The sequence below is a fragment of the Salvia splendens genome, chromosome 20 (assembly GCF_004379255.2).
Source record: "Salvia splendens isolate huo1 chromosome 20, SspV2, whole genome shotgun sequence".
Classification (NCBI taxonomy): domain Eukaryota; kingdom Viridiplantae; phylum Streptophyta; class Magnoliopsida; order Lamiales; family Lamiaceae; genus Salvia; species Salvia splendens.
This window is the reverse complement of record NC_056051.1, coordinates 6,810,594-6,869,384: the sequence shown is the minus strand read 5'-3', so window position 1 is coordinate 6,869,384 and position 58,791 is coordinate 6,810,594. Positions and strand designations below refer to the sequence as shown.

Below are 58,791 nucleotides of genomic sequence, written 5' to 3'. Positions count from 1 at the left end.
AGTGCATCATCACCAAGAATTCTACAAGAAATGTTTAGCTACTCATGTTCATGATAAAAAAAACCATGTTCAACACATAGGAATTCAACAAAAACATGAATTAAAGATACTAAGTACTCCTGTGAAATCGATCTATGGAATGAAGCTTCAATCTTCCGATGTGGACTCTTCAAGCTTCAAATCTCTCTCTCCAAAGTGTTCTTGGGGGGTGTGGTAGGCGGTAGGTGTCATCTTTCTCGAACCCTAGGCTTTTTTTCTATTTCATACACTTCAAAAATCGCGTTTTCAGCTTTCAGACGCGTCAAGCTACAGTACCCGGCCGGGTTGAATTGTTATACTGGAAATCTACCCGGCCGGGTCACCTTTTCAGACTCCTTGCTGGCCTCAGGCTCTACCCGGCCGGGTTGAATTATTGTACTGTAAATTCACTCGGCCGAGTCCCTCTTGTCGTGCCTCTCCTGCCTCTGAATGCTTTTTTACCCCATTTTCTCCTCTTTTCAGCTATCCTTCCTAGAACACTCAACAAAACACATAAAACTCCAGAGGGTAGAATAATCGGTTAGATGAAGACAATTTCGAGTGATAAAATTGACATTTAGCACTTCAACATACCAACTACACCTATGAAAATATGAGTTTGTCAACTCCCCCAAACTTAAAACCTTATTTGTCCTCAAATAACAAGAAGAAGATCACAAATAATAAACTCATATGAAGGGTGAAATTGGGCTTTGCTTCAGATTCATATTTTAAAAACAACGGTATGGAATGCAAAATCAATCAAACATTACCTTGAGTTACTGTCTCGTGTATCACTTGGTTCCAATGCCCTCGCAGGTTTATGAAGTGTAATAGTTTTCTTTTTTTTTTTTTAGAACACTCACTCTCAAGTGTATAGAAATTCAATAATAATCTCTCAAATCAAAATACAAGCAGTGTTTACCATAGGCTTGCTCAAAATCAAGCATCTCCTCTACTAGATTGTGAATGTGAGTTTGAGATCGGAAAGGACTTTATTAAGGTTGTAGCGTGGCTCTTTGGAAGGTAGGGAATATTTTGGCTTAAGTGGCTAAAAGAATAGGAAGCACTAGTATCCCACAAATTACAGTTACCAACAAACAACCAGTTCCCAAAACGCATCTCAGAAAAGTAAGACTAGTGTCAAACTTCTTCCTTCCATCCTGTCCCCATTTATTTAGGAACCCAACCAATGACCCTCTAGACTTCGTCTAGCTTATACCTCCATTTTTATTTTTTCTATTTTTTTCTTTTTTTTTCCAAAATGTGCTTCTGACCTCTCTCTTTCTTTCCCCCTTTTTTTTTCTTTACAAGCTTATCACTTTTGAGGGTAGTTTATAGTTATTCATCATCGGAACACTTTTTAGGCTAGGAGGGCTGACTAGGGATTAAGACAATTATGTACACTTGTGAAAGGGAGAACAAAGAGGGCCTAACGTCATCTCCTAAACTCACATTCACTATGTAGACTTAATATGATCGGGAGCAAGTTCTAGAAACAACAACAAGCATATGATAGTATCACACTGAAATGAAGGTTCAGCTCAAATCTCACTGGGAATCGGCATTGAACAAGCAAACAAGCAATTCACTCAAAAGCAAATCATAACCAATGACGCATATCCCCACCATTTTCACAAAGCATTTTCACAAGAAATCGTCATAAGCGCCCAAAATAAACACCTCATAGTATGAATAATTATGCGATCAGTACATGCCCATATTCAAGTCCCACAGGAGAGACGTACACAAATCAAATAGAAAAACAAAATAAGACAAAAAGTTCAAAAATCATCCACGGAGATAGCGGGGAAGGAAGGGAAGCACCACCAATCCACGTCAGACTCCCCCAAACTTATTCAATACGAATGAATGAATAAGTTTGAAAAGAAGTGGATGGGGTGTGATACCTCTAATCGGAGGGTGGAGGAAATCTCGCGTAGTAGGCGCGATAGAAGGCCTGCTCCTCCGCCCACCTGGCGTCACCTTGAGCTTGTAGATGGCCTATTTGCTCCCCAAAATGATCCAGTCTTGACTCCTGTTGAGTCCTCCACATTTGGTTCTCCTCTCGCAACTGCTGCTGGTCGACGCGTATGCCTCGAATCCCTTCAAGTATCTCGGCCAGTTGGTTGCCCGTAGATAGTCGGCCAACCGGACGTCTCCTCTTTGGCTGGCTGGGCTCGGCCTCCTCTTCATCTTCTTCCGTGTTTGGATCGTCATCCTGAATGGGTAGGGGCTCGTCGGGTATCTCTGGGCGTGGGAAGTGATGTGTGCCCACACGCATTGGCCGCTGACCTGTAAAACCTTCGCCTTGTGGGGGATCACTTGCTATTCTCGCCATATGATCCTCGGAGTTCATCCTCCAGTTGGCCTGATAGGTCCACCCTCCAACCGCGGTTAGCTGAGGGGAGGGGAATCTGAATAACGTATTCGGGTCTATAACAAAGTAACCGGCGCCCATGCTGTCCACAGTGATTATGCCTGAGTTCTTCAGAATGTCCCAATCGATTGACATGCTCCCAGAATCTGGGTGACGCTCCTCTATGTCAACTTCAAAATGGAGGGCCAAGCGAGTGATCACACCTCCACAACATAATTTCCCACTTTTCTTCTTCGCATGTCTCTCCAAATGTTTGATCATATAGTATCCAGTATTGATCCTTCGATGGGCCAACATGCCCCATAGCATGAAGAGTATATCTTGGGAAATGCTTCCCAGTTCCTTATGTGCTAATGGGAAACAAACCAAAGCCTTGGCCATGTACCTCAACACCGGGTTCCGAATGGAGTTGATTTTGGCACGGGATGGGGTAAAAGTAGGGCCCTGGCTAGACGTAGCCTCATCTAATGTAATGCGACCCCAGAAGTCGTGCCTGTCATAATCCTGAGGCTCTTCAGTATACCCTTCCTCATTGTCATCGAGTAGCTCAAAGATAGAGTTGAACTCCGCCAAAGTGAGAGTGTGGGCGACATTGTCCAAGCGAAAAGTGATGGAGACCAATACTCTGTTGATGTAATTCACTTGGAGAGTGGATAGGAACTCCAAAGTTAAGGCCTTGTAAGATCCATAGCGGTGTGCAAAGAGAAAGTTAAGGTGGCCTGCTTCCCTGAGCGTTTCCCAAGATTCCTGAATGCCCATATCGGTGTGTAAGTCAACCACCGGGTACCGGGACGGCATACTATCCAAATGTGCCAATGCTGCCCATCTGTTCTTCTCATCTCTGTTTCTTAAGTTCACATTCAAAGCCCGAGGGTTAGCAAAGTTGGCCATCTGAAATTGTCCTGAAATCAACCACAACAAGGAGCCAACTCCCCCAAACTTTAGTCCACAATTAAAGGTTTATAAACAAAAACAAGGTGAATTAGGAAGATAGACTCAATTCCTATAACATCAAAATTAGGGAGATAGACTCGATCCCTATACCTTTCATCAAGCACCCAACAAACCAATTTCCAATTTCAATCATATTGATATCTCAATCATATAGGGCAACAAAGGAGATGAACTTTAGAAAGATAGACTCAATCTCTAAAATTCAAATAGAACACTTAACATGAATTAGGGAGATAGACTCAATCCCTATGCCCAATTCCTATGCAATTCAATCAGAAAAGGGAGCTAGACGCAATTCCTATACCAAGCTCACATAATCAATTTATAACTCAAATCAACCATATTGGCATATTTCACATCTCAAGCAACATACTTCTCAAAGTCAACTCATATGTTCCATAATCTTCAAACCCATCTCAATGTCTAGCAATAACTCCATGAACTAGGAGGGTGGAAGAGAGAAAACATACCTTGAGTGTTTAGAAGGAGAAAAAATGTTGAAATTCTTGTGCTCTTTGTGTTATTGACCAAAATCCACAAACTAAATGGTGAAACTCTTCCAAATCACAAGTTTAAGGGTTGGGTGGAGGAAATTGTGGGTGGGATTGAGAGAATATTGAACAATTTTAAGCAATTTGTGTGGTGGGAAAGAGGGGAGCCGTTGGTTATGAAGGAGGAAGAGAAAAGAAAGAAAAATTCGTACCTGATATAGATCTAGGGCTCGCGCAGACGGACCCGGCCGGGTCGAATTTGTGAACTGAAAATAAACCCGGCCGGGTTGCAGTATTAAACCCTTATCTGACGCGGCACTCCTACCCGGCCGGGTTGAATTTTTGAACTGAATATTAACCAGGCCGGGTTGCAATTTTAGACCACTTCCTGACCTCGACTGGTTTGCAAACGGACCCGGCCGGGTTCTATTTCTGAACTAAATATTGACCCGGCCGGATTGAACTTTTTGTGTGGTTTCTGCCGCCTAATGCATCTTTTCCTTTCCAAGCCTGCACCATACTCAAAAGAACAAAAGGAACCAAGCCCAAAACAAAACAAAACAACAAAAGAACACACACACACAAAAACAATAAAAGTACCTACTAGGGGTTGCCTTCCCTATAGCGCAACTTTTTATCGTCGCATGCTCGACGCTTTGCAAGCTCATTGGGAGTGTTCCAAGGTGAGCACGAACACCTCCTCCTTTTGCTCATAGCTATGGAAAATCTTCAAGTTTTGGCCATTGGCCGTGAAAATTCTTCCATCATCTCCTTGAAGCTCTATGGCTCCATTCTTCATCACCGTCTTCACCTTGAACGGTCCGGACCACTTGGACTTGAGCTTTCCGGGGAAGAGCTTCATTCGTGCATTGAAGAGTAGCACGGAATCTCCCGGGGAGAACTCCCTCTTCTCGATCATCTTGTCATGATAGTTTTTGAGACGCTCCTTATAGATGGAAGAGTTCTCAAATGCCTCATTTCTAAACTCGTCGAGAAGGTTAAGGTGGAGTTGTCTCTCCTTCCCCGCCTTGTAGTAGTCGGCATTGAATTGCTTCACCGCCCAATAAGACTTATGTTCTAGCTCCACGGGAAGATGGCAAGATTTGCCAAACACCAATTGATATGGTGACATGCCAATCGGCGTCTTGTACGCCGTCCTATATGCCCAAAGAGCATCGTCGAGCTTCATAGACCAATCCTTCCTATTGGCATTCACCGTCTTCTCAAGTATCCCCTTTATCTCTCTATTAGCTAGCTCCGTTTGACCATTTGCTTGAGGATGATAGGGGGTAGTAATTCGGTGCTTGACACCAAATTTTTGTAGCACAAGCTCGAGCCACCTATTCTTGAAGTGGGACCCCCCATCGCTAATTAAAGCTCTTGGAGCTCCGAACCTCGTGAAGATGTTCTTTTGCACAAAGCTAATCACGACCTTGGAGGAATTGGCGTGGGTGGAGATAGCCTCTACCCACCTTAAGACATAGTCAATCGCCAAGAGTATGTATTGATGCCCGGATGAAGGTGGAAAGGGACCCATAAAGTCGATCCCCCATACATCAAAAAGCTCCACCTCCACTATAGTAGTCATAGGCATCTCTTTCTTCTTTGACACTCCCCCGGTCCTTTGACATTCATTGCAATGAAGCACAAATGTTTGACAATCTCCATAGATACTCGGCCAATAAAGACCGCATTGAAGCACTTTCATCGCCGTTCGGTTGGCTCCAAAATGTCCTCCACTAGGACTAGAGTGGCATTTCCTCATCACAAGTTCCCATTCATCTTCGGGAATGCATCTTCTTATCACCATGTCGGCACACCGCCTAAACAAGAACGGCACGTCCTAAAAGTAGAACTTGACGTCGTGGAAGAACTTCTTCTTTTGATATGCCTTGTACTCTTCGGGGATGACTCGTGCCACCACAAAGTTCACAATATCAGCGTACCACGGAGATGAGCCTTGAGCAAAGAAAAGATGCTCATCGGGAAATTCTTCATTGATGGGCAGCTTCAGATTTTCACCTTCAAAACAGTGCTCCAATCTTCATAAGTGGTCAGCCACCACATTCTCGCATCCCTTCCGGTCCCGGATCTCTAAATCAAAATCCTGCAGTAGCAGGACCCATCTTATCAACCTCGGCTTGGCATCCACCTTGGCAAATAGGTGGCGAATGGCGGCATGGTCTGTGAACACAATAGTCTTTGCCCCGATGAGGTAGGGACGGAACTTGTCGAACGAGTATACAACCGCCAACATCTCCTTTTCTGTAGTAGTATAATTTGTCTGTGCCGGATCCAGTGTTCGGCTTGCATAGTAGATCACCCTGAATACCTTGTCTCTTTTCTGCCCCAAAGCCGATCCCACGGCTATGTCACTTGCATCACACATTATCTCGAACGGCTGTGACCAATCCGGTGAGATGAGCACGGGCGCACTCACAAGCGCCTTCTTCAATGTCTCGAATGCCTGCACACATTCAAGAGAAAATTCAAACTTTACATCCTTGGCAAGTAAATGACATAAAGGCCTTGCTATCTTAGAGAAATCCTTAATAAAACGCCTGTAAAACCCGGCGTGTCCAAGGAAACTCCTCACAGCCTTCTCATTGGATGGTGGTGGCAACTGCTCAATCGCCACGATCTTGGCCCTGTCCACCTCGAGTCCTCCTGCAGAGATCTTGTGCCCAAGCACAATACCGTCTCTCACCATAAAATGACACTTCTCCCAGTTGAGCACCAAGTTTGTTTCTTCACACCTCTGCAAAACACGGGTTAGATTTTCTAAACAATGATCAAAGGAACTACCATAGACGGAGAAGTCGTCCATAAATACTTCCATAATATCTTCCACCATGTCGTGAAAGATGGACATCATGCACCTTTGGAAGGTGGCTGGGGCATTGCACAGGCCAAATGACATTCTCCTGAAAGCATAGACACCATAAGGACAAAATAAAAGCAGATTTATACTGATCCTCTGGGGCAATCAAGATCTGATTATATCCGGAGTAGCCATCTAGAAAGCAATAATACTCATACCCCGCCAACCTATCTAACATCTGGTCAATGAATGGGAGGGGAAAATGGTCTTTCCTAGTCGCAGCATTTAGGGCTCTATAATCTATGCATACTCTCCACCCGGTCACCAACCTAGTGGCTATCATTTCATCATCTCCCCCTTTCACTACTATCATTCCCCATTTCTTAGCTACCACTTGGGTAGGACTTACCCAATCACTGTCCGATATAGCATAAACAATCCCGGCATCTAACCACTTCAACACCTCCTTCCTAACAACATCTTGCATTATGGGGTTAAGTCTCCTTTGGTTTTGAGCTTTGGGTTTAGACCCCTCTTCTAAGAGAATTCTATGCATACAAACAGTAGGACTTATCCCCTTAAGGTCCGAGATAGACCACCCAATTGCACCCCTATGCTTCCTAAGCACTCTCAGCAATTTATCAAGTTTATTAGCATTGAGTGAGGATGATACAATTACCGGATAAGTAGCATTCTCCCCGAGAAATGCATACTTAAGGTGTGAAGGCAACGGCTTAAGCTCCTCTTTCTTCTCTTCTTTCTTCTCCTCCTCATTCGGATCCCTTAATGGCTGGAATTTCTGTCGAAACTTTGGGACTTCCTCAGCCGAGTTAAGAGCCCCTACAAAATTCAATAAATCATCATTAGGCTCAATAACATCAGTATAATAAGGAGAAAAGATAGATTGCGATAGGCATCGCTCCAATTGATCTTGTGGGGAGATGGCTCGGGCCACCCCTCTCACACAGTCATCGACCACTTCAACCATGTTGCAGTGCTCCACTCTCTCTGCATCCTCGTCATCATGTCTTTGCATCGCATTGTAGATAGAGAATGTGACGCTTTCATCATTAAGTCGGAGTGTGAGCTCTCCCTTCTGCACATCAATCATTGCCCTCCCTGTAGCGAGGAAAGGTCTTCCCAGGATGAGAGGGACATGTCGGTCTTCCTCCATATCAAGCACCACAAAATCAGCGGGGAATATGAAATTATTGACTTTGACGAGTATATCTTCAACAATCCCCCTAGGATACGACACAGATCGGTTGGCCATCTGGAGTGTGATGGTAGTGGGCCTCAGTGTCCCAATCTTCAACTTATGAAAGAATGAGAAAGGCATAAGGTTAATGCTCGCTCCCAAATCACATAGAGCCTTGCCCACTTGGCTATCCCCCACAATGCATGATATAGTGAAGCTTCCAGGGTCTTTCATCTTAGCGGGCAATTTCTTCTGGATAATAGCACTGCAGCTCTCTGTCAGGTTGACGGTCTCGTGCTCCACCCACCTCCTCTTCTTGGAGATCACTTCCTTCAAAAATTTTGCATAGCTAAGCATTTGCTGTAACGCCTTTACCAACGGAATGTTGATGTGCACCTTTCTGAATATGTCAAGAAACCTAGAGAAGTGATCATCTAGTTTCTTCTTCTGCACGCGCTGTGGAAAAGGGATCTTGACCTCAGCAGGGGGTGCAGGTATCACGGCACTCGCCTTAGGAGGCGGCACCTCTTCCACTGCTTCTTCTTCTTCCACCACTTCTTCTACAAATCTCTCTTCTTTAGAGATCCCCTCCTTCTTTGTAGGCATGGTTGGGCCCTCATAGCTCTTTCCACTCCTAAGATTGATGGCTTTGCAATCCTTAAAGTCTTTAGGATTTACAACCGTTTGTGATGGAAATTGGCCCGGTTGATGCTGAATACCCACAGCCTGTGAAATCTGACTCATCTGGTTATCGATGCTCTTCATGTGAATATTCAGGTCATTCACATTAGCTTCAACCTGCACTAGCCGTTTGTTGGAGTCCTTCATGCACTCTCCCGTTTGCTTCATAAAGGCCATTAGCACATTTCAGCTCATCCTTCTTCGGTTCTACGATTTGGCCATTTGATACCTGGAATCCGGGTGGTGGTTGCAGGGCATTATTCGGGTTCCCGTAGGACAAGTTGGGATGCACCTTGTTCCCATAGTGGTTGTAATTGCCTCCTCCTTGGTTGGGGCGGTAATTGTTGAAATTTCTGTTGTTGCCACCTTGATGAACGTAGTTCACATCTTCGACTCCTGGTTGCATCTCAGTCCCAACCTGACTCGTTCCCATATACCCAAGCTTGTCAGTTATGAATTCCAGCTGCTTGGATATTGCATCCATTCTATCATTATCGGAGGTGGATGCCACCCTATAAGATTTGCCTCTGTCGTTTCTCCATCCATCATCATTTGAAGCCACCCTCTCAATCACTTCAAGTGCTTCAGCTTCCCCCAATTTCAAGAGAGATCCCCCGGCGCTCATGTTTAGTTCACGCATTGCTTCCAGCGTGCCTCCCCTGTAGAAGGTTAAGATCTGTTGTCCCGGAGTTAGCCCGTGATTGGGGCATCTTCTCATCAGCTGCTTGAACCTTTTCCACGCCTCCATGATATTCTCCTGAGGGTGCATCTTGTATTGAATGACCTCAGCTTGGTGTTTGAGTGCCTCGCTAGGTGGATAGTATTTCTCCAAGAACAACTCCACCATTGCATCCCATGTGGGCACAGAGTTAGGACCCATGCTGTCATACCAGTCCTTTGCATCATCCTTCAAAGAGAATGGCAATAATCTGAGGCGAACTTGCTCATCTGTGACCCCGTTCGCCTTCACTGTATTGCTGATCTGTATAAACTTGGTGAGGTGCTTGTTGGCATCTTCTGAGCCTGTCCCACCAAATGCATTTGCTTCTGCCCTGTCTATCAACCCCGGCCTCAATTCGAAACTGTTGGCCGCTATCCCCACATTGTTGACAGGGGGATTAGTGACCTGTCTGTAGGCAAACTGATTCTGTACGGGCACTGGCCTCACATTCTGCTCATCCAATTGCCTCTGCATATCAGCCAACTGCAGACGGAGTGCACAAATGACAGGATCCTCATTGTTGGTCTCCTCCCCGTTATCCATTAGAATTGGGGAATGAGGCTCGTACTGGATAGGTGATGGAGGTGGAGATGGAGTGGGTGATGGAGTTCTCTGAATAGGAGAAGGTAGTCGCCTATGAGCGGGTGAAGAAACCCGATTCCTTTGGTTTAACCTTCTCTGTGCGTTCCTCCTTCTGTTGGTTGCTTCGATCTCGGGATCGATAGGCTCTAATGGTGGACCTTTAGAACGCGTGTGCATACAACCTGAACAAGGAAACACATCTATTAGAGCACTCAAAATAAAAAGTAAAAATAAAGCAAGTAAAATCTAGACTAGTAATCGCAATTATTATCACGATATTAAGCTATAATGACACACAATTGTCCCCAGCAACGGCGCCAAAAACTTGACTCAACTTATTTTAACACAAGTAGTACCCGCAAGTGTACGGGGCTAGTGTAGCAATCAGTAAACAAGAGTATCGTATCCCACAGAGACAATTTTATATCAGCTTAACTACCACGAACAAAGATCAACTACTATCTAGACAATCAAGAACAGTTTTGTTTGTTCTAACAACTAATAAAAGCATATAATAAGCAAGTATCAATTAAGGACTAGAAAAGGCGGTGCGATAATGATATGAGAGATAATATGGAGAGAATGTAGAACTCAAGGATCCGATGCACAATTCCAAGCTCTTATCCAATTGATTCGCCTTACCTTTTGGTGTCTCTAGAGTTACTAAGTCAACCACGATTATAGATTAAACCCCCTCCCGAGGTGAGAAACCTGTAGATTAGATGCTAGAATTGAAGTCCCCTTCTAATCCTAAAACCTCTAACTCCCAAAAGTTTGATTAGGTTAATGACCTCACTCAAAACCTCAACTCTCCCGAGTTCTATTGTATTAAGGTGTGATTTATTCTTCTTTCCGGATTAACTATTTCATCTCCCGATTAATCTAATTAATCCTACACAATCAAGTGGTGATCAAGCAATTGAAAGGAATAAACCCAAGAATAATCAAATAACTACAAGAGCAAGGCAAGAACAAAATCAATCGGATAAAAACTATGAAATTAGTGCATCATCACCAAGAATTCTACAAGAAATGTTTAGCTACTCATGTTCATGATAAAAAAACCATGTTCAACACATAGGAATTCAACAAAAACATGAATTAAAGATACTAAGTACTCCTCTGAAATCGATCTATGGAATGAAGCTTCAATCTTCCGATGTGGACTCTTCAAGCTTCAAATCTCTCTCTCCAAAGTGTTCTTGGGGGGTGTGGTAGGCGGTAGGTGTCATCTTTCTCGAACCCTAGGCTTTTTTTCTATTTCATACACTTCAAAAATCGCGTTTTCAGCTTTCAGACGCGTCAAGCTACAGTACCCGGCCGGGTTGAATTGTTATACTGGAAATCTACCCGGCCGGGTCACCTTTTCAGACTCCTTGCTGGCCTCAGGCTCTACCCGGCCGGGTTGAATTATTGTACTGTAAATTCACCCGGCCGGGTCCCTCTTGTCGTGCCTCTCCTGCCTCTGAATGCTTTTTTGCCCCATTTTCTCCTCTTTTCAGCTATCCTTCCTAGAACACTCAACAAAACACATAAAACTCCAGAGGGTAGAATAATCGGTTAGATGAAGACAATTTCGAGTGATAAAATTGACATTTAGCACTTCAACATACCAACTACACCTATGAAAATATGAGTTTGTCACACGATCATGCACGAACGTGTGGGCCAGAATGTACATTTTTATTTATGGCAAAGCATAATCAAAGATTTTACTTTATTCTTTCTTAATCTCTTTTACTTTATTCAACATTCACTTAACATACTATTTTAAAACTCCGTGTCAACAGAAATATCTCTATTAACATGGAAGAAAACGTTTATAAATAAAAATGAACTATTTTTTTTATGGACATGACAAAATTACATACTTGACTGTTTTTAGGAGACCTTCAATTTTTCCATATCAATATTTATAACAACTCTCATTTTTAGTCCAACATGATTGAATTTGCAGTAGGCTTATTATTGTCAAGGTTTTGGGCTTTGAAGATTTGTAAGCCCCATTACAAATTGGGCCTCTAAATATTCCATATAGCCCATTTCCCAAACCGGGTCGGGTTGGATCGGGTTTTGTACTATCCAATAACCGACAGATATATTCGATCCATTGAAAAAATGGAGCTCTCAATTCACTGCACAGCAGTCGCCGGTGGACACTGCCAAATCCGACCCGCCCGGCCCGCCTCCAGTTTCCCCCACCGTCGCCGGACCCAGCTCGTCAGCTACCGCCACTGATCGCGCTTCAGGTTAGCTATTTTCCTCGAATTTTTGTAAAGTAGAGAGCTCGAATTTGTTTCGTTTTCTGGCGTTGTTTGAGTTATTGTGGCCGCCTGAGTAATGCTGTAGTGGATTTGTGGGATTTCTGGTTGTTTGCTGCATTTGTATTTGAGAAATCGCTATTCACTACACATAATTGTTCGATGATATGCTTGTTCAGGTTTTCGCATGATTTTTGAAAATTTTGGTTATCGAATGATTGTAGCTGAATCTATTTAACTGATATTGTCAATTTTAAATTAAAACTTTGATGCTACAGTTGATTACTGTTTTAATTGATTTATGTGACGATCTCAATCATTATAGCACGCATATAAATTATTATAAATTATTTCGTAAATAATAAATAGAGTTAATGCCTATCGCCTAACTTTGAATAATAAATCATACACCCAACTACTTCAGTTTCCCTCTTCTTTTGCAACCTCACTTTCATTCCATCCGTGGGTTCTCGCAGTTCATCTCGATTTTAGGTAATTTGACCTCTTTTTTCTTTGCAAACAATTCTTGATTTCTTTTGCTAGCTGGGTTTTTCTTTTCTGGTTCAAATGAATTTTTGGAACATTTGGTAGTTTGACTTTTGATTTTTTTTTTTGTTTTAATTTTCCGGTTCTTGTATGATTGTATCTGGCGATGTATACATTTGAGAATTGTTTGGTGAATTGTCGGTTAACTTATTCTGCGGTTTCGATAGCTTGATTCCACTGAATTAATCAGTTTCAGTTTTCTGTGGTTCTTGTTGGTTGCTCTGATGGCATAATTGACCTACTTTTTTCTTGTAACTGCTAATCTGCTGGTTTAATTATTAGTTTGGAATTTTTGATATTGTGATCCCTTAATCCTTTGCCACAGTGTGAAAATTGGTAAATCACTTCTCATTTGTAGGAAATAATGCATATCTTGACTGCTTATTCTTTGAATGTTTGTAATCTTATAGAATAAGAAGTTATGGACTGTTCAAAATGACACTGATTATTGCAGATAATAGAACCAGCTCTCAATATTTCTGGATATATATGTTATCTTTGTTGAGACATCGAGAGGGTCAGCAATCTTTCTTTCTCGGCATTTTTCCTGTTTATTGGATGGAAAATTTGTTCATCTCTTTATCAGAGAGTATATGGTTTTTAGTTGAATAGAATAGACTTTGCTAAGGTAGAATGTATTGTTACTGTTTTTCTTTTTTTTCTCGTTCTGTATGAATAAGAGATTGATATGTCTTTTTAAGCTTTTTTTTCTGCCTAACACAAGCAATGTCTCAATGACAATGTCGAACAGGATATGGCACACGTAGAACCTGAGAATGCAGACATGAATCTGTATCAAGTAAATAATTTTGTGAGGAGACCTCATATCCTGCTTGCTGCCAGTGGAAGTGTCGCTTCAATAAAGTTTGCTAATCTTTGTCATTGTTTCTCCGAGTGGGCGGAAGTGAAAGCTGTTGCTACCCAGGCGTCTCTCCATTTCGTTGACAGGGTAGCTCTTCCCAAAGATGTAGATCTTTACACTGATGAGGATGAATGGTCGAGTTGGAAAAAGATAGGCGATAATGTGCTCCATATTGAGTTGCGTAAGTGGGCTGATATCATGGTCATCGCACCTTTGTCTGCCAATACACTTGCCAAGGTAAGCCACGATGTAGGCTGTTTAAATTTAACATTGCAATCCACCCATTACTAAGGATAGGCTTCTTAGAGAATCTTGTTACACTTCTGGTTACTTTTTTAACTGATAAACAGCAGGCTACTTCATATTGAATGATCATTTGGGAAAAAGATTTAACATTTTTTGCATAGACTTTGTTGATAAAAGTAAAATGACCATATGTTTTTAATTCGAATGATTGGGAGCTCATTGTAGGCTATGTATATTTCTTAAGAATACAAGTATTTTTTTCAAGATATTTGTCATATCTTTCTTACAAGAGTTAATTATACTTTGCGTCTCTATCTTTGTTCAAATTCCAAAAATAGCTGTAATTTGAGCAAAATAGAAAAAGACCCTACCTTTTGATAAAGTTGCAAATAAAGCCCAAGCCTATATTTTTCGGGCACAATATTCAGACGTGGAAGGCCTGAAATCGACATCATCTTGATGATTGGGTAGAGCATATAACTCCACATTGGTTTTTGGCCTTCCACATGAGAATTCTGTTGCAACTTTTACAAAAGGTCTGTTTTTCGAATATTTTGAGGGTCAAACCATTTTTGCAATTTGGCACAAAGGTGGTTTTGACTAACCTTTGTTCGACTTTTGTTTCTTTTCATCTTAATTAGATAGCTGGAGGTTTATGTGACAACTTGTTGACCTGCATTGTCCGGGCATGGGACTACAATAAGCCAATGTTCGTAGCGCCAGCCATGAACACCCTCATGTGGGACAACCCTTTCACTGAACGCCATCTCATGGGGATAGACGATCTTGGTATCTCACTCATCCCCCCGGTGAAGAAGCGGCTGGCCTGTGGAGACTATGGCAACGGCGCAATGGCTGAGCCTTCCCTTATTTACTCCAATGTAAGACTTTTCTATGAGTCTCGAGAACAATCAGGTGGTAGCAATGTTTAGTCTGATATATCACATCCATTTCAATGAGGAAATACCATCTCAAGTTTGTTAGGTGATGAACAATTTCTTGTTGTGTGGTTTGTCAAAACTGTGATCTGTTAATTAGGAATTTAGTGTGTGCAATTCGAAATCGTGTGCTCGTATGCTGTTAGAATGTTCTCTACTTGCCACAGTTATTCGAGAGATTTAGATTCATATTGTCAATAGGCATAGGCCAAATTGATTGATTTAGATTGATTTTATATGATTTTTCATGTGTGATGCATATCTATCTGCTGTTGTGATGCAGTTTCCATAAATTTGTTCATTTGAATCTAAGGTGTTAACATTTTTAGCATACTCTTATCATCACTTCCACCAAATTGAATAATTTTATAGGCATATATTGCAGTTTTGTTCCAGATTTTGTGTCTTAATGTGGATAAATATATGGAATCTATTGTATTTTATTTATTTTTATACCAATATAATAGTTTTGATATACCTTCTGATTGTAGATTGTTGAACTTCTGTAGTGTTGTGTAATGACTTCTGTTTCCATGGATAAAATTGGTCTGACACTACTATATATTCGAAAGCTGGGTTGAATGGTTTTGGTCGTTAAAAATTAGTATAAAAAATGGATGTTTCCTTTATATTTTTGGCCTAAGCAAAAAATTTTAAAACCCAAAGCATGTTCTTTTCACATCTTGCTGTAAAAAGAATGTCCCCTTTTGTCATTATTATGCAACTCTAACATAGTAATATCAATTTGATTTGGTTGTAATTCATTAATTTGTTCCAAATGCTCTGATTTCAGGCCTAAATTCCTGCAAATCTTGTTGAATTGTGTTGTGTTCAAATCTTGTTTACATCTGTTGAAATCTGTTTTGTGGTGACTCACTTTATATTTTACTCCCTTCGTCCACCTTTGATTAAGTATCTCAAGTTTTCTTTTTCGTCATTTCACAATTACGTGTCTTCTTACATTTTACTACTACTACTTTACTCTTCAAAGGACTTATCACATTCGGCAATACCTAAGATTTTCAATGCCAACAAATATTTATATATCTACATACATTTCGTAATTGCAGGTAACAATTTTTTTGGCCTATATACATATGAACCATGCATGCATCGAATATTATGAACTTTGCCAAATGTCCATTTCTTAGTCCAAGGGAATAGAATCAAAGAAATATATGCTTATAGTGATTAAGACACTGGTTAACATATAGTTTGTCTTATTAATGCGATTTATACCCCCAACAATTCATACAACTTTGTCCTCATCTACACTCAAGGTCATGGAGGTGGGGTCTCCGGGCCGGGCCGGTCGGCCCATGAGAACATCCATCAGGCCACCACCGACCCTACGTTCGATAGCTACACACCATGAGTATGAGTTCTGTTTCTTGAATCTGTCACCGCCCAAGATTATCCACTTTGTGACAAAGTTGGACAGCAAGTTCCTTAATCACAACTAATAAAGAACATATATATGACATTCTTAAAATGAATTCAAGTTGTTGCCGAGGTGGGACACCAGTACACCACACTAAACCTAACACTGTCTTTTTTGCAATTTTATAGACCCTCGAATTTGTAAAAAGACAACCAACTCACCTAAATGTCAATGCCGGATTAACACAAAACAACATTGATGAATTTTCTCAAATAATAGCTAACCAATTGTGCATGAACATAGAGATGCATGGTTCAAACGGATTAGACCGCTCGGCTCGAAACCATACCATTGGCCATGGTTTCAAGTCTAACCATAACCAGAACCAGAACTAGAACCGTAAATCGGGTGGTTGAAAATTCAATTTAGAATTCCGAACTAAGAGGTGACATTTTGGTTCAAATTAAATCGGAAAAGAGCAAAAATCAAGGAAATTTTGAGTAAAAACCATATAAAACCGCTGGTTTGAACCGGAACTAGATCCCAGATTTTGGTTTAACCGGATTCAGCGGTTCGGCTCAGAACCAAACTGTTGTTCATGGTTTTATTCAGAACCATAACTGGAACCATGATTTAGGTGGTTCAATTTCGATATAAATTTTTTAAACCGGTCCAATTCTATCTTTCGCTTAACCAAAACCGATGATTTCCAATCCGGCGGCATCACTTCATGAATATCTATAGTTATATAATTATCTTCAATAGCGTTGAAATCTACGTCACGTGCGAGCTCGAAGCTGCATTCACATTTGATTTTTTAAGGTTATATATATATGCATTGCTTCATTCAAACGGCAATTTAGATCAAGGAATATTCAACATTTGTATTCGTTTGCTGCTTCTAGATTTTCTTGATATTTGAAAATAAATTACATGATGATAGAAGATAGTACAAGTTATAATCAATTGCATAGAAAATCGATTTTGTGATAAATTAACTATGAGATAAAAATTCATAATTTCTTAAAATAGGCCTTTAATAAGTAATTAAACTAATCAATTTTGTGACCCATAAGTCATCAATACAATAAAAAAGGTGGACAAGATTTGGTCTCTAATTCGGTCAGTAAAATTGGTTCGACATTAATCACATGGATATATGCAATGCGGGAAAAGCAAAAAAACCAGTTTCAACACCTGCTACGGAGAGCGTATGCTAGCACTGCGTGGTTTCATACCACCAGTTCAAGCCTCGCTCAATGCGTCATTTATTTTCTCCCGCAAGAAAGGGAAATTCGGGCTCCACCCTCTAATCTACATGTCAAGACAATACACAATTCTCAATTAAATTGAATTACTTATATTGTAAATTAATCGGATGAGTATTGGAATTAATTGTACTAATTTAGATAGTCTATATATAAATGTCAATGGAAAATTAACTTACTCTAATTCGGACATGAAACACGCCCAAACTATATGCTTGTTCTCTAAGCATATAGTCAAAAATATAAGTGAAGAATACTAAGTATACATATAAATCCAAATACATAATTTGAAACATTAACTTCCAAAAGTTGTGAATCTTTCGATTGTGCTGGATCACGAGCTCTTATAGTTTATAATTAAAAGGATAGTTGGATCTTTTATTATATACTATTTGACTATTTTCAATTAATATTATGCAACTAAAATACAAAATCCCCTCAACGCTAATGACAAACACATATTCCATAATCATGCGAATATTTGAGTATCAAAACAACTGTGTTACATAGTTTATGCAAATATCATCCATATCTCTATTTTCGTTTAGTCCATGTTATTATTATTTTTTATCCATTTAGTTTGCTTCAAATAACTTAATAGTTTTTGTAGATGTCGTTCATTTTACATGTATATTACATAAAAATCAAATCTCATTTTATCCATATTCTCTATAACCTAAAAAAATGAATAAAAGATCAAATCAAGCCTTTGTATATCATGAAAATTAAACAAAAACAATTCCCACCTAGGCATGCACAATCCGAACCGGACCGCCTTAAACAATAACAATTCCCACCTAGGCATGCACAATCCGAACCGGACCGCCGGTTAACCGGCAGTTCGGAACCGGAACCAGAACCGGCGCCGGCGGCTCGAACCGGATGACGGTTCGGCAGTTCAAGCGGGCCGGTTCAGATTCAGAAATATCGCGAACCGCCGGTTTCGCAGGTTCAAACAGCCGGTTCATAACATTTAAAAAATATATATTTATTATTTATAAAATCAAATTTTATATATAAAAAACAATTTTCACAAATAAATAAATACAATAATTTCATAATAGCCCATATTTATTTGTTGGGCCTATGATTCTAAGAACTATTATTGGTTGTTTCTCTTTTATAAAGACATCCTTGAATATTTTGTATTTCACTTTCAATGTGGGACAAAATATGTTGAAGTATTTTCTTGTATAACTACATGTTTAAATCATTCATTCATCTTTTTCCAATGTGGGATACAAAACTTTCTTTCTTTTGTTTTCTACTTTTCTTTATTTTTTACAACATTTTATTATTCACTAACTTTATCTTTATTTTTGTTATGATTCATTTTCTAAGACAAATTTATAGATAATAATAGCATCAACTAGAATAGTTTAATTAAATTTGAATGTTGCATGTTGCTCTAATAATTTGTATATTTATAGAATGTGGATGTGTTCAAATAATTGGATTTAAATATAAGTATGTTGCTAATTTTTCTCAATATATTGATTAAAATGTGAAAAAACAATAATTAATATAATTGGTATAATAATGATAAAAATAGATAACTAAAGAATGATTTGTTTAGTGGTATAATATAGTTTATATATTTATATATTAGTAATAGACTAATAGTATGATTTTGTATAATAGTTGTTATTCTAATAGATGTAGTATAATTTATATAAATAAAATTACTATTTGTGAATATATTCTTGATAGATAAGAATAAACAATTATTGAGTAATATGATTTGTATATAGATAAATAATTATTCATATTATAGTTATCACTAGATTAATACAATTTGTATAATAATTATTCTCTTAATGTGTATAATGGTATTTATTAGTTAACATACACATAAACTTATGTAATTATATTTGTTGTTAAGTTATAATAATAGAAGATAGTTAAGATATAAACTAATATAAACAAAGATGATGGAGATGTATCATGTAGTTATAAATAAGAAGTTTAATCCCACATTGAAAGAAAGAGCAACACATTCAAGAACATGTAGCTATAAAAGAGAATCATCCAATACACTCTCTTTCAACCCAAAGGCTCAAGTCCAACATTAAGTGTGATAAATTGTAACTTATAAGTTGTGACTTGTGACTTGTAGTCTCGTTGAAATAAACATTAAAACGAGAAGGGAAAAAAAATATTTGAACCGCTGAACCGGCCCGGAACCGGTGGTTTCAGCCAAAAACCGGCAGTTTTGAACCGTCTCGTGAACCGGCGATTTTTCGAACCAGAACCGAAACCGCTGGGACCCTTGGCGGGCCGGTTCCGGTTCATGGAAATGGTGAACCGTGGTTTTTGAACCGTGTGCACACCTATTCCCATCGATATGATGCTCACATGAATTAGGTAGTATAATATTTTTCTATATATGCCCCACGCTTATTGTAGGATTGAACACAGTGAAGAAGGTCGTCGCTAGCAATGGAGGACAAACAAAGAATAGAGTGAACTAATATTTGATGGAATTTATAGATCTTTATGATTCGGCTGTACATGAAATCGATCGACCTTCAGAGTTCAGCCCCACCTAGATCCGCCACATTGTGGGGCCCCAAAACTGGCATCTATATGCATGGAAAAAACAGTAGCTATTTCAAAAAACGCATAAAAATGTCCATTTGATATCTCCATTATAGTCAAACAGAGAATACCAAACTCTGTAGCACTTTCCAACCTCTTTTTGTTGTCTTCTGACAAATACTTCTTGCTCGACTGAAAGTCAAATAAACTTGTTTAAATATGACATGGAATCTAGAAGGTTTTTAAGTTATTATCAATGCTCTTAGGAAAGAAAGAATCTCGAAGTTGGAACATGAGATTTTGTACAAATTGGACAAAGTCTCGAAGCCGACGGTTAGCATATTTAGATGCTTCAATTTTTTTTTTCTTTATTTTTCTTTATTTTTTATTGTCGACAGCAAATATATACATGTCATTTCTTGACCTATCCGAACTGCCCCATAAATATACCATTTAGTTAAAATTAATTAATTAAATGAATAAATGCAATCCAATTCTTGACCTTGAACGTTGAAATTTAAGCCCCAAAAAAATATTCCTCTTCTTTCTCCATCACTATTACGTATGAATATTGAAGTAATTCAAATTTGAAGTTAAATCATCTTGTCTATATTCTCCCATGAAATTCCCCTCCCTTTCCTACTTTTATTCCCTCTCTCTAAATAACCAATCTCTCTCTTATGTTGGAGATGGATATCATGGACCATGAGGACTTCTTGACCCTCAAACTCTCCCTAACCCCGGGCCACGACCGCGAGGGAAAGAGGAAAAGGACCAGAACCCCGAGCTCGGCCCATGAAGTCCCCGAGGAGGGCAAGGTCTTCGCCCTCCTCCAAACGAGGGAGACAATGCTAAAGACGGATCACAAGAAGAGATCAAACGGAGGTGAAGGTCTCCATTTGATCCACTCGCTCCTCGTAGCTGCCGCCTCTGTGAACGAAAACCACGCCGCCTCGGCCCTCGAGAATCTCGCCGAACTCTACCGTTCCGTCTCCCTGAGAGGCGACTCTGTCCAAAGAGTCGCGGCCTACTTCGCCGACGCCCTCCTCGCCCATCTCCTCACCCGGAAATCGCCCTTCTACGACGCCATCATGAAGGGCCCCTCGCCCGAGGAGGAGTTCTTGGCGTTCACGTCCCTCTACAAGGTTTCACCGTTCTACCAATTTGCTCACTTCACGGCCAACCAAGCCATCATCGAAGCGTTCGAGAGAGAGGGCAGTAGGGCTCTCCACGTGCTCGATTTCGACGTCTCCTACGGCTTCCAGTGGCCCTCCCTCATGCAGTCCCTGTCAGAAAACGCCACCGCAACAAACAAGATCTCTCTAAAGCTCACTGCCTTCGGTAGGAACATGGAAGAAATTCAAGAAACTGAATCGAGATTGGTGAGCTTCGCAAAAGGCTTCCCCAATCTCATTTTCGAGTTCCATGGCCTTGTTCGAGGATCCAAGAACGCGAAGGTGAGGACGAGGAAGAACGAGACAATCGCTATCAACTTAGTATTCCATCTCACTTCACTCAAAACCCTCTCCAAAATCTCCGAAACTCTATCCTACGTCTACTCTCTTAACCCCTCGATCGTCGTTCTAGTCGAGCACGAAGGCAAGTGCAGCAGCAACAAGTTCTTGTCTAGATTCATAGAGTCACTGCATCAATTCGCAGCCATGTTCGATTCACTAGATGACTGCCTTCCATTAGAGAGTGGTGAGAGGCTGAGCATTGAGAGGGATCATCTAGGGAGGGAGATTAGGAGTGCGATAAACTACGATAGAGACGACGGCGAGAGCTGTCCGAGGTTTGAGAAGATGGAGACGTGGAATGGGAGGATGGAGAGAAGGGGGTTTGTGGGAGTTGAGCAGAGCTGCAGGGCTGTGATGCAAGCAAAGTTGCTACTGAAAATCAGAAGTCATTGTTGCCCTGTAAAATATGATGGAGAAAATGGTGGTTTTAGAGTTTTTGAGAGAGAGAACGGCAAAGCTATATCTCTAGGATGGCAAGATAGGATTCTTATTACAGCCTCCTCTTGGTGTTCTGGTGTATGATAGATTCTTGTATGAAATGAAATTCTTTAGTTCTGTTCTTTTCTCTTTTTTTTTGGTGTAAAGTTTCTTCAAATATGAAAGACATGAAGCCAAAACCAGAAACATAACAAAATGAAGAGAACTTTCCTTTAATTTAAGCTTATTTAACTATAAAGAGCATAATTTTCATACTTCAATGAAAGGGAGATCACATTTACTTGTTAAAGACGGCGGTGCAACGGCTGTGCAACGGCTCTGTCCAATCATTTCGGTCCTCTTCCCGGTAAGCTTTTCATCAACTTCCTTCTGTGGAGATAGCGTAGCGCAGCCACAGCTAGGGGCCAAGATGACATGGTGGCTATGTAAGCAAGCAGCCAGATCGATTGGTTGCTTTGACGCGAAACTTGGTGCAAGCATCTCCGAACGATCCCTGAGCCCTTCGATCCACCATTATCTTCGGAGGTTTTAGCATCATTGGTAGTAAATTGGGATTTCCTTCCACTAGAGACGTGGTTGTCGGTAACTGGAACTGTTTGATCAGTCTGGTCACGATCTTCACGTGTCTCCTCGCCATCTGTGTGCTCGTTGCCCATTGCAGCCACCATCCCATCAGTTAGGTTCAGATATGGGCCTTGATCGATGGAAGTTTGCATACGAGGAGAGTGAGGCCCTACGGTTTCCGCCTGCAATCATGAGAGCATAATAGGGGGATTGATTAATGACATCATAAGCTTGATGTATTTTATATTTGAAAGATTAGATGATCAATAAAGCTCAAAACTTGAAGCATGTGGTGGATTAGACGACATTTTTGCTTATCACCAAAAGTAAACACCAGAGATAGCTATTAGATTGACGAAAAGACCGTGCACCTTGTTCTTTTTGTGCATGTATGGACTCGAGAGAAGAACTCCGAGAAATTCATTGATGGCTCTCACCCACCTGTGGAAAGAAGAAGAATTTGTGTTTCAACATAAAGATGCTAGATTCTTGTAATTTCTACAATTTTTTTACTATGTTTACATTTGAATTTCCAGGTGAGGCTATTCTACATTCGAGTGGAACGTAGTAGTAATGGAAATATTGTTCGATCTAAATTTGGAAACAGGGGGACAGACTCAAAAATGTCTCGAGACAGTCGTACATTGTATGATCTTTGGCAAAACACTGCACTAATAAACAAGACGACGTTCTTGTAGCTATTAATTCTCTCAATTAGTTTATGCAGTAACTCAGAAGCTATAAATAACTCGACTAGAAAATAAATTGTTCGAATGAAGTACCATAGGCGAGATCCAGTTATGCCCTCAAAGAACGCAAGATGTCCTCCGTGCAGAGATGTAGCTATGACTACGTTTTTATTTGCTCTGCCATAAGAAAACATCTTCGCACTATATAAGGTGGATTGGAAGGGTAGAAAGGAAGTCGTCACTTATGGAGGACAACTCTACCGGCATTCATCCCAAGGAATGGCTTCTCTAGTGCAGACTGGATCATCCAATGCACTTATGCAGAGCAACGGAACTGAAACTTGTCCAATAAAAGCAGAACTGCTACAACGTCTATAGAATGTATCCACAGTCTTGAGCAAGCATAAAAAAGCTACAATATATTAGTTAGGTAGAAATTATGCTTTTGAAGGAAATATTCAGAAACGGGGAACAAGAGGTACCTCGTATTTACCAACTAGGCAGGTGGCATGGGTATCAAAATCCCGAACAGTGTGTGACTACATATGATAAAGGTATCATCAGCGAATGAAAACACCACTATAACACTAAATTACTTCAATGTAAAAATGTTCGAACAAAAGTAGTTCAAAATTATTACGTAAGATTCTAGCATCAAGCCTCAATTAACCTTCACTAAGATCCTGAGAAAATCGCGTATATAGGCTACTTGGCTTTTAAAATTACGTAAATGTACCCATTTTGTTATCAATTCCATTTATGGGAAAAACGCCGATGAAGTTGGCGTGTTTATAAGTAAAAACGCCAATAGTATTGGCGTGTCTATACGCAAACACGCCAACATAGTTGGCGTTTTACAATGGCACCGTATCTTGCTCGTATTTTTAACCAAAATACTTAAATTTGAACACGCCAATCTTGATGGCGTCTTTAAGTTATAAAACGCCAAGGTCATTGGCGTGTTTAACATAAAAAACGCCAACCTGATCGGCGTTTTTTGGTTGAACCATATTTCTCAGATCTCCCCCAAAATCGCAGACCCTAGTCACATTCCCTCCCTCCCCAAAACGCGAAAAACCTTCCCAAAGCTGAAAAACGCGAAAACTCTTGCCTTGGTCGGGTCAACCCGGTGGTGGATTGAAGCGTGTAGATTTCTATTTTGGCTCATTACTTCCAAATATTAGTACTCGCAATCGGTTAGTATAGCTAATTTTTAACTCATTCTTCCAAACATTAGTCTACCAATATTTGATGGATTATTATGATAGTATATATTGTAGTGTAATTTATATAATTATTTGATGGATTGTTATAGTATTATAAATTGTATTGTAATTAATAGAAATATTTTGACCAATTGTTATGGTATTATATGTTGTAGTATATCTAATTTTTTACCCATATTTGATAGGTTGTTATGATAATATATATTGTAGTGTACTGTAAAGAAATATTTTTGACCAATATTTGTGTTTGACATTAATGCAGATAGTATGACGTGGTGTGTCCATTTATATTGGGGTGGAAATATAATTCCCGGAACAGTTATTTCATATGATCCTCGTTTTGCAAAAGGATTGATTATGTTGGATGAAAGTATTTCCTACGAAAAGCTTGTGGAAACAATTTGTGAAAGAATGAGGATAAACATATTTGAAAACAAACTTCAAATAGTATGGAAACGTCATATATTCTATGGATCTTCAATCACGTATATAGGTATTTTACTAGAAGAAGTATACATGCCACTAATGTTTAGTGAGAGTATGACTACAGGAAGTCAAATTGAATTGTATGTTGAGTATTCGTCAATTACTCAACAACATAGTCATCATCTCATGAGTAATGATGTTGGTACGTCTACGAGAGGCCGAGAACCATATGTCGCTGCAACACAAGATTTTGATGTTGGTACGTCAACGAGAGGCCAAGAACCATGCTTCGATACAACACAAGATTTTGATATTGGAGGCGTGCATTTAGGGGACATTGACAACTGTGATGTGGTTCAGGACATAATTGGTCCTGATAAAGCCGACTTTCTTGATCCACAATCACCTTATGATTCTGAAGATGTCGATCCGGATAGTACAGATTCAGATGGTGCTTCGTCGGATGAGGACCAATTTGTTGCTCCAAGAACATCCATTCCGGTTGGAGAAACAGTGGTTGGAGAAACATCAATTGGAGGAAGAGCAGTACGAGAAAGAGTAGTTCCACAGTTCCCACAGCCTGGTATGAACTATTTTCGCACCTTACCAGGTCCATATGATAGTTTTGATCCAAAAAACTTTGAGTCTGATGATCTCAATGTGCATTATTGGAGTGAAAAAGATCCGAGCAATGTCGGTTTGCATACTAAATTTAAAACCAAATTGGAATTGAAGTCAGCTGTGACTTTTTGGCATTTGGAAAAAATCCGACAATATACAGTTGTTGAAAGTAAAGGAAAGAGATGGCATGCAGTTTGTAAGTGGCCACAAGGAAATCCGAAAGATAAGTCCTTACCGCCATGTTTGTAGGAGTGCCGAGCAACATTGAGGAAGCATGATGAACACTGGCAAATTAGAGTGTTTAGCACTGCTCATACTTGCATGGGGGATCGTAATTATAATGGGCACGCTAATCTTTCGTCGGGTATGATAGCGTTGAGTGTTCGACATCAGATAGAAAACGATCCTTGCTACAAGGTAAAAGCAATTGTGGCGGATATTGAAAATAGATTTCATGTGAAAGTTAGTTACAAGAAAGTATGGTATGCTCGGAGGACAGCTATTGAGCTTGTGTATGGTTCGTGGGCGTGGAATTTCAAAGTTTTACCAGGTTATTTGAATGAGTTGCAAAGACAAAATCCTGGCACAATTGTCGAATGGTTAAATGATGAAAGATTAAGCAACGGTATGAACAAGGTTTTCAAGTACGTATTTTGGGCTTTTGGTCCAGCTGTGGAGGCTTTTCAACTATGCAAACCAGTTTTAACCGTTGATGGAACTCATCTACGTGGACGATATCGAGGTAAAATTCTTATTGCCGTTGGATTTGATGCTAATAAGAAATGTTTGCCTATTGCATATGCCATTGTTGATGAGGAACCATACAAAGTTGGAATTGGTTTATGGAACGTATTAGAATTCACGTAGCCAAGCATGAAATATGTGTAATATCTGATAGGCATGTGGGAATCATAGATGCAATGAATTCTCCCATATGGAAAGAAGAACCCAATGTGGGGCATCACAGATTTTGCTTGGTACATGTTAGAAAAAATGTTTTGCAGAATCACAAAGGCATCGTGGTAAAAAAACTTGTTTGGAAAATTGGTATTGCTACAAAGAAACGCAAGTTTAAGATCAGACGTCGTTTACTTCGAACCATCAACAACGAGGCTGTGCAGTACCTTGATGCCGTGGAGTTAGAAAAATGGAGTTTGGCGTATGACAAACACAAAAGATGGGGTGAGATGACCACTAATATGGTTGAATCTTACAACAATGTGTTGAGAGGCGCAAGACAACTCCCAATTAAAGCTTGCATTGATCTGATATTTTGGAGGACAATAGAATGGTTTAATGAGCGGTCAATTGCATCAACACAGTGTGCCACACCACTTACCCCGTGGGCCCATGAAAAGGTGTGCAAAAATGATGTAAAAGGTCAATTACATAATGTGAGAGTCCCAAACACAATTGCAGGGCTTTACGTGGTTCGAACAAAGCGTCGAATTGGTGGAAAGGGCGGTAATAAGTGGAAGGTAAAGTACTTGGAGTCAAACTGCAAATGTCAAAAGTGGCAGATGTGGAGACTTCCATGTTCACATGCAGCGGCAGTTGCGCGGTTTAGAAACGAGCCCATGCTGTCGCTTGTTGATAACGTATACCGCACAAGTGTTTGGGTACACCAATATTCTACGGTGTTCAATCCAATCAGACACCAAGATTATTGGGATGTGCCTGAATGGACTTTGCAATGTTCACGAGCCCAGTTAATGCCTAAAAGTCGAGGTCGATATCGTACTACTAGGATTCCTAATCAGATGGATGTCCGTGAAGCTGACCAGCCACGCGCCCGACGCCGATGTAAACATTGCCGTCAACCAGGGCACGACAGACGCAACTGCCCGAATGCTTCTTCAAGGATGGATACTCAGTTGGTAGATTGTGCCGCTGACGATTTTATGCCTCCACCTCCATCAAGATCTGCAGTTCGAGGTCGTCATTCTATCAGCCACACTGATGATGCAGATCACGATTTTATGCCTCCACCTCCACCAAGATCTGCAGTTCGAGGTCGGCATTCTGTCAGCCACACTGGTGGTACAGGCGACGACATTGGGCTCAGTGATATCCCACATTCTCCACCTAGGTCTTCTGTGCGAGACGATTTTTTTGAGGTTGATTTAGAGAATGTCGTTGTGCAAGATACTCCTCCGTCTAGACTCTCCACCGCCAGAATCGGGAAGGGTATCCGTAGCTTCTTTACCCGGAGAAGGCGAGACAATTGAATGTGTAACAACTATTTAGTTGAATTGAACATTGTTCTGTTTATAATCGTAGCTATTTATTGAATTGAACATTGTAACGTTTTACTCGCCAAAATTTTCCCAAGCCAAATTTTTCCCAAGGTAAGCGTTTTCCACTAAAAACGCCAACGACAGTGGCGTGTTTATGCAGAATGTCCGCTACAACGTAGGAAAATTTGGCAAATTTTTTCCCAAGGTAAAAACGCCATCTCCGTTGGCGTTTTCCACAAACAACGCCAATACTATTGGCGTCTTTTAAAACACGCCAACGACAGTGGCGTGTTTATGCAGAATGTCCGCTACAACGTAGGAAAATTTGGCAAAATTTTTCCCAAAGATAAAAACGCCATCTCCGTTGGCGTTTTCCACGAAAAACGCCAATACTGTTGGCGTCTTTTAAAACACGCCAACGAAAGTGGCGTGTTTATGCAGAATGTCCGCGTAGGGAAATTTGGCCAAATTTTTCCCAAGTTAAAAACGCCAATTGGAGTGGCGTTTTATACAAAATTTTAGTGACATAAAAAGGCCAACTGGGAATGGCGTGTTTGTTCCTATCGTCGACCAATAAGTAATATAAAGAATTCAAAATATCAATATGAATACGTGTAAAAAGAGGATTTATCAAATTACTAATATAACGAGTTCAAATCAATGAAAAACCACCAATATCAATAGAAAGTATCAAATTAGTTTAATCATCTCGCCGTTTCCGCATAAACAAACCCCGTATCCCCTTCCCAATTCTGGATGTAGATCTAGGGATCCTTGAGGGAGGAGTATCTTGAACAACAGTGTTCTCTAGATCCACCCCAAAAAAGTCATCTTGCACAGACGACCACGGTGGAGAAGTGGGGACATCACTGAGGCCAATATCTTTTACGGTACCACCGGTGTGGCTGACAGAATGACGGTCTCGAACTGCAGATCTAGGTAGAGGTGGTTCCACAAAATCGTCATCGGAGCGGTGTAGGGGCTGAGATGACGACTCTCCGCAGGCGGTTTTCTTTTTGGTTCGTCGTTTTGCCTTTTGCCTTACGGGTACGTCCACGTCCATTGCAGAGCGCTGCGAAGGACGGTAGTCCATCCGCTCAGCCTCCCCGGATATCCGCAGTCCTTCTTCAATCATCCTCGAAATGGTTCCCAAAGCCGGATGTTATGTCGTATCTTGGCCACTTAGAAAGTGGCGCACGTTGTGAAGTGTCTCCACCTACAATTATCAAAGTTAAATACATATCATAATATGAATTTAAATAATTAACTAGGGTTTGGTTAAGTATGAATAATTTACCGCGAATCTATGAGAAGATGCCGTTTCGTGGAAGCCCTGTTCAGCACGCACGCCGGGTTTGGTTAAATACACCACAGTTATCTGCCGAAACCAATCCATATATTCTTCGGTTGCAACAGGCTCATCACTGTACTCCAGATCAGTCCACACCAAAAAGTGCCTGTTGTCCCACTCCTGTATATAATTGGCGTGCCAATCAACTCAATTTCGACCAGCTTTTCCACGGCGATCCTGTTTCGCAAAATCAGTACCGTGGAACCGGGGGAGTTGCGGGATATACGGTTGGACAATCCCAAATTGGCGCAACACTCGGTGTGGCAGGTGTGGCTCAGCCAGATTCCAGCAAATAAGCGTTGTTATCGACATCCATACAGGACGACCGGCATCACAACTTTCCGGCAACTGCCGTTGGAGATAAGACATCCAAATAAACTACATGTAACACAAATTTATTCAAATTAATTTCAATAAAAAACAACAAACAAAAAACAATTTATAAGTATATGAAGTACCTGGTTGGCATGCATCATGGAGAACTGATATCGGAAATTTTCAATACAATGTCCGGGTGCTTTTACATATGACGCCGGACCATTCCATCTACAAAATGTAAATTATGAGCGAATAACACGAAGATTGATGAACATAAAGCTTAAAAAATGAATTAGTGAATAACTTACGCGCTTGCACATGGTAGATAGTCTGTATGCACGGGATCTAGCATCCTCGGTCTAATATTTGGGATTCTCTCCCAAGCCCACAGCTGTAATAGAGTTAAGGCTCCCCCGACATCTGTCCTCTTAGCAACGGCAGCTTCACACAAATTGTGGTACAAGCAAGCAAGCGTCGCACCACCCCAGCTATAGGTAGAACACCGTTCTATATCCATGAAAAATTGCAGGTAGAAGAACGGAATTTTATTTCCGGTGGCATTCGGGATCATCAGACCACCAAGTAATAGCAGACAGTAGATACGAGCCCGCTGAGCATATATGTTGTGTTCGTGCTCATCATTCAGCTCAATCCTCAATTGACGCGATAAGCTTGTCTGCTTAAAAGCCATTTCCTTCAACTCGGATGCGTCCGGTATGAATCCTAGAAAATCCAAACACCTGTCCTGCCAATATCCCGGTTGTTTCGGGGGGATGTAACCCGTCACAGCCTCTCCATCAACTCTCAGGCCCCATAAAACCTCCACGTCTTCCAATGTTACAGTCGCTTCACCGACTGGGAAGTGAAACGTGTGAGTCTCTGGCCTCCAACGTTCAATCAAAGCGGTGATCAGATGGTTGTCAATTTCCTTTGGCTGACCACACCTCAATAAACCGCCGAACCCCATCTGGTCCACTAGTGCCAAAACACGGTGATGTATGGGAACATTCCAAATTATTCCTTCATATCGTCGGCAGCGTACGTATTCGGATGGAACTCCTGCCCACATGTTATTAGAGACGTGTTGTCTCTGAAGATACAGTACAGAAGGATCCGCAGGACCACACGCAAGCCGACGAGCAGAAGTCGAAGATGATGCCATAATTTACCTACACAGCATTCATAATCCAAATTTAACATTTACCAAACATAAATCATTTTAATAATTACATACAATACACAAATTCACCTACACAACATTTCACATCCAAAATCATAACACAATTCATCTACACAAAATTGACAATTTCAATTACAAATTTGTCCAACCTAACAATTTCAATTTGTCCAATTTCAAATTGCCCAGCCTAACAATATACATCAACCAAAACTCACATAAACCAAATCAATTTGCCCAATTTTTTTGCTATAACAACCCTAGGGTTTAGGTTTATAATCAATTTTATATATAAATTCACTTAAATCCAAATAATCCAACATAATAATCAACACTAATGTCATTCAAACAATCCAAAATGCATAATATTTCAACTCAATTCACAACCCATTACAAACCCTAGCTAACTATCCAACAATTACTCTAATAATGTAAAAGATAAGCATACTAACCGAAGAAAATATATGAATCTGGGGAAGAATAGCACCGATTGATGAATGGAGGGCGAAATCACGGAGAGGAGGGCGAATTCGCGGAGATTGGCGCTGCTTGGAGAAAAATCGCAAAGTGTGAGGCTGCTGTGATGTTTTCGCGATTTGGGGGTGGAGGCTGCTGTTATATCAGTCCGTTAAAACACGCCACTCAAATTGGCGTTTTTCGGTTAAACACGCCGATGTTATTGGCGTCTTTGCTTTTAAACACGCCGATGTCATTGGCGTGTTTTATATAATACACGCCAACACCAATGGCGTGTTTTAACGTAATGATCATTGGAAAGAATACGCCCAAAATACGGCACAAGTATAAAACGCCGTCTTCGTTGGCGTGTTTGCGTATAGACACGCCAATACTATTGGCGTTTTTACTTATAAACACGCCAACTTCATCGGCGTTTTTCTCATAAATGGAATTGATAACAAAATGGGTACATTTACGTAATTTTAAAGGCCAAGTAGCCTATATACGCGATTTTCTCCTAAGATCCTAGCTAGAGAACGATATAGGTACTTATTTTTCATATGATTATTAAAAAAATATGATGTGTATGAAGGCATATATTTTGTACAGGTAATTGCAATCACTAAAAATATTCATGCAGATGAACAGTGTGCGGATTTATCATAAAAGGTCTTGAAAAAAGGTCATTCGGGTTCAGTGATATGCATACATTTCGAAAATAAGAGCTCACAGTCAACACAGTTCACAAATAGGCAAGAACCACAGGCACACAGATCAGAGACCCAAAGGATAATATTAAGAATGTGGAAGACTAACCTTTACTATACCGTCCCAATTAGCAAGGCGAGTATAACGAGTTTCATGTCTGCATCATGCAAGCAAACATACTTCAGTTAGTTAAGAGAACAACAGTCCTCGACATATAAAGAAAAACCTACCCATGATGGAAAACAGATAGACGTAAGAGTATGGAAACCATCCATGTTTCAATTTTCAAGTCCATCAATTTTGGCATTCCCAAATTATTCAATTGCCTACAGCCTATATTAGTAAAGAATTATGTAAGAAGGCAATGCAACATACAGCTGCGCATAGCCTTGAAGACCAATAGTAAGAGCTCTGTCATATAACTTTTGAATAGGCCTTCGAGATATAAACCTGGAACTGATCTGGGAATGTAGAAAATGGAAAAACAAATTTGAATATGAAAATAAATAATCAAAACAAAATCATAACACCAGGGAAAGAGTCTGTTAGGATATAGTGTTCGAAAAATATTATATATAGTAAAATTGAAGTCACAAAGCAGCAGCAGTTTTTGACCTCACTCAGCAAATTTTGAGTTCAGAGTACTGCCAAGTCTAATTGTCGTTAAGTGAACATTTTTAGTTCAAATACATGTAGTTCAGATCAACTGACCAAGAGATCCCAAGGAGAGCAAACTGCTGAAGCGCCTGCAATAGGAACATTTTCTCCGTCCTCTCCAAGATATTTCACCTGAGTTCAAAAGGGCATGCTCGATCAACATTGTCATTCCATTGTAAGCATGAAGACATAAGGCAGAACTCTACCAGAATGTTCGCACCGATACTTGTTCCCACTACAAACAACGGAGCCGCAGAATATTCTTTATGTAAGTGATTTATAACTTCACGTACATCTTCAGTCCAGCCAGTATTATAAAAGCAATCACTCTGTTAAGTTACGAATTAATATCAGTCGGTGTACAATGATTGAGATCAAATGTACAGTGATTGATTTGCCAAAATAACCAAGTTCTCATGGATTTGCTAAGATGAAATATGCCCATGTCTAAATTAAAACATGCTATATCAACTTAACATATAATAAAAACGATTCTTGAGAAGTAAAGTGCAATTGAAAAATCATTCTTCTGCTTATTTTGCTGACTTCTTCCATCTCTAGTACTTACAGTAATTGAAACGCCACCCAGTCCTCGATGATTGCTGACAACCACATTCATTCCATTTTTGGCAGTACCAAAGACGATATGTTTCATGTACTGCAGCCACAGAGGAGTATCTAATTACACAAAAATTGTAGAGAAAAACAACTCTTTACCGATTCATAATGTCCCAATCTATCATATCCACTACCCGGTTGACGTCAAAAGATATCAAAATTCTGGATAGCATGTACACACTGCAAGGATCAAGCTAAAGCTCGATTTTCCCCGTAAAATATCATCTTGACTTCTGTTGATAAATTCAGGTTCAACTTAAAGGCAGACGAAAATTACCAAACATGACACAAATTAACCAAAAACAAGTGTAGTATGACTATGCGATACATTTTCTTTTGCTGTGTATTGGATTGCATTTCACATTTCTTTTCATACTCACATATCAAAGACAGAGACAGGGGCAATACTTCAGATAACTGATTTTATACAATAAAAAGAAATTTAGATGACTAATAGGATGCATAACTCTTGTAAATTGCAGTAACAAAACCGTTGGCTTACAGGAGAAGCTGAATCACTTGTTAGTCCAGGAATTATAATAACAATAGGAGTTGCGTCGTCCTTTACAAGGAAATTATCATTTTGAACAGCTACGCCAGAAACTGCCACAAAAAGCAAGCTAAATATGAAAAGGCACGAAAGAACTCAATAGCCAAAATGACGAAACAAGACACTTATCCAAAACATACCAACAAGCCAAAAGTTTTGAAACATTCCAATAAAAAGAAACTTGCATTTCATGCACTACAAATAGATAGTTTTGCTCCATCATCTAATAGATATATTTTACATAGTTTATTCATAGCCTTACTCACAAGATGACGCTTAAGAGAAAAGTTTCATAACCAAAGGTCCAAAGCAGGATGTAGTTATTAAATTCCATATAGGATATCCACAAAATTCATCATGACATTCTTACAGTAAACTATTGTGTGTGCCATGTATTTGCTATGTGCCTCAGCCAATTTCACTTAATCACTTCGGTGTGATATCTTTACCATCAGAATGCAACAGCCAATCCAGAGCAAAAGTCCCACCGTCAGATGCATGAAACATCTGCCTGAAGATACACAGACAAATAAAGTCAATAAAAATATCACATCTATATACAATATCATAAAACGAAAAATCCCTAATCCACTAATTTTATTGCCACAAATTCTGACAATTATATATTAATCTTTGAAGAAGTAACAGATGATTTCACAGCTCTGTTTTACAACAAGGAATGCAACTGGAATAAAATGGACGGTCCAAAGTTATCAATTCAGCTCAAGAAATCCTTATTCGGCGGATAATTTATATACTACCTTGTTCATAACAATTCTCTGCATAGTCAAGCCTAACTTTGCATGAAATTATAAAAGTGAATGGTGGAAAAAATTATACAGTTGACATTACAAGAACCTCACCTTCTATATGTGAACACCGGAGGCCTCCCAAAGAAGTTCAGAAAAGATGTTTGGATATGTGGGCTCGAGAGCCACGGTGTAGCCACGTACCTGTTGTAGCACAAAGGGAAATTATATGGCAGATAATTAGCTAAATAAACTGGCTTAGCTGAATCAAAAGAATATAGTAAAACCTAAATCAAGTACTCCCTCCATCCTGATTCCCAAGTCAATTGAGTCGTGTTCCTTTTTGGAATTTCCCGAGCTAAATAGATCATTTCCCTTTTTGGCAAAACTCAACCATTTTAATCCCTCTTACTTTCTTCTACCTTCACTTAACTCACTAAACATATCTTTCTTAATTCGCATTCCAAAATGCATCAACTACAGCCAAATATCTAGTTTAAGGCTCTCAAATATCACTAAAATAAAAAAATCAGGAAATTTGATGATAACATACAATTTCTTCGACACTACCTCCCATGAAGCGTCCGGCACTTCGACACAACTCCATGATAAATCTCCGAGCTCGAATTGTACGTCAGAGAAATGGGGGCCCCACGAAATCCAGTGAGAAGATCGTGAAGAAAATGGAATTCCAAGAAATTGTACAGGACGACAGCGAAGCAGAAAATGGCCGCCGCCAAATAATGCGACAGTGGTATCGCGATGGCCGACTTGAGAAGCAGCTCGTAAGCAGCAGCTGGAGTTTCCAGAATTGCGTTGGAGCAATCCATGGAGCTGAGAAAAGCTTCGATTTTTAATCAAACAGAAGGAGAACAAAAGCGAATTCCAAAAAATAGGGGAAGTGGGTCGGATTTATTTTGCTGAAATTGAGATTTTATGCGGCGTTTTTCTTCTCTGCGTTGCGACGGTGAGTGTTGAGTCTGTTGACGGTGTGAGAATAAACATGAGGTTTTGGTGCGGTGGCTTTGTCTACAGTAGTTTACAATAGCAACTTGAGTCGCTTATTTTTGGTGAAAAAAGGAGTAGGTCGAATTATTACAATTAGACCATCCACAATAGCAATAGCCCAGCAATAACTCAGCCATAGCCTAGCCACTGCCACATCATCAGCACTAAAAATCCTTCTGCCACATCATCAAAACAAGCAAATAGCCCAGCAATAGCCCAGCCATAGCCTAGCCACAGACTATACACATCACTATTAACAAATATATACAAAATGAAATAATTAACAATCACACAATATACGGAATTAAATTTACGACACAAAAACAAGAAAATTCACTAATATTAATAAAATTTAAAAAGTACATTAATTAAAAAAAATTACATAATTAAAAAAAACTAACGGCGGTCAATCCTCCGCGCCCATAACTCTTCAATTAAATCCTTTTGGAGTCGAATATGAGCCGTCGTTTGGCGCATGTCGGCATGTGCTTGTAGGAGGCCGGCTTCATCGTGAGGTACCCCACTCCGTACGTTGGGGGCGGCCACGCCGTGGCTTGGACCGGCTTCATTGTCGTCGTTGACCCAATTGGTCAGTTCGCCACCTTCATCTTCGACAATCATGTTGTGCATGATAATACAGGCGTACATTATATCAGCAATGCATTGGACATTCCACAAACGCGTTGGACCCTTAATTGCCCCCCATCGAGACAGGAGCACACCAAATGCGCGTTCCACGTCCTTGCGCGCCGACTCCTGCCGTGCCGCAAAGTAGGCCTTCTTCTCATCTCCTGGGCATCGGATCGTCTTCACAAAGACGGGCCACCTAGGGTATATCCCATCCGCCAAGTAGTAGCCCATATCATGTTGGTTGCCGTTGGCGACAAAACTGATCCCGATCAATCACACTGTGGCGGTGGACCACTGGGGGAGGTCGAGGTATCGCCGGCTGCAAGGCCCTTTCCATCCATTGGTTTATCGCGTTGGTCGTATAGGCGTCTAACGCTTCTGCCATTCGACGTTCGTACTCCTCAGCATCCCCTCCGCTACCACCACTACCACCACCAGCGTTACTCATTTCGCGTTGTTGCTCTTGTACAGAAATTAAGATAGAGAGAGTACTCGTTAAAACAAGTGGTGCGAATGAAAATGACGAGCAAAGCGTGTATATATAGTGTTTCGGAAAAAAAAAAATTAAATTTCGCGCTAGGCGGTGCGCTGGGCGATCCGGGCGCTGCAATAGCGCCGAGCGGATCGCCCAGCGCACCGCCCAGCGCTGCGTTGTTTCTCTCTCCATTCGCCCGCTGGGCGACTGCAATAGACCGCCCAGCGGACCGCCCAGCGCCGGCGCTCGGCTGGGCGGCATTGTGGATGGTCTTACTACTAGAAATTTTAGTTTTGAATGTTTAAATTTGTACATTATATAATTTATATTATTATAATACTATGTTTTTATGAACGTATATGAAACTAGATTCTATACGTATATGAAATTAAAGAAGTATACATTATATAATTTATATTATTATAATACTATGGTTTTATGAACGTATATGAAACTAGATTCTATACGTATATGAAATTAAAGAAGTATAATGTCCCATAAAAATAATCTTTTTTTTTATTTTTTCATAAAATTAGTACTTATAAGATGGGCAGTAAATATCACTCTCGATTACTTAGCACAAGTTAGTGTTATTTGTTGTGGATTGTGAGTATTTAGTATCATACGAATAACTAAAAATAATTTAGTAACATTATTGATTAGGAAATATTGAAAAATCAAAGCTTCATTTAATATTTTATTTCTTTAAGGTTATAAAAAATGAATAAATTGAGTTGTATATTATCTATGAAAATTAATGACGTAAAGAATAATTTTGTAAATATTTAAATCAGAACAAACAAGTTCATAACGTAATACTAATACTTCTGACATGAACTAGCCGATAAAATATCTCGATAAATATCTATCTGGGGATGTAATCAGATGCAAACTTTAAATATTGTACAAATTACAAACTATGATCTGAACCGTGTAGAGTTTGCATTTTATCACTACTCATCTATCTATTAATAAAGAGCGGATCTTGCTGAGTTTCAGATTAATTTTGACCAAACCGGCTTTTACATTTTGTTTGTTGATGCCTATTCTTCTTTCAACTTTCCTTGGGTTGTAACTAGTTTTTATCCTGAAAAAATGATGATTGATGTTGAGTTGAATTAAGTGAGTAATTTTCAAGAAAGAAGATTAGATATGAATAATATATTGCTTTGTTAATTTTTCTTTCTTTATTACAAAACCGTTATGAATAATATATTCATATATTCATTAATTAGGTTATAACGTTATTTCGGTTCGAAAAAAGAAATGGGTGTATGTTAGAAATCTACTTAATATTTACTTAATTGTGTGATATGCTGGTCGATCACAAGGGGAGAAGTTAAAAAAAAGTTAGATCTACTGTATCCAGTCATAATATTTCTCATAAGTAACGACATAAAATATTGAAGATATCTATTCTCATAGAGTTATTTGAGGCTGAGCAATAAATATGTAATCCATGACTAATTAAGATAATGACTTTATAATTTAAAATTTTAGATTCTCGTAGAGCCATTTGAGGCAGAAATGTAACTAGGGAAACCATGATAATCTAAAGATAAATTAAGACACCAAGATTTAATCATAGGTATCACATACGATCACCTTCATCACTGATAATGAATAAAATGTTAAAATCACAACTACACTTAGCGTGTATAAAATAATCCGGAAAAAAAAAATAATTTGGGCAAAAAAATTTTAAAGTCCCAATTTAATTTGAAGGTGAATGTATATGATGATAAGAATCACAAGATGCTGAATTTGGTAGCTAGTGACCCCCTCCGCCACTCACATTTGTCAAGGCACCGGTAGGCGGCGACGGGAGCATAGTCAGGGCCAAAACACCGCTAACGACTGCGGACACTGCTCCAACGATGAATGCCGGTATGTTTCCGCCGCCAAAGAGGGCATCCCATGGACCACTCAAGACAGAAACAAACATCTGCATATATACATGAACAAAAACAATTAAAGAAAACAATTGATCAAATAGTATTATTTAGTACGTACATAATCAACATATATTTATAATTAATTTGTTATTATAGTTAATTACCTGTGGAATAACAATTGCAAGGTTTAGAAGTCCAAGTGATAGACCTGCAAATGGATATGATTTGATTAGATATATATGTAGTTTAAAAATAAAATGGGATGGCATTGTAAATCAATAAAATAAAAGAAAATTTATCACCAAGATGTAAATACTAGAAGTGTAAACATACCAATCTACCAAAGGGAAATTTTTTTGAAAAATAATCTTGTAACTGAATTACTGTTACACCATTACACGATATTGAATCCAAATTCATGACTTTATATCGTGTAACGTTATTATATTTAATATCACATGATATATACTACTATATGATTTTACAAAATCACACCAAACACTATAAAAACAGCTACGATCTCTACATTTTATTCATGAAAGTAGTATTACTTATCAGTACATGCCATTATCTATATACCCATTGTCTTAATCTAAGTGACATATTTTGTGTTCGTTATGAGAAGTACAATAGAATGGTTTCACTAGTAAATGTAATTTTTTGCAATGCACCAAGATAGAAAAATTTATTTTGTTGCACAAATGTATAACTATATATTTTTCATGAATAATTATTTATAGAAGTACTAAAATCGTGTGATCGTGTATCAGTACATATTAACTTAATACACGATCACGCGATTTTAAATCCAAATTCGCCTCATATAAATCACGTAACAATATAAAATGCACCATCACACGATATATATACACGGTCACATGCATCGTTAGAGTGCATACCTTGTCCAGACCCGGAATCGCTAGAGAAAATCGACGCCAGAGCGAAAGGGATACTGAAAGTCACCGCCAGAGGGATTCCAAGGAACCCGAAGATCGCCAAAGCCCCAATCTTAACCCCAGAGTCCGGCTTCAGCAGCACGCCATCGGGGCCATGGTGGCGCGAGCCCTGGGCGGACTTGGTCACGACGACGGTCATAGCCAAGCCGATGGCAAGGAGGAAATTTGCGCCACCCCAAATCTTCTTAACCCCAACGTACCCCTTGGACAGGAACTGCACCCCGAGCGAGGCGAACGCCAGCACGACCGAGTTGATCATCAGCCCCAACGCGCCAGCGTGGACGCCCTGGTCGTAGAGCGTGCCCACTCCCACTGTGCCACCGTACACCTCTTTCCCCATCCAATCGGTATCGAAGAGGAGGAAAGGGAACCACGCGACCCAATTGAATGCTGTCACGAGCATCACGATCCACATTGGGCGAGGAAGCCCCTTCAGCGCGGTGAATAATTCCCCGAACACCGGGATCTGCTTCTTCTTTGCGGGATCTGGCTCTGCAGCGGGCTTGTGGGGGGATTCGGTGACGAAGAGGAGGGCGAGGACGGTGGTGGTGAGGAGGAGGCAGATGGCGATGATGAAGCAGGTTTTGAGATTGGCGCAGTAGTCTTCGCAGGCGGTGGTTTTGGAGAAGGGGAGGATGCGGTAGAGGTGGGTGTAGGAGCCGGCGGCGTAGCCGAGGATGTTTCCGACTGCCATGAAGAAGGAGAAGAGCGCGTTTGCTGTACTCATCCTCCGCGCTTCTCCGCCGGATAGATCCGCCAGCAAAGCCCTGCACGGCCCCTGGGTGTGTTCCAAAATTGGAATTGAATTTGAATTGGAATTCTACGGAATTGAATTATAATTCGATTCCAAATCCTTTGTTTGGTAAAATTGATAGGACATTGAATTTATAGAAATTATGCACACACATTTACATGAGTGTGTAGTGTGTGTCTATGTGTGTAACTGTGCGTGTGTAAGACAATGTGTAAGTGTGTGTGTGGTGTATATGTTAGTGTGACAGTGTGTATATTTGTTAGTGTGACAGACTTTTACGCGTGTGTGTGATTGTGTATACGTGAGTGTGTTTTAGTGTGTGTGAGTGAGTGTGTATATGTGTGTGCGTGAGTGTGACAGTGTGTCTGTATATGCTTGTTAAAAAATCACTTTTATGCGTGTGTGTGTGAGTGTAAGTGTGTGTGACTGTGTGCTTGTGAGTTTGTGACGGAAAGTATGTTTGTGATTGTGTAACTGTGTGCGAGTGTATGTAACTGTGTGTGTGACAATATGTGTAACTATGTGTGAAAATATAATTTTTTAACTATTTAGAATTTCAATTTTCTATTTTGCTATGGAATTTAAATTGTGAAATTGGAATTGTAATTCAATTCCAAATCTGATGTTCTACTATAACGAACATTGGATTTGGAATTGAAGGCTCCAATTCCAATTCCACGGCCCCAATTCCGTGGCACCAAACAGAGCCTAATTTTGAAAAATTGGGGGATTCGATTGCGGAATTGAAATTCACCTGCAACATGTTGTTAGCGACGTCGAGGATCCAGAATCCGACGACGAACACGGCGGTGGCTCTCGGCTTCGGAGCCTTCCCGAGCGGGTCGCCGCTGGCGACCCCGATGTCGGCGGCGAATCCGATCAGAAAAACCGCGACGGCGACGAGGGCGGCTCCGGCGGCGATGAAGGGGCGGCGCCGCCCGAATCGGGATTTGCAGTGGTCGCTGTAGTATCCGGCGATCGGCTGGACGAGGAGGCCGGAGATTGGGCCGCAGAGCCACACGAACGCCGCCCAAGTGTGGGGAACTCCGAGGAGCTGAACGTATGGGGTTAGGAGGGAGAGCTGTAGTGCCCACCCGAATTGGACTCCGGCGGCTATCGCAGCCACCGCGATGATCACTCTGATCGGCGCCTTGCCTTGCTGCGGCGACGATTGCTGAATCTCCAGCGAAGACGGACCGGCGGCGTCGACTTGAATCGTCATTTTCTGATGTTTCTCTCTCTAGATGGTGTTTTCTCTCTCTATATTTATGTATGTTTGCATGCAGAGCTCTGGTGGGAGTGAAACTGAAATGTGATTTGGGGTTTTATAACTGATTTTCGCGGATAACGATATATCGGAAAATGGATAAAGAATTAAATTTTATTAAATGTGGGAGTAATTTCAAATTCCTTTTACGGTTAAGAAGATAATAATCACTCAAAAATACTTTTACTCTCCATCGTCTTATTAAATATGAAACATTTGAGAATTAACACAAAATTTGATATATTGTTGTTTTGTGAGTTACTCCCTCCGCCCCACAATAATTGTCACTTTTTTCCATTTCGTTCCGTCCCACAATAATTGTCACACTTCCATAAATGATAAGTAGGTCTCACATTCTACTAACTCACTTCACTTACATTTTATTATAAAACCAATATAAAAAAGCGGATCCCACATTCCACTAATTTTTCCAATAAACTTTTCTTAAAATCCGTGCCCACAATAAGAGTGACAATTATTATGGGGCGGAGGGAGTAATAAAAAGAGAGTAAAATAAAATAGATGAAAAAGTAAAGATAAAGTTATTTTCATTTTTAAATGGACAATCCAAAAATGAAAATGTTTCATTTTTAATGGGACAAATAGATTATAGAGTATTTTCTTTTTAATCGGTTCCTGAAAAGTATAACCTTTCTAATTTTTAAAAACTCTATTCTTACTAACTAATGAGTCTTATTCTCCATTAATAATATTTTAATTACTTTTACTAATTATACATTAAACTCGTGTCAAAATAAATGTTCATGGAAGAAATGAGATAGTAGTATTGTGGATAATTATTTTTTTCAGGAAGGAAAGGAGATAGTAGTATTGTGGATAAGTTGAAATTAATGACTGACAGCAGCCGATGACTGTTACAAATCTTGTAATTAGCTTAGTGAATTGGAATTAGGAATTCCTTATTATACTTTTGGATAAAATTGAATGCTATCTATTTTGACAGTTTTCTTTCTTCTTTTTACCTTTTGGCATATCCTTTTACATTTATTGATTTCTTTTTTCTTAAATAGCACTATTTAAACACTCTTGATTGCTTTTACTAAATTAATTTTTACGTACTGTGTATGAAAAGATTATATTAACTGTATTTAAATATTCCTAATCCAGTAATCATTATGGCCAAGGATGGTACATTTTACAGGATAATATTATGTTGGATGAGAAAAATGATTGAAATAGAGCGGTAATGGAATGTAATTAATACGATAATTAAGATAATATTGTTGTTATTTAGTAATAGGAATTTTGTTATAGTATTATTAATTACTAATGGAAAAGAAAGTCAGATTTAATTTCAAGTTTTCAACTTATACACATTCATCCCTACTTATGGACTAATTAAATATTACATTCAAATTTTAATTAGCCCTCTTGAATTAATTTGGTCTTTTCAATCCCTGAGCCAAATTAATAGGAACGGAATCATTTTTACACGCTAAGCATTAGTAAATTAATTTAACCTGATTCATTTGAGTTTGTTGAGACACTTACAAGTGATTAGTCAAATAGTATAGAAAATGGGAAGTCAAAATAAACGAATTTAAATATCAAGTCAATCACTCTTTGATGAATGAGATCGGATAAACTTCTTTTCTTTGAGAATATGTAGGTGTAGAGGGAGAACGAGGGGTTTTATGAGAGACAAAAATAGAGATTTTTAGAGAAAAATTGGGAGAGACTTCCCAAAGTACAAAATATCTATAATCTATTCCCAACAAAAAAGCAAAAATTAGAGATTTTTAGACAAAAATTGGGGGAGACTTCCAAAAGTACAAAATATCTATAATCTATTCCCAACAAAAAAAAAAAGCAATTTGCTTCAAATGTAAAATGACGCATGCAAATGAACTGCACCAAATTAATGTGTATTTTTATCCTTCAGTTATAATTATTCTTAATTATTAAATTGTTACAAAATTTCAGGCTTGTTAAATCACAATGTTTAATAGACTTCTAGTCAATCTTATAACGATTTTGAATAAAACCATAATTTTTATAACATTCTTAATTAATTGTCTCATACAAATTGTTTTGTGCCAATTGATTGGGACAATTGTGATTAAAGTACCATTTTTTTTCTAATTAAATTAGAGGTGGACAATGCAATGGCCAACAAATTTAGACACATCAGTATATCTGAAATACATTAATTTTCAAAAAATAAATCATATGTGAGCCACTTCTTAATGTTAATTCAAATCATATTAATTTATAATGCAAAACATATTAATTCTCTTTAACATAAATATCCGATAAAAAAATCGTATTTTAATGCGAAACACAACCATTTACAACTCAAAACAATATCAATTAAAAAAAATACTACTCGATGTTTTTAAAAAATATATTAACATGATTGTACAATATTTTCTTGTTCTTGTAATTACTTTAAGTGATATCCAAAAGAATAGATCTACACCATTTTCAATCCAATGATCCAGATTAACTTTACGGTCTCACTTTAAGCACGATTCTCAGGGGATCCAACACTATATAATTAATTTTAATGTCATGATCTCAAACAGTGATTCTTCACTCAAATCCCATCACAGCAACTCCAATTGCTTTATTTCTTTGTCTATTGATGGGGTACGTACTAAACAAGCCCAATAGCAGTGACGGCCCATCAGCCCAAAGCCCAAGGAAGAGTATCAGTTCGGCATTACCAAAGAGTTCGGCCCCAGCCTACAGCTCGGTAAAAGCCGACCAATCAAGCTCTACTCTCAGATTGGCAATAGCTCAGCAGTTCGGTCCCCAAGGAAGAGTATCAGTTCGGCATTACCAAAGAGTTCGGCCCCAGCCTACAGCTCGGTAAAAGCCGACCAATCAAGCTCTACTCTCAGATTGGCAAAAGCTGCTCGGCAATAGTTCAGCAGTTCGGTCTCATTATTCGACCGAACTGGGAGATAGTGGTGTCAACTCATGCAGGATCTCTTGCAGGATAGCGGACCAAACAAAGAGATAGTGGACCCATGCAGGATCTCATGACCTCCACGACATCCACGACATAATTACTGATGATGTAAGCCACGACCTACTTAGTGGTGATGTAAGCCACGACCTAGTTAGTGGTGATGTAAGCCACGACCTAGTTAGTGGTGATGCAAGCCACGATCTTAGTTCAATGTATAAATAGAACTTAGATCAGATAGAGAAGGCTAGACATCAAATATCATATAGCAAGTCTGTATTTGTAAGCTGGAAAACCAGATCAAGCAATACAATCTTGCCCTCCTTTCTTCCCGTGGACGTAGATTTACCCCAGTAAATCGAACCACGTAATTCCTTGTGTCGCGATCTATATTCATTACCTGCATTTACTACCATCAAAAATTCGCCCAACCATCACTGGCGCCGTCTGTGGGAAACAGAGAACCAAATTTGTGATAAAGCGAATTTTTGACCCTTTTTCCACCCAAAAAAAAAAAAAAAAAAAAAAAATGCATACCAGATCACATAACACCCATAATACCGTTCGTGATAACCCTGAGGAAGCTAGTCCAGCCCGCAGGTCTGGAAAACAGCCTCGGGAGAAATCTACTTCCAGTTCTCACGGAGAAGGAACAAGCCGCTCAAAGACTCATCGCCCCGAGTCTTCCCAGCAGCCCGATTTGAACGAGGCTGTCAAGTTGTTTTTGGCCGAGAAGCAGGAAGAGTTCTTAATTTTCCTGCAAAAGGGCCAAAAGCCGGAGACGAAAACGGTGGATTCTCCCTCCTCATCCAGACATGAAAGTCACTACCGCAGTAGTGCCGTGTCTTCCAGGAAGAAGAATCCTCAACCCGACATGTTCCTGTTCCTCCTCGGTACCGGAATCACAGGAGAACTCCATCTCCTCCATACCGAAGAGATGTCGGGTTCGCCATGTACGGAGCATTGAAGACTCCGTTCTCGGACGATATCACCCGAACTCCCTTGCCACAGAACTACCGAACTCCGTCGATGACTTATGACGGGTTAGTGAATCCTCATGACTTCCTGGGACGCTATCAGTATAACATGGCGAACCAAGGTCTCAATGAGGTCCATATGTGCAAGCTGTTTCCCGAGCTGCTTATCGGGAACGCAAGAAGGTGGTTCGATAGCCTCCCCCAAGGCAGCATTAGATCTTACCGAGATCTAATGGATGCTTTCCACAGGAGGTTCTTTCAGAAAGCGGAAGCCCGAATCACTTCGGCTCAGCTGCTTTCTATACGTCAAAGTCGCGACGAAAAGATCAGCGACTTTATGACGAGATTCCACAAGGAATGCCTACAAGTAGATGATCTCAATGATCTACTTGTCATTTCGGCATTCCAAAATGGAATCCTGCCCGGAGCTCTCTACAGAAAGCTCGTGGAATGCAGTCCGCAAACAGCTCAAGAGATGTGGGACATTGCGGACCAGTTCTCCCGTGCCGATGAGGCAGACCGTCGCAAACGGTCTTTAGACAGCTCATCCCGAGGAGACAGGAGGAAGCCCGATCATAGCGATCAGGGACATCCTCGCCGAACTCCTTTTGGCGATCAGGGACATCCTCGCCGAACTCCTTTTGAAAGGATTCAAAGGACTCCGGTGCAAGACCGATTGGGGCCACGTCTCAATCCCGAGAAGCCGCCCGCCCAGTTCGTACCATTGAACAAGTCGAGAGCGGAAATTTTCGAACTGCATTCCGATATGTTCGAAAAACCAAAGCGGATGACGAAATCGGCCGCGCGTCGACCTCAGGATCAATATTGCTCCTTCCATCAAGACCACGGTCACGATACCGAGGAGTGCCGACATTTGGCTGCAGGTATTGACGCTCTTATGAAAGCAGGGACGTTAAAAAAATACCAAAGCAAGCAGCCGAAAAAGAACAAAAAGCAGAGAGGTGCAAACTGCGCTCCTCAGGATCTGAAAAAGCAACAGGACCCCGAAGACGATGACGAGCTGCAATATGATGGAGTAATCCTGACTATTGATGCTCTCCCTGCCGGGAAGACTAAATCGTCCCTGAAGTCAGAGCGCAGAGGCTTCAATCGAGAGGAGCCAACGCATAAAAGGCTGAAGCAGGACGAAGTGATTACATTTTCAGATGCAGATCCCGTCCCGGCCATCTCTCCTCATCAAGACGCTATTGTCATCCAAGCCGGAGTGGCAAACAAACTGATCCACAGAGTGTTTGTGGATACCGGAGCGTCAGTCAGCATTCTTTTTAAAGAATGTTTCGATAAACTAGAAGTGGATCCAGCTCGGCTCAGTCCGGCTCCACTTCCTCTGAAAAGTTTCGCCCAGGAGGACACCCGCCCTGAAGGTATTATCAGCCTTCCGATCACGGTGGGAAAAGCGCCTACAAGCTCCAGTACGATGATCGAGTTCTTTGTGGTAAAAGCTCGGTCCCCGTACAACATCATCTTGGGAAGAGACTGGCTCAACGCAGTTCGGGCCGTTTGCTCTACTTATCACCTCACCATCAAGATTCCCACTAAAGGTGGGATAGCGGTCATCCGAGGTGATCAAAAGAAAGCAAAAGAGTGTCTGCAGATTGCGCTTAAAAGTGCCGAGCAATCAGATCGGCATCATCAAGCATAGCAATCACAGCAGCCGGAGTCAGAGGCAAGCGAAATGACCGAAGTCACACCAGAGTCGAACTCAATGACCGTTCAGTTATACGAAGATGATCCATCCAGAACGGTCAAGATCGGTTTCGCGGGAACGCCTCTACTCCGGGAAAAGACCATCCAGCTCCTCAAGGAGTACAAAGATGTCTTTGCATGGTCTCCGTTGGACATGACCGGAGTGCCCCCTGAGGTAATCACTCATCGGTTAAATATTGATCCTTCAGTCCGGCCTATAAAACAGAAGCAAAGACTCTTTGCGGCAGAAAGAAATCAAGTCATCCATGACGAAGTCCGCCAATTATTGAAAGCGGATGTATTATTCGAGGTGAAATATCCTTCTTGGGTGGCCAATCCTGTGATGATCAAGAAAAAAGAAGGAGGATGGCGGATGTGCATAGATTTTACCGATCTAAACAAGCACTGTCCTAAAGATTGCTATCCCCTTCCGAACATAGATAAAAAAGTAGAAGCTTTGATCGGCTTCGAAATTTTCTGTTTTCTTGATTTATACAAAGGCTACCACCAAGTTTTAATGGATGAGAATGATGCTTCAAAAACGGCTTTCATTACTGACTTCGGCATCTTTGCTTATAAAAAGATGCCATTCGGTTTAAAGAATGCCGGAGCCACATATCAAAGGATGGTAGATAAGCTTTTTCGGCATTTGATAGGAAAAGAGGTTGAAGTGTATGTTGACGACATAGTCGTCAAAAGCAGAAGCACTTCGGAGTACGAAGACAACCTCAAATCCACCCTCGACGTGCTCAAAAAAGCCAACCTCAAACTCAATCCCCAAAAATGTACCTTTTTGGTAGATTCGGGAAAGTTTCTGGGTTGTTGGGTTTCAAAGGACGGACTCAAGGCAAATCCCTCAAAAATTCAAGTTGTTCAGAACATGGCGATGCCGAAGTCCATACATGATGTGCAAAGGCTAACTGGATGTCTAACCGCACTGAATAGATTCCTTTCCCAAGCAGCCGAAAAGCAACTGCCGTTCTTCAAAGTGTTGAAAAAGGCACCAAAGTTTGAGTGGGGAGCCGAGCAGAAAAAGGCTTTTGACGAGCTCAAAAGTTATTTAGCCAAGCTTCCAATTCTCTCTGCTCCAACCGATGCCGAAGTGATATTCTTATACTTAGCGGCATCAGATCAAACCATTAGCGCGGTGCTTGTACGAGAAGAAGGCCTAAAGCAGCTTCCCATCTACTTTACAAGCCGAGCATTAAGAGGTCCAGAAACAAGGTATCAACCTCTGGAAAAAATTGCTCTGGCGTTAGTAAATGCAGCAAGGAGACTGCGGCCATACTTCTATGCTCACAAGGTATGCGTCTTAACCGATCTGCCACTTCGGCAAGTTTTGACCAAGCCAGAAGCATCAGGCAGAATCGCCAAATGGGCCATAGAGTTGGGAGAACACTCAATCGAATACCTACCTCGGAAAGCCGTCAAGGGACAAGCCTTGGCAGATTTTCTTACAGAGGCAAAGTTCGATCAAGTAATCCCTGTCATTGCCGAACAGAAAAATTCTGCCAATACCGAACTAGCACAGCCCCTGGAATCCGAAGTAGAGCCGCCGGATTGCTGGAGCGGATTCGTAGATGGAGCTTCGAATAAAACGGGAAGTGGAGCTGGTATTCTACTTATCGCTCCCGACGGACACGAGGTAACTTATTCACTTCGGTTCTTATTCCCAACTACTAATAACGAAGCCGAATACGAAGCCCTCCTTGCCGGACTTCACTTAGCGCAAAGTCTATTTGTCAAATCTCTCAAAATCCATTGTGATTCACAAGTCATAGTGAATCACATGCTGGGTACAAGTGAAGCCCGAGATGAGAGGATGAAAAAATACTTGGACAAAGCGCAAAGCATTAGCCGAAGTTTCTCTTATTTTCGGATAATCCGCATTCCCAGAGCGGAAAACAGCCGAGCAGATACTTTAAGTAAGTTGGCCTCATATCCGAGCTCAAAGGTGGAGGAATTACTACACCGAAGCATTGATGAAGCTGAGGTACATTCAGTAACCAGCTCGCCGAACTGGATGACGCCGATCTTACAGTATCTAGATCAAGGACAACTGCCCGAGGATAAGAGAGAAGCTCGGAAAATCACATGCCGAGCACTTCGGTATGAACTTCATGAAGGAGTCCTATACAGAAAGTCCTACCTTCAACCGTTATTGCGATGTGTAGGACCAGAAGAGACGGACTACATCCTTAGAGAAGTTCATGAAGGATCTTGCGGTAGCCACATCGGAGCTAGAGCTCTAGCTAAAAAAGTTCTGAGATGGGGATATTATTGGCCAACTTTGGTACAAGAAGCAGTGCAGCTCGTCAAGACATGTACGAAGTGCCAAATCCATGCAAATATCCCAAGGATGCCGCAGACCGATCTATGTGCTATGCAAAGCCCTTGGCCTTTTATGCAATGGGGCATAGACATAGTAGGACCACTACCACAAGCTCCTCGGCAAATGAAATTCCTTATCGTTGCCGTGGATTACTTCACGAAGTGGGTGGAGGCTGAACCATTAGCTACGATAACGAGCTCGAAGGCATTGGATTTCGTCTGGAAGAACATAGTGTGCCGATTTGGCATACCCCACATCCTCATTTCGGATAATGGGACTCAGTTCACCGACAAGACATTCAAGAATTGGTGCCAAGAGCTGAATATTCAACAGCGGTTCACTTCGGTCTCCCACCCACAAGCAAACGGACAAACGGAGGTAACAAACCGTATCTTGGTGAAAGGGTTAAAAGCTCGGTTAGAACAAGCCAAAGGACAATGGGTAGAAAATCTCCCTCAAGTCCTATGGTCCTACCGAACTACACCCAAAACCTCCAACGGTGAAACTCCGTACAGTCTGGTGTACGGCACTGAAGCCGTGATTCCGGTTGAGATCGGCGTACCCAGTCCTCGAACTCTAAATTTCTCCTCAGAAATGAATGATGACGGACTGAGAGCCGAACTAGATCTGGCCGAAGAAAGAAGAGAATTGGCCTGCATAAAAGCAGCCAAGTACAAGGAGCAAGTAGCCCGGTATTATAACCAAAGGGTGAAAAAGCTGCAATTTCAAGTGGGAGATCTCGTCTTGAGAAACAACGAAGTAAGCCGAGCAGAAAAGCTGGGCAAACTCGAACCCACATGGGAAGGTCCATATCGGGTATCAGAAGTCCTCGGCAAAGGGTCTTACAAATTGACTCACGTGTCAGGAGAACAAGTACCCCGAACATGGCACGTTTCCAACCTTAAGAAGTTCCATTTGTAAGAGACAGTCCGGTCAGTCAGTCTTGTGTCTAGTTCGGTCCTAGAGGTATGTGCTTTCTTTGTTTTTTTTGCTTGTTCTTTGTGCTTGTTTTATAAAAGTTTAAAATCTTGTTCGTCTTTTTTATTTGTCTATGTGCGTTTTGTCTGTCTATGTGCGTGTCGTCTCTTACAAATGTTACTGAGGTATCTTGTTCTTCGAAGGCTGATCCCCTTTTTAGAACATGTATAAGCCAACGATTGTGAGTCCAAGCTTCTAAGGAGGATACAAGACCACAATTCAGCTTAAGAAATAAGCAGTTCGTCTGAAACGAACTGCAACAAAGGGAAAGTCCGATCCACGCGATAAAACTCGCCGAATTAGGACAAGGGAAAGTCCGATCCACGCGATAAAACTCGCCGAATTAGGACAAGGGAAAGTCCGATCCCCAAATTAGGACAAGGGAAAGTCCGATCCGAGCGATAAAACTCGCCAAATTAGGACACAAGCTTAGTCCGGTCAAAGAAATTTACTTCATAAGACCAAAGACGAGTCCGGTCAAAGAAGTTTACTTCATAAGACCAAAGACGAGTCCGGTCAAAGAAGTTTATTTCATAAGACCGAGGACCAAGTCCGGTCAAAGAAGTTTACTTCATAAGACCGAGGACGAGCACGATGAAATTTTTTCGCTGAGCTGTAAATACGCAGTGATAGAAGCGAAATGAAAATTTCATTTATTAAATCTTGTTCGGCATATAATTCTGCTGCCCTACAAGAAGGCGTTACGCCATTACAAAGGACTATTCTACTGTCCCTGGTTGCTAAAGTTGAGCCATCTATTCACAAAATCCTCGTGAAGCCGAGTTCGGTCATTCCGGGCAGCTGAAGAATAAGCAGGTCGACGAGATGCTCTAATCGACCTACCGCCTCCTCCCTGAGCCCGGGAAGCTCTGGCACCTCGGCGGCGAAGAGTCTCTTCACGAAGCATTTGTTGATCTTGCTCACTCATAATCACAGCTCCTCTACGAACTTCAGTCCGTCCTCGTCTTGACGTTTCCGGTTGCTCCTGAGTCCGTTCTCGTCTTGACGTTTCCGGTTGCTCCTGAGTTCGTTGCTGATTTGGAGTAGGATTTTGAGCAAGTGAATCAGAGGTTTGAGCTGGAGTGCGAGCATCTGTTGGCGGGAAATGCCTAAGGAATCTCTCGATTGAAGGACGCCGGGAAAGAACGATGTCGTACCGAGAAGCCCAGCGCCGCAATGATTTCACAACTTGTTGGCAAGCCGAGCTCTCCAGCGCATTGTTCCTCCGGAGTACATGAAGCTCCTCCCACAGTTCGTCAACTTGATTCTGAACTTCAGATATGCTCATTCCCCCGCGTCCGCAGATGAAATCCTCATACGCAGTCCTCTCAGCGACGGCAGTATTCAGCTCGGCCTCCAGATCTTTCTTTTCGGACTCTAAGTCCTTATTGTCGGCCTCCAGCTTCACTAAACAAGCCAAGAGTTCGTCATTCTTCATCTGGTCAGCTATGGCTTTTTTCTCAGCTTCGTCTAAAGCGGAAGAGTACAGCCGCTTCCAGTGAAGTACCTCCAGCTCCTTAAGAGTTAAGAATACAAAGATGCTATGTCAGTTCGGCATTTCATTTTACCGAGCAGGTAGTAAACCACAACAGGAGTAAAAGAGAGTACGAAAAGCTATACGAAGACACAAGTGTAGAAAGAAGAATTTTTTCATTCATAAGAAAAAAAAATTTTTTACACAAGGAGGGCTTCAAGGCCATTTTACAAGAAGGAAGAAACTAAACTAAGAGAAGGGAGACGAAATCATACTCCGCCAGCTTCGTCTCCGGCTCCTCGGTGAGGTTCAGCTTCCTTCTCCTTGTCTGCCTCAGCTTCAGCCTCGGCCTCCCTGCTCCCCCCAGCCTGCTCGGTGCCCCCATCACCGATCAGCAGCACCTCTTGCTCGGCCTGCCTGTCTCCGGTCTGCTGATCAAGCTGCTCGGTCTCACCCTCTCCGTGGAAAATTGGAGCGGGTGAAACTGGCCCTAAGGAGGCAAAGATAGCCTCCATATTCTCGTCCCGGTCAGCTCGGCAACTACGAACTCGGTCAGCAGAAAGCAAGACCGAGGACGAAGCAAGCTCCTCAAGGAGCGGCAGACTCTGGAGACGAGCTGCTATCTCGCGGCCGTACAGCGGCAGGACGACTTCGGGCCCCTGCTCGGCATTATCGGTCATCAGTTTCAGCAGATCACCGACAAAGGCCGAAAATTGATTGCTCAGAAAGAGTTTCTCCGCGAAAGCACGGAGAACCTCCCCTTGGGCAACCACGGCGGCAGCATCCCTCCGTTTCGTCTGCTCTCGCTGTATGACGAGCTGGTTTTTGGCAAACTGGGCTTCATCCTGGGCCGAGATCCTAGCAGCTCTGGCCTTCTCAAAGTCTGCCTTAGCCTGTTCGGCCTGGTGACGAGCAGCCGCCAACTTCCTCTGCATCTCAGCATAGTCGCTGGACGCTTTAGAGAGTTCGACCGCGACGAGCTTGCTGAGCATGCTATTCCTCTGAAAATGGAAAAAGGAAAGAGTCAACAGAGGGGCCACCAAAAAAAAACATAGGAAAGAAGCAAAGCCAAAGAATCAAGAAGAGAAGTTACCTCGGCAAAGTCCGTTGGCCATGCAAAAGGCTCACAGACATGCTCCGAAGGGGGCGCCAAGACGATGTCTCTCTCCGGCGCTCTTGGGGGCTTCTGGGTCTTCCCCTTCCTCTTTGCCGAAGTGGACTCCGGCTCTTTTGGATCCGAAGAAGAGGTCTTCTGCCTCTTCGGATTCTTCTCGGCATCAGGCGCCGAGCTGGTAGCCTTCTGTTTCTCCGGCTCCTTAAGCTCGGAGGATTTGCGGCTAATCTTATTTAGCATGTTCACTGCCAAAAAGCAAGAAAGCAAGGTTAGTTTTCGCCACAAAAGCAGTAAGGCACAAAAAAGAATTCCTCACCCTCGGTCTCTTCGTCCGAAGACGAGGAGTCGAACACGAAGTCGCCCTTGACGAGCTCAGACTCCAGGTACTGCTTCCTAATCATAGGAATCTTATTGAGCTCGCCCTCGAGCTCGTCCAACGGTTCTAACCGAGGATGAGGAATCACGGACTTCGGCCCTCTCCAGGGAAAGCCCGGAGCCGCTGTCCTATTATAAAAAAAGAAGCGATGTTGCCACTTTGGCCACTTGGTTTTGCAGAAGGCCCTAAAAGGCTGTAAAGGGATCAAGTAAAACCAAGATCCTTTTCTCTTAAACTGGAAGAAATTAAGGATTGCCCTCAGAGACAGATCCTTATCTAACCTACGCAGTTCGGCAGCAAAGGCCGATAAGTGCCTCCAAGAGTTCGGAGTCACCTGACCTAAAGGGAGTTGAAAAAAATCAAGCAGCTCTACAAAGGCAGGGGGAAGAGGGAAACGAAGCCCGCATTCCAAGCCGGCTTCATAAACGGTGGCGTAACCCTCCGGCGGCGAGTCAGCCCTATGAAGGTCGTCGGGAATCGCAACCTTCCCCCCAGGAAAAAAATATTTTTCGTGTAGGGATATCACAGTATCCTTACTCAAGATGCTGTGAAAATACTCTACGGTCTTCTCCCCGGATTCTTTCCGGCTAGAAGACCCCTTATCCCCTTTCCTACCGCTACCTGACTCAGAAGAAGAAGAAGAAGACATAGTTCTTACTCTTTGAAAGTCTGAAGAAATTCTGAAGAAATTCTTGAAAGCGGAAGGAAATTTTTACGCGAAAGAGAGAGAATGCAGAAGAAGCAATAGCAAAAGTGTTCAAATGATGAAGAAAGGACGTATTTATCAGATTCGGAGAAGATTTCAAAATCATCGCACCGTTTCGAATCCCACCTTTTCAGGATTCAACGGCCGGATTTTACTGTCGCATTTAATGCAGTCACGCGCAAGGCACGTCCCCTGACGTCAGCCTTCCCCGTACCTTTATCCAGAATGCCGAAGTGACTCGCTTCGCCGAAGTGATTCACTTCGCTTTTCGGGGGGGGGTAGTGATGGGGTACGTACTAAACAAGCCCAATAGCAGTGACGGCCCATCAGCCCAAAGCCCAAGGAAGAGTATCAGTTCGGCATTACCAAAGAGTTCGGCCCCAGCCTACAGCTCGGTAAAAGCCGACCAATCAAGCTCTACTCTCAGATTGGCAATAGCTCAGCAGTTCGGTCCCCAAGGAAGAGTATCAGTTCGGCATTACCAAAGAGTTCGGCCCCAGCCTACAGCTCGGTAAAAGCCGACCAATCAAGCTCTACTCTCAGATTGGCAAAAGCTGCTCGGCAATAGTTCAGCAGTTCGGTCTCATTATTCGACCGAACTGGGAGATAGTGGTGTCAACTCATGCAGGATCTCTTGCAGGATAGCGGACCAAACAAAGAGATAGTGGACCCATGCAGGATCTCATGACCTCCACGACATCCACGACATAATTACTGATGATGTAAGCCACGACCTACTTAGTGGTGATGTAAGCCACGACCTAGTTAGTGGTGATGTAAGCCACGACGTTAGTGGTGATGTAAGCCACGACCTAGTTAGTGGTGATGCAAGCCACGATCTTAGTTCAATGTATAAATAGAACTTAGATCAGATAGAGAAGGCTAGACATCAAATATCATATAGCAAGTCTGTATTTGTAAGCTGGAAAACCAGATCAAGCAATACAATCTTGCCCTCCTTTCTTCCCGTGGACGTAGATTTACCCCAGTAAATCGAACCACGTAATTCCTTGTGTCGCGATCTATATTCATTACCTGCATTTACTACCATCAAAAATTCGCCCAACCATCACTGGCGCCGTCTGTGGGAAACAGAGAACCAAATTTGTGATAAAGCGAATTTTTGACCCTTTTTCCACCCCAAAAAAAAAAAAAAAAAAAAAAATGCATACCAGATCACATAACACCCATAATACCGTTCGTGATAACCCTGAGGAAGCTAGTCCAGCCCGCAGGTCTGGAAAACAGCCTCGGGAGAAATCTACTTCCAGTTCTCACGGAGAAGGAACAAGCCGCTCAAAGACTCATCGCCCCGAGTCTTCCCAGCAGCCCGATTTGAACGAGGCTGTCAAGTTGTTTTTGGCCGAGAAGCAGGAAGAGTTCTTAATTTTCCAAATGCTCTTTTTGCGGGACGACGGTGGAATACTTGGGTCACTTGGTGTCTGACGGGGTCCTTAAGGCCGATCCTGCAAAGATAGTGGCCATGTCGGCGTGGCCGGTTCCAAAAACGGTCAAGCAGCTACGGGGATTTTTGGGTTTGACAGGTTATTATCTGAGGTTCGTGGCCAACTATGCCATGATAGCAGCCCCACTCACTGATCTCCTTAAAAAGGAAGCGTTTTCTTGGTCCGGGGACGCGGACACGGCTTTCGCAGCATTGAAAGCCGCGATGACTTCAGCGCCGGTTCTCAGCTTGCCGGATTTTGATAAACCATTCTGCATTGAGACAGACGCATCCGACGTGGGCATTGGAGCGGTGTTGATCCAGGACAAGCACCCAATTGCATATTTCAGCAAGAAATTGGGCCCACGTAGACGCGTGGCATCAACCTATCACAAGGAGCTATACGCTATTGTGGAGGCAGTTCAGAAGTGGCGTCAGTATCTCTTAGGGAGAGAATTTGTTATACGGAGCGATCAGAAAAGTTTGAAGGATCTTTTACAACAGGTGGTACAGACCCCGGATCAACATCTTTATGTGCGGAAGCTAATGGGTTATCGCTTCACAATTGAGTATAAGACTGGACGCTCAAACAGAGCAGCATATGCTCTCTCTCGGCGGGACGACTCAGCCGGTATTCCAGCCGACGGCGGATCAGACGGCGTGCCCGACGCTCGGAACACCGTCGAACAGCTGGATGCGTCGGCCACGACGGGTTTTTTCGCGATAGTAGCCCCGATCCCCGATATAGTAGACCGACTCCGCCAAGAAGCAACTCAGCTTCCCGACATCCGCGACTTGGTCGCACAGATTGCCGCGGGAAAGGCACCGCCGCATCTCTCGGTCGCCGACGGCCTTGTTTATTTCAAGCGTCGGATCCTGCTCAGTCCCGATTCAAAACTCAAGCGGCTGTTATTGCAGGAACATCACTGTACACCGATAGCGGGTCATCCCGGCAATGAGCGGACTTTCCGCCTCCTATCAGCGGGCTTTTATTGGCCAAGGATGCGCGCGGACGTCAAGAAATTTGTGGAATCCTGCATCGTTTGCCAATCGACCAAGTACTCCACCCAAAAGCCGGCAGGACTACTCCAACCCCTGCCGATTCCCTCGCAAGTTTGGGAAGACGTTTCCATGGACTTCATCACGGGTCTTCCGCCTTCGAGGGGGTACACGGCCATCATGGTGGTGGTCGACCGCCTTTCAAAATATGCTCATTTCTCCCCGTTACCAACTCGATTTGACGCATTGCGGGTGGCGCATTTATTCATCAACTCGGTAGTCCGTCATCATGGGATCCCAAAGACGTTGGTCTCCGATAGGGATCCGGTTTTCTTGAACGCCACTTGGGGAGAAATGCTTCGCCTCAGCGGCACTAAGCTCCATTTCTCTACGGCCTATCATCCACAATCGGACGGCCAGACCGAGGTTCGTAACCGTGGTCTCGAACAGTATCTGCGTGCTTTCGCGTCGGATGGTGTAACTTGTTGCCTTGGGCCGAGCTTTCATTAAATTGCTTTCACAACGCCGCGCTGGGTATGTCCCCCTTCAAGGCACTTTACGGCAGGGAACCACCATTATTAGTGGCCTCCCAACCGTCGGCCGCCACACCTCCGAAGGTGGCGGAATTGATCCAGCAACGAGGCGCCCTTCTCCGAGAGTTGCGCGACAATTTGGCGCGTGCCCAGCAGCGGATGTGAGACTCCGCCAACAAGCATCGCCGACACGTCGAATTTGAGGTAGGGGATCTCGTGTGGCTGAAACTCCAGCCGTATCGCCAACATTCGGTGGCCAAGCCGCTTTCTGCCAAGTTGGCCAAGCGGTACTATGGCCCATTTGAGGTCGTGGAGTAGGTAGGGCCGGTTGCATACCGGTTGCGTCTCCCGGAGGGCAGTCGCATACACGACGTGTTCCACGTCAGCCTTCTGCGAGAATTTGTGGCGGGAGAGGGATCAATGCAGCATGTGCCGCTTCCAAATGACTTTGTAGGTGGCCGCCCAGTCGTGTATCCGGTCGAGTTTTTGGAATCACAGATAATGTGGCACGAGGGTCACGCGGGTGAGCACGTTTTGGTGCGATGGTCGGATGGGACGGATTCTCCGTCATGGGAACCTTTGGAGATGATTCGCAGACGGTTCCCAAATCTTCACCTTGAGGTCAAGGAGCCCGTTAAGCCCGGGGGGTTGATACGAGCATGCAGCGCGAGGACGAAGAGGAGCCAACGGACGACGCAGGGGAGCCGGAGCCCGTGGAGGCAGACGCGCAGCATCAGACGAAGAAGCCGGCAGCACAGTCCACACGAACGTTGAGGCCGAGGGACCGCATCAAGCCTCCACGAAAGTTCGCAAGCTAGTCGTCAAGCCGACGGATTTTTCCTTATTTTTTCTTATTCTTATTTTTGGTTTATTTTCGTTAACTTTAGAAATTCCTTTATTATTTTAATTGTTGTTGTGTCGGGCAAAGTATAAGCCCCGTTCGGGTTTTCTTAGTTGGTTCTTTCCCGAACGTATTAGGATTAGGTCGAACCAACCCTAGGGTTTAGTATAAATAGAGCCTTCGGTCATCTTTGATCCATATATGAAATTATTAAACATTGGCTCAATTGACTTGTGCATCAAGAAACTCTACAAACGCTGCCGACGAGACGCAATCTCGCGCTCAGCATCCTTCATCGGGAATCATCGCCGACCCAAACCTATTGGGCGCTCGACGATTTCGGATCCGTTTCTTGTTCGTGGACGAATCGATTCTATTAAGGGACTCATCCCTTAACAGCAGCTCAGGTGTTTTTCTGGTAACAACCATTATTACATGTCTATGCATTGGAACAGCCAAATCAATAAGCATATTTATAGGACGGAGCTAGCTAGTGTACGATGAGAAGAGACAAATGCCCTACCTCATTTTTCTATAGATATATAGATATAAAATAAAATAAAGTAATAATAGATATATAGATATGAAGTAAAGTAAGTAATAGAGAGGGATAAGTAAGAATGAGAAAATGTGTTACTTTTTATTAAAAATGAAAATGACTCTACTATTATAGAATGCCCAAAATAGAAAAATAACTCTACTACTATGCGACCAATGAAAAGTCAGAAATAATGACCTAATTTTGTTCATAGTAGTGAAAAATAAAATATTACTAATTATTGACAGGTACTCAAATTTGACCCGAACTAAACTCGAGCCCAACCTGAAATTATCGTGTCCCAAACCGGGTAATGAAATGAACATAATAAAGTAGACTAATATATTAATTTTGTGTACGTTCGTTTCGTATTTTTGTGTCGTGCGAAAATTGTTGCTCTAAATATTTTAATGTTATTTCATGTTTCGTTCTTTATTAAATCGGTTAATTCGAATTTAGACTTATTCATAGTTAAATCATCAAAAAAATCAAGATTTGAGTTTCAAATTTAAATTCTCTCAATTCTACATGCAATTCTCTCAATTTAAATTCTCTCAATTTAGACTTATTTCATGTTTTAGTTTCTTTATAAATTTTATTATCTTGGTCATAATTATGTTAATTGATTCATAAGATATTATCGTTTTTTTCTTTTATAAATATA

The 58,791-nt window shown here is 41.6% G+C and overlaps 4 protein-coding genes and 1 long non-coding RNA gene across 6 annotated transcripts; 2 read left to right on the top strand and 3 right to left on the bottom strand.

Moving 5' to 3' along the window:
• Positions 1-11,977: 11,977 nt before the first annotated feature.
• LOC121780614 (probable phosphopantothenoylcysteine decarboxylase) lies at positions 11,978-14,958 on the top strand. 2 transcript variants are annotated; one of them, XM_042178225.1, is made up of 3 exons: positions 11,978-12,095; positions 13,405-13,752; positions 14,403-14,958. In XM_042178225.1, the coding sequence occupies exons 2-3, from the start codon at positions 13,408-13,410 to the stop codon at positions 14,691-14,693; spliced, it is 636 nt and encodes a 211-aa protein (XP_042034159.1). In that variant the 5' UTR covers positions 11,978-12,095; positions 13,405-13,407; the 3' UTR covers positions 14,694-14,958. The 2 variants fall into 2 exon arrangements, with proteins under 2 accessions (XP_042034159.1, XP_042034158.1); XM_042178224.1 differs by lacking the exon at positions 11,978-12,095 and adding an exon at positions 12,477-12,599.
• Positions 14,959-20,534: 5,576 nt separating this feature from the next.
• LOC121781380 (GRAS family protein RAM1-like) lies at positions 20,535-21,925 on the top strand. Its single transcript, XM_042179130.1, has one exon. The coding sequence runs from the start codon at positions 20,567-20,569 to the stop codon at positions 21,923-21,925; it is 1,359 nt and encodes a 452-aa protein (XP_042035064.1). The 5' UTR covers positions 20,535-20,566.
• Positions 21,926-22,069: 144 nt separating this feature from the next.
• On the bottom strand, positions 22,070-35,213 carry LOC121782513 (embryogenesis-associated protein EMB8-like). Its single transcript, XM_042180381.1, has 14 exons — positions 34,762-35,213; positions 34,306-34,395; positions 33,892-33,953; positions 33,395-33,495; positions 32,843-32,932; positions 32,481-32,603; positions 32,329-32,406; positions 31,993-32,078; positions 31,726-31,774; positions 23,577-23,633; positions 23,356-23,486; positions 23,188-23,271; positions 22,777-22,846; positions 22,070-22,587 (listed from the first exon to the last, which is right to left on the bottom strand). The coding sequence occupies exons 1-14, from the start codon at positions 35,019-35,021 to the stop codon at positions 22,168-22,170; spliced, it is 1,701 nt and encodes a 566-aa protein (XP_042036315.1). The 5' UTR covers positions 35,022-35,213; the 3' UTR covers positions 22,070-22,167.
• LOC121782514 lies at positions 28,210-29,475 on the bottom strand. The gene is made up of 3 exons (XR_006046418.1): positions 29,414-29,475; positions 28,902-29,333; positions 28,210-28,820 (listed from the first exon to the last, which is right to left on the bottom strand). It is a non-coding gene; the product is annotated as an uncharacterized LOC121782514 (long non-coding RNA).
• Positions 35,214-37,980: 2,767 nt separating the features above from the next.
• Positions 37,981-41,131, bottom strand: LOC121781379 (sucrose transport protein-like). Its single transcript, XM_042179129.1, has 4 exons — positions 40,664-41,131; positions 39,099-39,933; positions 38,364-38,407; positions 37,981-38,249 (listed from the first exon to the last, which is right to left on the bottom strand). Exons 1-4 carry the CDS (start codon positions 41,129-41,131, stop codon positions 38,076-38,078), a joined length of 1,521 nt encoding a protein of 506 aa, XP_042035063.1. The 3' UTR covers positions 37,981-38,075.
• Between the last annotated feature and the right edge of the window lie 17,660 nt (positions 41,132-58,791).

Excerpts from the sequence above, each read along its gene's own strand:
- LOC121780614 (XM_042178225.1), top strand. The coding sequence starts at position 13,408 with ATGGCACACGTAGAACCTGAGAATGCAGACATGAATCTGTATCAAGTA. Across the intron at positions 13,753-14,402 it reads CTGCCAATACACTTGCCAAG|ATAGCTGGAGGTTTATGTGA; the intron begins GTAAGCCACGAT and ends CATCTTAATTAG.
- LOC121781380 (XM_042179130.1), top strand. The coding sequence starts at position 20,567 with ATGTTGGAGATGGATATCATGGACCATGAGGACTTCTTGACCCTCAAA.
- LOC121782513 (XM_042180381.1), bottom strand. The coding sequence starts at position 35,021 with ATGGATTGCTCCAACGCAATTCTGGAAACTCCAGCTGCTGCTTACGAG. Across the intron at positions 23,487-23,576 it reads GCCTAGTTGGTAAATACGAG|ACTGTGGATACATTCTATAG; the intron begins GTACCTCTTGTT and ends TGCTTGCTCAAG. Across the intron at positions 23,272-23,355 it reads ATTCCTTGGGATGAATGCCG|AGCAAATAAAAACGTAGTCA; the intron begins GTAGAGTTGTCC and ends TTCTTATGGCAG.
- LOC121781379 (XM_042179129.1), bottom strand. The coding sequence starts at position 41,131 with ATGACGATTCAAGTCGACGCCGCCGGTCCGTCTTCGCTGGAGATTCAG. Across the intron at positions 38,408-39,098 it reads CGATTCCGGGTCTGGACAAG|GTCTATCACTTGGACTTCTA; the intron begins GTATGCACTCTA and ends ATCCATTTGCAG. Across the intron at positions 38,250-38,363 it reads TTGCAATTGTTATTCCACAG|ATGTTTGTTTCTGTCTTGAG; the intron begins GTAATTAACTAT and ends GTATATATGCAG.